Here is a 70,348-nt window from a genome sequence, read left to right on the forward strand (position 1 = left end):
CACAGATGGAAGGACTTGGGGGCGCTTTTCTTGTGGGTGGCCTCGAATCCTCTCCGGGTTCCCTCGTCCGACTCCTGCCGCCCCACGTCCCTCAGGAAGAGCCCCGGGGCCCCGCCGGGGCGCTGCACGTACCAGAAGGGAAACACGGAGTAGGAAGAGTCGTAGGTGCAGTTCAGACTCACAGGGTCTCCTTGGGAGAGGGAGACGGCGCCTTCAGTTTGAGTCACCTGGTCCCCTGCGGCTGCTCCTGAGGGGGTGACAGCAGAAGAGAGACTCAGAGGGACGGAAGGATCCGTGATCTTCATATCCATGTAGCCTGAACCCTCTCCCAAGCGTGTGTGTGTGTGTGCGCGCGCGAGTGTGTTCGGTGCTTCCAGGGGTACCGCATGCTTTTCTCTTTTGATTATATCAGTAGGGGAGGGAGAAAATTTTACGGCTTCAAAACGCAGGATCCCCTTGGAAGAGTACAACTGCTGTCAGTTTGGGTGCTGGTGGGTGCTGGGGTGGGGGAATGGAGGGACAGGGGAGGCTAAGACAGTGATTCTTCTCAGCCTGGGTGCCATGGCATTCTTTCAGGGCTGCATGATTCACAAGAGAAGCCCAGAGATTTCCAATAGGAATCCGGAGTGTTAGAAAGGCTGAAAACAGTCACAATGCTTTTCAGTTCTTCGTAACAGAGGCATTGCTCGATTACTTTTCTGGTGTCAAACTTCAAGTGAAAACTAAGGACTGGCATTTCCCCAGAGGTGCCTTGAGTCAATCATGCCTATAGTTTTAAAAGGTTGGGGACCACTAGGCTGAAAGATAATACAAAAAGTAACAGACACAGCTGGAGAGCAGTGGAGACACACGGAGGAGGACAGGGAGATACAAACGAGACACAGGATTCGCACTCGGGTGTAGCAGGTAAACCAAACATGCACAGAGAGTGCACAGGGAGTAGATGAAGGCAGATATATCCAGATAAAAGAAGACACGAAATGATCGCACTAACATGTAAAGAAATATAAGACACAAACAGAGAGATAATATTACATAATATACTTAGGCACAGCTCCTCTGCAGGCAGAGCTGTGACAGACACGGAGAAAACAGTCGGGAACACCCGCAGACAAGGAGCACACGGCACGCGGTGACTCGCCCCACGGGCTCAGCCGGCGGAGCACAGCTCGGCCGTGCTCCCGGCCCGGATCTTACCGAGCAGAGGCAGCACCCAAACCGCCCGCGCCCACGCGAGACTCATGGCCGGATTCCCACGAGACGGGAGGAGGCTCCGCGCGACCGCACCCCGGCACGGGCAGCTCGGCCTGTGTGTCCGGGCGAGTCAGGGGCGACTCCCACCCGGCTGGCCTGTGCACACGCGTGTCCGGTGTCTGAGTCGGGCCGCGCCTTCCCCTCCAGGACAGCTCCGAGCTGGCTCCCCCTGTGAGAGCCCTCTTCCAGGCCCGGGGACAATCACGAGGATGTGCGGGGGCGCAGAAGGGCGGAGAGCTGCTGCTAGGGCGCACCAGAGCCGGCGGTGGCAGAAGCGCTGCTTCCGCAGCAGACGACAAGGCCTGAGGGGCGAGGACTGCAGCTCCCCGGCAGGGGGCACAGCGGGCGGGGCCGGGGCCGGGGCCGGGGCCGGGGCCGGGGGCGGCTGCAGCCGCGCGGGCGGCCCCTTGAGGAGCCGGGGGGTGTGGGGGGAGCCTCATCCTCCCTGCCTCTCTTCCTCCCGCTTGTTCTGTCGGGACCTCCAGGACGACTCGCTCTGTCCTTGCCCTTTCCTCCTTCGTTTCGGTCCGCAACTTCCCTCCTTCCTCCCTCGGCGTCTCACCCCCGTGCCGCGGGCAGGGCTCTTTTGGCGGCAGACGCGTTTGCTCTCGGAGTTTTCCCTGCCCCCGACTTCGCTGTCCTCCCGAGCGAGTTTTCGAAGCCCTTTCCTGCAATCCCGCCACCGCCTCCGCACCAGCCGTCAGAAGCCCCCCTCCGGCCCCATGTGAGTTATTCACGGCGTGACCTTCCCCGAGGAAACAGGCCGCTCACCTCTCCGCACACGCACAGGCGTGCCGCCCCGGCCCCCAGCCCGGTTCGGCCCAGAGCCAGGGCACTGGCCTGCCTGTCGGCGGAGATGTATAGAGCGCCTTTGGGGCGGAGGAAGGGACGCTGCCTTTGTAACCGGACAGGAGGAGCTGGAGGCCGCGGTGCGGGACCTGCTGGCATCAAAATAGGTTCTCACTTCTCTTGATCAAGGAGTGGGAGCTGGTGAGGTTCAATGGAGCTTAGTACAGCAGCTCTGCCGAGGGCAGCTGCAGGACCTGAGCTCTGTCCGCTGTACGTGGGAAGTAAGCCGGGAGGAGGATGGACTGATCGGGCCGGAGACTCCGAGACGTCCTGAATCCTCTCCCTCCCCGCGTTCCCCCGCCACGACTCACACCTTATTTAAGGGCTAATCCTGGGGGGGGGGGGGGGGGGAACTAGGAAATTAAGACGAGGAAGGGACCTAAACAGACAGAAACGCTCGGGATCCGGGGCAGAGGGAAGAAGACGGCAGTGCCCGGGGATCCCGGGAGACAAGGCGGGGCGTGATGGGGGGAGTCTGAGACTGAGGAGTGCGTGTCTCGGCTCAGGCAGAGTCGCCAAGAGCACAAGAGCGGATCCCGGCATGCGCCCATGCCCGCGGCACTGACCGGACCTTGAATTCCAGCCCCCAGCGAGGGGCAGAGAAAGAGTCCCCCTCTGCCTGCAGTTGCAGGGCCAGGACATTGGTGCCTGTTGATTACGGCCGGGTGCACAGACTCTTTGGCTATCTACGGGCAGGGGCAGAGTGCTTGGGACAACGGTATGACCCCGGCCTGGCTGTCTGCTTCAGCTGAACATCATCTGGCCGCGGGGAACAGGGAGGTGCCTGACTCCTCCCAGTCTCGGGCCGGAGACCTGTGAACTCGCAGTCCGGATCAGCCCGGGGCTGGAGCGCAGCGACCGGTCAGTGTGGGGCGCTCCAGCCTGTGCTGCGGCGCCCCCTGGCGGTGAGGCCAGGCCTGTGAACCCCAGGGAAAGACTCGCAGCAAGAGCACTGTCTGCAGCTCTCCCCAAGAGCCGGACCCTGCACAGCCCCTGTGCCCGCGACAAAAGGCAGCCAGCTTTCCTGAGCAGACCCAGTAGGGGTTAAAGAGAGGGAGAAAAGGGATGGGGGTGGTGAGGCCGTCTGCTGCCGCTCCCCCTCTCGGTAGCTGCCCGAAGCGCAAGGTCTTCCGGGCTACAGGAGACTCCACCAGGACGGAGCCCAGCCAGCGACTCTTGCCCAGGGACCCGCGAGTACTTGTTGTCCACTGCGGTAGGTCACAGATAGTTTCATAACTCAGAGGGCAGAGGCGCTTCAGAATCGGCGAGGGGAGCCGGGATGGGATTTCCCAGCCTGTAGAGAATTGACTTAAATATGGTTTATTTTAATCCTGTTTCATGGGCGGCCGAGAGACCCGGGGCATCTGGGGGTGCGCAGAACTGCTGGGAGGAGGGGGACGGCGGGGGGCTCAGGGTAGGAGCGGGGAGTGAGTGGGCAAGGAGAAGGGGCTACGGTCGGGGCTAGGGAGGATTTGGGGGTGGTTTGGTATGGGAAAACCGCTCTCTCCTGTCCGGCTCTTCCTCCACTCAGATCTCAGTGCCCCCGGCACAACGAGAAACTGCTCGCTCTACCTACATTGAAACTGTCTATTCACACTACGCATGCCCGGTCTTCGTGAGGTCGGCTGGTAGAGGACAGAGGGGGAATCGGGGCCTGTGAGAAACAGGGACAATCCGATAAAGGCCTGACTCCAGCGGCCCCGAGCCCCGCGCTGAGAATAATTGCTGGTGTCCCGTACCCCCGGGTTTCCTGCCAGAGGTTTTTGCGCAGCGCCCGGCTCTGCCCGTGTCACTGTGCAGCCACCGCGCAGAAGTACCGGCCAGAGTCCGCGACCCGTGTCTCTGCCAAGTTCAGGGAGCTCTTCTTGCCGCCGTCCTGACTTTCCCCCGTGAATCGCCCCTCGGTGACATTCCGGTTGGCGGGAACGGACAGGAGGTGGGTGATCTCCCCCGAGGGGACCTGCCGGTACCACTGGAAGGGGAAGTAAGCGCTGGAGTAAGTACAGACCATGGCGGAGCGGTCCCCTTCACGGGTCACCAGCGCCTCGGGGCTCTGGGACACTTGGGCTCCACAGCAGGAGACTGGAGGGGAATAAAAAAAAAGGAGTTCAAAATAGATGTTCAAAGTAAGTTAATGTCCCTGGTTCCCTACGCGGGAACCACGGGCAGGAGGAGAGCGGATTGCTACAATATCGATCCCCGAGTCCTTTCCTCTTTCTTCGGAAAGTGTCCTGTCTGTACCTCCGTCAGTCTGTCAGTCAGCTCCTGCCTCTCACTAACCCTGCCGAGTTCCTCTGACTGATTCCCACTCTCTGCCCTCCTCCCGGCCTGTGAGGGTCCCCTTTACCTCCATCCATCCACCCTTTCCTCCATCCCTCCAGTTCGGCTCCATTTCCCGTCGCTATCGCGGGCTCCTCTGCCAAGTCCTCCCCGCTTTTCTCAATTTTCTCCTTTGAACCTGCCCATACAAGATCGGAGAAGCCGGGACCCTCCGACTCCTCCCGGCCCCCGGGTCTGTGCACACCCGGCAGAAAACCAGCGCCCTCCCCCGCCAATGCCGCCACCGCCGCACAGCAGAGCGGAGCGTGGAGCCCAGCGCCCCCCGCAGCCCCCCGGCCCCGGGGAACCAGCGGGGCGTGCGGGGCCCGGAGCTCTGCGAGCTCGGACTCACAGGCGCACAGCAGGCAGCCCAAGCGCAGCGGCAGCCCCATGGTTCCCGCTCTGGCGCGGAGGCTGCCCGGGCGCCAGTCTGGCCACCACCGGAGGGCTTGGCTGTGACACGCGTCACGCGTTCACGTGACACCTTCCCGCGTCCGAGCATTCCTAGTGCGCGGAGCAGCTAGTTGTACCTTCTTCCTGCAGCGCCGCCCCCGGTGCACACAGACGGTCCCGCAGGGGCAGAGCTGCAGGGAGCCCGAGAGAGCCGGGCCCCACGGAGGGAGAGCGCCCGGGACGTCGGGCACCGGCCGAGCGAGCCCGCTGGACACCGCAGTTCAGCTCCCGGCTCTGCCTCTGATGCTCTGGACCACTTGGCGCAAGTCGCTTCCCTGCTCTCTGCACCCCGAGCCCGCCCTGGAAACTGGGACTGGAGAGATTCCCACCTGCCCCTGTGCGCGGAGCGCCACCAACTCGGACCGCGTGCGAGCAGCTGGGCGGGCTGGGCACGCACCAAGGGTACACGGCTGTGGGCCAGTGAGCCGTGCGTGGAGGCTGCGGGGGTCTGCTGCGGGGCTGCTCCCGCAGTGACACGGGCCGGCACAGGTGAATTCCTCCTACTCCGCCCCGGTGAAAATTAAACAAGCGGCCGCTCGGTGGCAGCGCCTCCACGCACACCGGCAAGTCGCTTCCTCGGCGGGGAGGTCACAAGTTTTCTGTTCCAGTTCCCACTCTGCTCCACAGACCTTTCTCACGGTTCTCGATTTTCATCATACCACAACCTTCTCTTTTCCATTCACATGTTTCTGCCATTCTGAAGCTGCCTGAGACGTAGATTCCCAACAGAAGGGCCAGGAAGAGGCCAAACTCCCAGTCAATCCCACATATATAAGACAGAAGTGAGACTTCAGTTACAGAGAAGCTGGGGACAGGGTGACGTCATGCTGGAGGTCTGGGCTTCACCGCAGCTGGTGGTGGATGTGAAGCAGAGCTAAGGCTGGCTAGTGTTTCATTGGCCCAGCCTCTTTGAATACTGATCGTAAGTGATTCCATCAAGAAGCCTGGCCAAGTTCATGGTCAATAGAAAACCATTGGGACCAGTGGGCAATTACACACTATTCACTTGTGTCTGACTGGTTAAGAAAGAATAAGAAGGAGACCCTCTTTCTGCTGCCTGTGTCAGCCAGATAGGATAATGCCTGCATCACAGAATGGATGGACACAAGATTAGTCATCATACAATAAAAGTCTATGGCAGAACATCTGTTCCTCCCTTTATAGTCCATCATGGACTTTGGTGTAGCTGTCCTTAAGTGAAACAAACCCCTCCCTCCCCCCCCACCTTTTTGTTTTTGCATGCTGAAAAACATTTTGAATGAGAAATTGCACAACAAGAAGTCATCCGCACACTGGACTGTCTTCAATTTGGTGTAGAGTACAAGGAGTAGTTGTTTCCTGCAGTATCCTTTTGGGTGTTAGCTGTCCTGTTCCCTTTAATTGATCTGATCGTTTTGCATCTCTTAGTAACGCTCCTCCTTTGTACCTGTTCCTTATATAAGTACATTTATATTTTCCTTATATGTTATATATTTCCCCTTCCATATATTTAATATATTCATGTGTTCATGTGTATATGTACGTATACCCTTTTCCTGTGTGCCTACACTACTTTTTGACAGCTCATTCCTAGTATTTGAGGAAGCAGGTTACCTATGAAAGTGCTCACCTTTAAGGTGCTCCTCTGCATTTCTTTCTGCCTGTTTTCCACTTGCCTCAACTACCCATCTCTACTCAGCAGCATATGAATTTTCGTTTGAATGTGGGTATTTTAATCCATTAAGAATTTGTGACAATCTTAACTTGCAACCACAGCAAGAGTTTTCCATCGTTTTTGGAAACGACCCTTTGAGGACGATACCGTGGGGTTTTTTTCTTATGTGGCTGGTCTGATCCCGATTGGAAAAAAACTACTGCATTTTGCTGTTGTTGTTGAGTAATCCGGGAGCTATGAACCCGAAAGGAAACGGCCGCTAGGTGGCAGCGCCTTCCGGAGCATAGTGGCTCCTTCTCCCTCGCAAGAGGGCAGCCTCACCAGTTCAACACGGTTCCTATTCCAAAGGCCAGGCAGGCCCCGCACCCTTCTCTAAACTCACACTCCTGTTTCCACTTACGAAGAATCTTTTCCATTCTGTTCTGTATATATATATATATAAATATATATATATATATTTGTGCTTGAGAACACAGGTTGCCTTTTTGAAAGCTGCCTTGGGGTTTTAAATTCCCTAACTCCTTAGAATTCATAGGGATGGTGTAGAGGTACTGGGATTTTCCAAGGAATTCCCCAGAGCTGGGCATCTGAATCCCTTTCCATTTCATTGAGGTTTTGAGTCTCTCAATCTTCTAGGTCCTCATAGGAAGTAAGAAGAAGTCACCGGGTAATGTGGGGCCCCTACAGGATAGGCTCGGCAATCTGGTGATTGCAGCAAATGAAAAAGCTGACCCCTTTAATGAATTTTTTTCCTCCATATTCCTGTAGAGGTACTGGGGCAGCTCCCCCGCTAGAACTGTGGACAGACTCAGGGGAGGCACCGCCATGCCTAGGGTCAGGGACGATCTAGTTAGGGAACATTTGGAGGGGCTGAACATGTTTAAATTGATAAGTCCAGATGCTCTTCACCCGAGGGTGCTGAGGGAATTGGCGGGGGTCATAGCGTGGCCCCGGCATGGCTCTATGAGTGCCAGGTACCAGAGGATTGAAGGAGGGCCAATGTGGTCCCCGTTTACAAGAAGGGGAGAAAGGAGGACCCCAGCAATTATAGGCCAGTCAGTCTTACCTCAGCCCTTTGGAAGACCTTTGAGAAAATTGTCAAGGAGCACATCTGCAAGGGCCCAGCAGGTGAGGTAATGCTCAGGGGCAATCAACACGGGTTTATTGAGGGCAGGTCCTGCCTGACTAACCTCGTTTCTTTTTATGATCAGGTCACAAAGTCCCTGGATGAGGGTGTCGGGGTGGATGCCATCTTCCTGGACTTTAAGAAGGCCTTTGGCACGGTTTCCCACATTCTCTTAAAAAACTTGGTGACTGTGGCATTTATGCCTACACAGTCAGATGGGTGGCAAATTGGCTAGATGGTTGCACCCAGAGAGTGGTGGTGGATGAGTCATTTTTCACCTTGAGGGATGTGGGCAGTGGAGTCCCCCAGGGCTTGGTTAACAACTGTTCAACATCTTTATCAGCGACCTGGATGTGGGTGTGGAATGCACACTGTCCAAATTCGCTGATGACACCAAGTTGTGGGGTGAGGTGGGCACGCTGGAGGGGAGGGACAGAATCCAGCTAGATCTAGACAAATTATAGATGTAGGCAGATGAGAATAGGATGGAATTCAATACAGACAATTGCAAGGTACTGCATCTAGGGAGAAAGAACCAGCAAAACACTTATAGGCTGGGAACACCCTTCTTGTCAACACAGTGGCAGAAAGGGATCTTGGAGTCACTGTTGATTCCAGGATGAACATGAGCCGCCAATGAGAGGAAGAGGTCAGTAAAACTAACCACACCTTGTCATGCATCTACAGATGCATCACAAGCAGGTCCAGGAAGGTGATTCTTCCCCTCTATGCAGAATTGGTCAGGCCACAGTTGGAGTACTTCATCCAGTTCTGGGTGCTGCACTTCAAGAGGGATGTGGCTAGCATTGAGAAGGTCCAGAGGAAGGCCACACACATGGTCAAGGGGCAACGGGGCAGACCCTATGAAGAGAGGCTAAAGGGCCTGAACCTATTTAGCTGCCACAAGAGAAGGCTGAGAGGGGATCTGCTGACCATTTACAAACTCACGAGGTGGGACCAGCACGAACTGGGGGAGGCTCTGTTCCCCTGGGGACCACCCGGGGTTACTAGGGCTAACGGCTACAAATTGTTAGACAGAAGGTTCAGGCTGGACATCAGGAGACATTACTTTATGGTTAGGGCTGCCAGGCTCTGGAATGGGCTCCCAAGTGAGGTGGTACTCTCTCCTACTTTGGGGGTCTTCAATAGGAGTCTGGACAGATATTTGCCTGGGGGGATATGATCCCAGCACTCATTCCTGCCCGGGGCAGTGGGCCAAAGTTTCCTTTGAGGAAACAGGTTCCCTTGAACCTGTATGGAAAATCCTCAAAGAATTGCAACCCATACTAGAAAGAGACCCTATTCTTAAAAAGATCTTCTCAGAGCCACCCATCCTAGCCTTCAAACAAGCACCGAACCTCTCTAACCTCATCACCAGAAGCAAACTTCCTCAAGCCCAGAACACACCAAAAGGATCCACTCCCCCCCCCACTAGTACTACACCCCACAACAGAGCCAGCAGCATCCCTGAATCTTACAGCTGCGCCTCCAGGAATGTAATATACCTCATCCAATGCACCAAATACCCTGATGGAAAATACCTAGGAGAGACCAAACAACAACTGCGCCCCAGAATGAAGGACACCGGAAATCTATCGAAGACAGGAATACCCAATTACCGGTGGGGGCACATTTCTCACAAGAGAACCATTCTCTCTCCAATCTCTGTCCTGATCCTCAAAGGAAACTTACACAACGCTTCCCAGAGACCAGCCTACGAACTCCACTTCATCAACCTCCTGGATACTAAAATTCATGGACTAAATATAGACCTCGTGGGATTTCCAAAAGCCACTAGACCCATATTTCCTCATTCTCAATGGGATTTAGAGACGTAAAATCCTCTAATAATGAATGCCTCCATGCCCGAATCCCATGGAGTTCAGCAGGAGTTGGACAGACAGACATTTCCAGGGACAATATCCCCGAGCGAGATAACAACGGAGACAGGGGAAAAGGCATCCCTGGAGACCTTGAGAGTCCTGGAGGGGCGAAAGAGAGCGAAGTTCGCCGGCGTGGGGAGAGGCGGTGCCGGTACCCGAGCACGGAATGACCGTGAAAAAGTCCCAGGTTCAGATACATCTCCATGAATAAACACAAAGGACTTCGTTCTTGGATCCCAAAGCAACAACGGAACAGCGAGGTCCTTGGGTGAACTGTTCAGACCGACCCATGCTCTCCCATACAGAGTCAGCAGGGCGGAGGAGGGACTGATCTGAACCGATCACTCATCCTCCACGAGGACTCTCTCGCCCCCAGCCTGACCATGTCCAGCTAATATAAAGACGGAGAATTCACGAGAAGGCGGTCTGTCATCTAGAGTCTGCGTTGAGGATGGTGGTGTGTGAACATGAAAGAAGCAAATGATCTGTGGGACTTTAAGTAAATCAAGATCGCCGCCTAGTGGAGATAAAAACATTCCGGGGAATCCTACCCTGGATCTGCTGCTGTTTCAGCACCGAAATGCTCCGCCACGAAAGTAATGGGGCTCTTTCACGTCACCAGCTCCGGTGTTGGGCAGACTCCCCAGCCGCTCTCTGAGACGTCCAACTAGCAGCTTTACAGATCAAGCCTCATTCACTGAAATCCTCAGGTATGTGAAGAAGCAGAACTGCCCCTAATGAGTTTTCAGTTCCTAAGTACCAAATTTCTCTAGAAAAAAAAACAACTGTAGTTGGGTATAAAGGTATGTTGCATTTATCTGGCACATTTCTGCAACCTTTTGTGCCTGTAGTCCTCTGCACACGGGGCAATTGCTCTGAGTGAGAGCCAAAGTCCATGGGAGACGAAGGCCCTGCATTGGAGACTTCTCCCCTGGCCTCTCCGGGAGGCGGTCAGTGTCAAAAGCGCCTGGGATGGCAGAGGCGGTTTTTGTACGTCTCCCCAGTGGCATGTTCTTCCTGTGCAGGGCGCAGTAATATACCGCCGTGTCTGCCAGCTCCAGAGCCATGATTTCCAAAGCCGTGGAGTTGTCATCGGTCTGAGAAGAAAACCGCTTTTGGGCAAAATCGGCAGTGTTGCTGGTCGAGCGAGCGGTCCTTATTCCTCGGTAGACAATGAACTGCAGGGCTCGGTCCGGGTAGTGGCGGTACCAGTACAGATAGTAGGCATAAGTGTTGCTGGTTTTGTAGTTACAGCGCAGTGTCACGTTGTCTCCTTCTGCTGCAGTCACCTGAGTCCCTTCGGGTTCAATCGAGTCGCCCCGCACAGCTCCTGCCCATGAAACAGTCAAACACAGGAGAGAGAGTGTGAGGAACCTGCAAGTTCAGAAAGACAGTGCGTAGGGAAAGCCATAAGATGACGGAGGAAAGGAGAGCTGAGAAGCCTTAGCAATGAGCCCGTCTGGGCGGACAGAGGAAAGAGCCGGTTACCTGAGCACATTGTCAGTATAGACAGGCTGAGAATGAGACACGTCTCCATTGATTGAGCAAAGCGACCTTGCTGGCAGGTCCGTGTGGAAAACACAACACTCACAGAAGAAGGTGCTTGGCTGAACACGGCTAGCTTTAACGGGGCGCGAGTGCTGTACAGGTGCTGAGGGAGTGCGGGCACTTGAACCGACCCTGGGGTGTGCGTTCGCCACTGAGCTGGCTGTGGCACCACCTCTTTCCTCCGTGCAAAGACGCTGGGCTTTGTGGCTTGTGAAAACGGTCGTTTCCTCGCTGTGTTGTTATCCCGTTGGTAGAGTCCGAGTGTTTGTGCATCACATGGCCTTCTTTGCCATACTCGGTTTTTGGGCTTTGACATAGATAATTAATTTGAGAAGGCGGGGGATAGAACAAGGACGCAGTGAAAAGCGAAACAATAAGGGAAGGCAGAAGGAGAAGGGAGAGAGAGATTGATTATAGAAGACGGATAAAGATTGAGGGGGGAAGGAGGGGTGTTTCACTCGAAAGGAAATGATTTATATCTGCCGGTAACGCTTCTCCGGGAGCCACTCCAGCTGTCCATGGATGAAGCAGAGATCCGAGGTCTGGACTACTATTTGTGGTTCACGGTTACACTTGCAGCCTCAGGATGTTCCTGCGCACTCCACACCTGATAGTTTCCTCCGCTTTCCTTGATTACATTTCCTTCCCGCTGCAGGACGAGGTCTCTCTTTCTGAACGCCCCCCCCCCCCCCCCGACTTTCCTTCCAACCCTTGAAGACAGGAAGATGGTTTTGTGATCCGCAATTAGTGTGGAAGACGGATGTACATAAACACCAATGTAGCAATTGAACTGTAGTGCGTGGGGGGTTGTGGTAAGTCAGGAGCGCCGCCTAGTGGCCATAATGGAGCGGACCATCATAATGAAAGAAAGGCCTTTCTTCTCCTCGGTCAGAAACAAGGGACCGTTCACGTGGGCAGTCTTGTGCTGCTTCGGATCAAGACCAAGATATGGGTCCAACACAGGAAAAACAAAGTGATTGTGCTTTTGGCATGTGTTAGACGGTCCGAATGGTGATACTGGTGTTAAATCAAGGGGTCAATTTGCTTTCTCGTGGTTTGCCTCCAGATGGGGTGCGCCCTCGTGCAAAGTGAAAGAATTCCTGCGTATTAATGCAGATTTATGGGGTGTTGAAATAAAGGCGGAGTTTTCTCTACTTAAAACAAAACAAGAACCAGAACCAAACCAAACCAAACAGCGCTTATAAAACTTGTTCATTGTACAGCCACTGCAGCAGTAAGAAGTCACAGTAGGCATGGGAGTCACTGTTTATATTGTGGAAGCACCAGGAAGATCCGAGGCATGGACCAACATTCATGTACTAGTGTCGATCATGATAATGCTAATGATGGCAAAGACTATAACAACAACAACAAATCCGAAAGAGATCTCTCCCGCCTACTTCCCCATCCTCAGAGGGACCTGCAGGCATGACCATGGCGATATGGCTAGAAAGGACCTTTCCTTCAGCCGGTGCCATCTGCACATCTTGGCAGCCTCTATTCTCTCCCCTATCCAGGCAACAGGTCTTCAGCCCTGGTTTGAAACCATCATCCTACGAGCTAAGGCATTTCCAAGAAACAAACCTGACAGGTATGTTTAGGGAAGTTTCAGTGATCCACGCAATGCTCTTTCTGTTCCTCTTTTTACCTTAATTAAACTTCCATTCCGGCTGTAAAAGTTAGGCCTCTTCTTTCTAAGAAACCCTCCTTTCTTTCCCTCCTACCTTCTCCGGGTAAAACCACGGGTGTAGTTGTGTAATCAGGAAGAGTTAGTAAAAGACTTCAGTATGTGAACATCATCAATACGGCAACTGTGATGTGGTGGGTTGAATAACTCAGGAGCGCCGACTTCTGGCGATCATAGAGTGGAAGAAAATCAGAACAACAAGCAAGGACTTCGATTTTAGAGCCTTGGTCGAGGTCGTAAATAGAAGCAGATTCACACCCAGCTTCTCATGCTGCTCCCGGTCAAAGCCAAAATATGCGTGGGTCAAGCAGAGCTCAGTGCCTATTCTGGCCTGTGCTAGGCAGGAGGTTAAAACAGAAGATGAAACTGGCAACTTTGGATGAAATCTGGGAGTCGATGGATCTGCCCCTGGTTTATCTCCATACACTATGTGCCCTGTATAAAATGAGACAACTCTCGCAAATCGCTCCTGATGGGCACCGGAAAAAGGCTAAGTGGCCCTTGCTTTAGAAAATGGATCTTCCAAGAAATCTCCCAGGGTGAAGCAGTGCAGGCAGGAGTGGGAGTAGTAGGAACCTTATTAATGTGGCAATACTGGGATGACCCTGATCCTGACCATCACCCAGTGTGCCGGACACTCTTTTTAACAAACAAAATAATACACAAAAGGATCACGAGGGGGATCGTCCTTTCTCCCCCATATTCTCAGGGGTCTTGGCGTCTTTATCTTCCAGTTGTGGTTCTGCAGGTCATTCCCTCAGGGGCAGAGTATTAGGCTTGCCAACTCTGTTTAAATCTCTAACGGGAGGTTTCCGGAACGCTAATGTTCCCGAGACACACAATGCGAAAATGCGTTGGGCTTGCCTATATCAATTAAGGATTACTATGGGTAGACTTTACCTTAGGAAAGCAAATGCACAATACCATTACATTTTGAACCCCCCCTGGACTGCTGTATAAGCCGGATTCAACATTCATTATTTATTTTAATTAATGCCCTATGATTTATCTTCCGGGTGACTCTCAGCAGTCTCTTGGGGACTTATATTTAATTCCTGAAGACAGCAGGGCAATCTTGGAGGCCTTGCAAACCTGATCAGGCTACAGCTCTGTGCAGTCGCTCTCTTTCCTAGTTCAGGCAACGGGTCTTTCGCCATGCTCCGAAACCATCTTGTTCCCGTACCGGCTTTCCCAAATTTGAAGTGTGTTTGGGGCTTCACTTCCTGGGGAATCGAAAAATTCAGGGCTTTTTTTCCTGGTAGGTGATTTTGTACTATGATGTTGCTGCTATCTCAAGGAAATATTGATTTGCAGCTGTAATTGGCCACGTCAGACCATGTCTTCCAAATTGAACCCTTAGGCTTTTATTTCCATTAGGGACATAATTTAAAGCATTTTCTCATCTAAACGTGCAAACATTTCCCTTTGAAATTCACCAGAAGTAAGAACAGAGAATTTTGCAAATCACAAAGGACGACTGTACAAGGCGTTAGATGCCCTTAACTTTCCGTCCATGGCTAACTCTCTCTGAGCTGCAGAGAATGGCCTGGGGAAGAACAGACTCCGCACACTGAATAGCACCTGAAATGGCTCCAGTTCAAAGGGAAATATTCAATGTCTAGAGCACAAATGTCACAGAGACGGTCACTCAGAGCAGAGCTGCCTCCCTTCGGCATGGATCTATACGGAACAGTGAGGTTGGAAAATGTTCCTTGTGATCCAGCCTCCGTGTGCTGGCAGGAAGAGTTTTTGCACAGCTCTGCTGCGTGACTGTGTCGCCGTGCCTCTGCAGGGCGCAGTGATACACCGCGGTGTCTGCCCGCTCCAGGGCGGTGATGTTTAACGTTGTGTCGCTGGCTCCGGCTTGGGACGAAAATCTTTCCTCGGCAAAAGGTGCGTTATTACGGACACCGCTATTCTCCTTTGCTCCTCTCCGCAGGATGTACTGCAGTGTTCCGTTCGGGTGCTGGCGGTACCAGTACACATAGTAACCAACACTACTGCTGGTTTCGTAGTTACAGCGGAGTGTCACCGCGTCTCCTTCTGCTGCAGTCACCTGAGCTTTTTCGGGATGGACCGTATCGCCCCTCACCGCGCCTGCAAACAGTCAGTAATAGGAGAGAGTCACGGTTGGAGTGAAAAGTTATAGGAACCTGGATGCACAGAGAGGGATTGCGGACAGACAGTGCTCAAGAAAGCTGGACAGTGAGAGCGGAAGAGCAGGCTCAGCGACAGAGAGGGGGCGAGAAAGAAGGAGGTTGCTGAGGGAAGGAGCGGTATGGTGGTAATGTTGGCTTTTTTCCCCGTCTCACACAGGGAGACAAGTCCGTTTAGCACCAAGAGAACTCGCGTGACCACAAAGAGTGCCAGTTACCTGGGTAGAGAGCGGCTAGAGCAACGCTCAGAATCAAACACGTCTCCATTGCTGAAGCACAGCGGAGCCTGCTCCGAGTTTCACAAGGAACGACCCACGCGCTTGCCAATCTCACAGACATGAGCTGAACGTTTTAAAGTGGTCCAAGTTCCTGCAAAAACCCAGGGGGAAGAGGCTGATACGAAATGACTGCCCTAGACCCCAAGAAGGCCGAGGAGGCGGGTTCTCTTCTGAACTTCCTCTAGAACCGCCTCTCTTCCTTCCATCCAAAGTCCCTGGGTCCAGGTGTTGGGGTGTCTCTAGCCCACCCTAGCCAGTAAGGATCTCTTTTTATATCTAGTCGTCAGAGCTCCGTTTCCTGGACATGAAAGGCAGTGCGAGGCGAGGGAGGAAAGGGGCATTCAATACTTGTCGTTCTTCCTTTCTTCTGCAGTGGAGACGTCTCCAATTCTAGGAGCAGTTCAGTCGGAAAGGGGGTTCCAGTTTGATACCAGGTTCAGCTGGCAAAATATAGACAGGTTTCCTACCTAAGGGCAGCTGCGGATGTTTACATGCCTGGCACAGAGATTTCGCTTTTCTTAGTCATTATTCTGGCGGGACATATGGAAATCTCTGTTCCCGTTCCCTTTGTCCGTCCCAATCCCCCTCCCCGCCCAACTCTCTTCTCGGCCTCCTTGGGAATTTCACCCTCTACAGACAGAAGTCCTGCAGCTCTTAGGACATGGAGGCATAAACTCAGATGTAGTGAAAACTTGAGAGCAGCCCCAGGAGGCAGCGCGGTGCAGCAGTAGCATAAGGACAGCCCCGTAATTTAAAAGTTCGTTAAACAGTTATGAAATTATTTTCCCCGTTTTGCTTTATTGAGGTCCCCGCGGGCTCAGGCGCTGGGATCGCCCTTCCTCTTTTTATCTCCTGCCTTTACACCTGTTCTTATGGTGGGGAAGTCGGAGCTCTGTCAGCCAGAGTCTGGGGCACGGGCAGTGCACTGGGAGGGAAAAGCAACTGCGGGAGCTGTAGTATGCGAGACTGGGTAGGTCACGATCGACACCTAGTGGAAGAAAGGTGGAAAATAAACGCAAGGAAGAACTTCGCAGAAGCTTTCCTCGGTGAAACGGGCCAAGAAGGGACGTGGGAAATGGCATGTAGCGAGCTCAACAGGAAAAGACAGGTTCCATGTAAAGGACTTTTACCGGCTTTTGGGTCTCAGGAGGCCGTGAAGGAACGGAGAGAGGGGCCGGTCGCGTGACACTCTGCATATTCATCTCTCTAAACCTGTTTTGTGTCCTGAAAAGAAGCACAGTTACCAGGTGTGATGATTCCCACGAGTGCTGCAAGGGGGCTGGGATGTTACGTGTTTGCTTAATAATACAAGATCAGACAAACCCAGTTCTTCTACCAGCTACCCCCTTGTAGAGGAGCTCCCAGGGCCATGTGTTTGGGAAGGACATTTCCGAAAGGCTCGTGCTGCGCGTCGGGCTCAGCATTCCGCTTCCTCCGCTGTTCCGGCAGGGAGGGTTTTGGTGCTAGTCTCCAGTGTGACTGTCTCGCTGTGTGTACTGCAGGGCGCAGTGATACACCGCGGTGTCTGCCCGCTCCAGGGCGGTGATGTTCAAGACCGTGGAGTTGGCATCGGCCTTGGAAGAAAACCGTACAGCGGCAAACCCGGCGGTGTCGCTGTAGGTACTCAGATCCTTAGTCCCCCTGTAGAGAATGTACTGCGGGGCTCCGTCCCGATGCTGGCGGTACCAGTACAGATAGTAACCAGCGCTGTAGGTGGAGGTGTAGAAACAGCGGAGCGACACCGTGGCTCCTTCTGCTGCAGACACCTGCGCTTCTTCGGGTCGGATTGAATCACCTCGCACCGCCCCTGCCAAGCAAGGAATAACGCCAGAGACAGAGTGTGAGTGTCTAACCTTCGGAGCCTGGAAATGCTGGGCTCTTCGCAGACGGCCAGACAGTGCTCAGGGAAAATCACAAAAAGAAGGAGCAAGAGAAAGCTGCACAGGCGGAGAGACAGCTGGGGAAGGAGCGCAGAGATGAAGGTACCGTTGCAGAACTTGGGCAGACAAATCACTAGCAATAAAAAAGGGTGAAGGGGCGTAGGAAGGAGTCCGTTACCTGGACACAGCACCAGTGCAGAAATGCTAAGGATCAAACACGCCTCCATTGATTGAGCAAAGCGTCCCCTGTTTGCAGGTTGCGAAGGAAAAATCAGCAGTGAAGCACCAGGATCCTTGGTGAATCGGTGGAAACTGGCCCGGGTTATTTCAGAAATGATCGGGGAGAAGAGGTTCAGACATGAACCGATAGCTCCCGCCCAGAAGACAGCCACGGGGTGTGTTTCGCCGCCTCCCCCTCCTTTTTCCGGGGACGCAGCAGATTCTGTCCCTTCACCCGCGCTTTCAACGACCTGGAGCTGTTGTGCCTGCGACTGATTATAAGGCAGGGAATGTGCGGACATGGAAGGGGGCGGTGAGGAGCTCCGGTTCCATGCTGCCGGAGGCGGGGGGCGGGCTTGCAATGCTAATAAGGAGATAAGATAAAAAGTGATGACAGAGACCGCCGTTGCCCTTTCGATGTACTCTCAAGTTCCACCGCCTGAGACCTGAGGTCAACTGGCTGATCGCAGAATTTCCTTGGTAAATATATACATATGGAAAGTCAGGCCCGTGGCCTTTTACCCTGGTTTTCACTGTCAAGGACTTGCCTGTTCAGTGGCATTGTTAGTGTGTTCACCTTACTGCAGGCAGGTGTTCTCATATAAAGATCTCAGGCTCTTTCGTGTGGTCACTCAGCCACATAAAGACCTACAGCAGTGATTCTCACCTTTTTAGATTCAAGAAGTACCCAGGTAAGTGACAGGGGTACGGATAGTCCTAGGATCAAGGGGGTGTTGCAAGCGCCCATAGGAGGCCTTAAATGCCTCTACTCTAATGCTGATAGTATGGGGAGCAAGCAGGAGGAACTTGCCCTCCTGCTACCTAACATGAGCCCAGACATAGTAGGGCTCACTGAAACCTGGTGGGATTCAACCCATGTTTGGGCGGTAAACATTAGGGACTCCAGACTGTACAGACAGGATAGAACAGGGAGGAAAGGCCGGGGTGTGGCGTTCTATGTCAAAGACGTCCTCAACAAATAAGATGGGGTCAGTGGAGGGGCAGACTGAAGTGCTCTGGGTAAGAATACAAGGGGTTCATGGGAAAAAAGGACTTAACAGTGGGTGTCTACTACAGACCCCCCAACCAGGGGGAAGAGCTGGACTGGGAATTCTCAGGTCAGCTCATGGAGGCAGTTAAATCAAGGGATGTGGTTGTCATGGGTAAGCTAAACTACCCAGACATCTGCTGGGAGGAGCAGTTGGCCAGGTCTGACTGCTCATGTAGGTTCCTAGCCAAGATACAGGACCTCCACCTAACCCCAGAGGTGCACAGTCCCACCAGGGGGAATGCCTTGCTGGACCTGGTCCTGGTGACAGGCGATGACCTTGTGAGGGGACTGCGGGTTCTTGACCACCTGGGTGATAGCAATCTTCACCTACTGGAATTCACTGTCTAGCGCAGGGTGTCAAAGGCCTGCAGCAAGGCAGTAGCCCTTGACTTCAGGAGATCCTATTTCAATGAGTTAAGGAGATTAGTAGGACAGGCACTGAGGTTCCGGAGAGTAGGCAAGTTGGGAGTCCAAGTTGAGTGGTCCTTCCTTAAGGAGACAATCCTCTGAGCCAAAAGGGTGACAATCCCAATGAGAAGCAAAGGGGGCAAGAGTGCTCAAAAGTCCCCATGACTCACCAAAGGCATTCAGAAATGTCTAAAAGTTAAAAAGAAGGCATACATCTGGTGGAAGGGAGGGGCTATCAACATGGAGGGTTATACCTCCATGGCTCGAGAATGTAGGGCATCTTTTAGGAAGGCTAAGGTGGAGACAGAACTAGGACTAATTACCAGGATCAAAGATAACAAGAAATCTTTTTTTTAAATACATAGGGAGTAAAAAGAAGGCACCGGGTAATGTGGGGCCCTATGCAGGTCATGCCTGGCAATCTAGTGCTTGCACCAGATGAACAAGCTGACCTCTTTAACAAAGTTTTTTGCTTCATTTTTCTGAGCAGGTACTGTGACACCACCCCCCACTGGGATTCTGAATGGACTCAGGAGAGGCACCACCAGGCCTAGGGTCAGGGAGGACCTAGTTAGGGAATTTCTGGTGGGACTGGACGTGTTTAAATCAGCTGGCCCAGATTATCTCCACCCCAGGGTGCTGAGGGAACTGGCAGGGGTCATTGCAGGGCCCCTGGCATAGCTTTAAGAGCACTCATGGTGCTCTGGCCAGGTGCCAGAGGACTGGAAAATGGCCACTGTGACCCCCATTTTCAAAAAAGGGAAGAACAAGGATCCAGGTAATTATAGGCCTGTTAGTCTTACCTTGGTGCTGGGGAAGCTCTTTGAGAAAGTTATCCAGGACCACATCTGTGAGGGACCAGCAGAGGAGATTATGCTCAGGGGCAACCAACCTGGGTTCATTAGGGGCAGGTCCTGTGAGACCAACCTGGTTGACTTTTATGACTGAGTCACAAAATCCTTGGATGCTGGTTTCGTGGTGGATGTAGTCTTTCTGGACTTTAGGAAGGCCTTTGACACTGTCTCTCACCCCAGTCTCATAAAAAACTAGGCGACTGTGGCATTGATGCCTACACAGTCAAATGGGTCACAAATTAGCAAGAGCGCTTTACCCAGCGAGTGGTGGTGGATGGGTCATTTTTGACCTGGAGGGATGTGGGCAGTTGCGTCCCCCAGGGCTTGGTCCTTGGGCCTGTACGGTTCAACGTCTTTATCAGCAATATGGACAAAGGGGTGAAAGCACCTTGTTCAAATTTGTGGATGACACTAAGATGTGGGAAGAAGTGGGCATGCTAGAAGGGAGGGATAGGCTACAACTAGATCTGGACAGGTTACAAGGGTGGGCAGATGAGAATAGGATGGGATTCAATACTGACAAGTGCAGGGTACTGCACCTAGGGAGAAAGAACCAGCAGCACACCTATAGCCTGGGGAACTCCTTTCTCACCAGCACAGAGGCAAAAAGGGATCGTGGAGTCATTATTGTTTCCAAGATGAACATGGGCCACCGATGTGAGGATGTGGTCAGTAAGGCCAACTGTACTTTGTTATGCATCCACAGGTGCATCACGAGCAGGTCCAACAAGGTGATCTTCCCTCTCTATGCGACATTGGTCAGGCTGTAGTTGGAGTACTGCATCCAGCTCTGGATGCCACGCTGCAGGAGGGATGTGGTCAGCATTGAGAGGATCCAGAGGAGGACCACTTGCATGGTCAGGGGGCAGCAGGGCAGGCCCTACAAGGAGAGGATCTGGGACATGAACCTGTTCAGTCTCCACAAGAGAAGGCTGAAAGGCCATCTGGTGGCCATCTATAAACTTACCAGGGGGGACCAGTGGGGAATGGGAGAGGCCCTGTTCCCCCAAGCACTACCCTGAGTAACAAGGAATAACGGCCACAAGTTGACTGAGAGTAGGTTCAGGCTAGGCATCAGGAGGTGCTACTTCACAGTCAGGGCGGCTGGGATCTGGAATCAACTTCCAAAGGAAGTGGTGCTCGCTCCTACTTTGGGGGTCTTCAAAAGGAGGCAAGATAATCACCTAGCCTGGGTTATTTGATCCCAGCATTCTTTTCTGTCCATGGCAAGGGGTTGGACTTGATGATCTGATCAGGTCCCTTCCGACGCAGCAGGCCTCCATCCCATGCCTGCCCAGGGGGTCTGCACAGCGGCCGGAGCCTCTGTGCCCCTGGACGAGCTGCCCTGGATCCGACTCTCCCACAACCTACCTCAGGACACCATTCACCCCAGCCCCTGCACTGCAGGGGCCTCTATCTTCCTCTGCAACAGCCCTACCCTCTTACACTCTTACCTGCTGGGCAGAGTCTCTGTGTGTAGAAATATTTTTTTTAAGTTTAAGATTTACTCAGCCCCCGCTCCAATAATATTTTCTCCCTCTGCCTGTGCTCCCCAGCAAGCATGAAGGAAAGTGTGCTCCCCAATCTGTGCCCTGACCGAAGGCAGGTTACCGCTGGCACCAAGCTTTGTTACTACGGCACTGCTCGGAGTTAAGGGAAGTGTTGCCTGGTCTGAGAGACCAGGTTTGACTTGTTTGTTTTGTGATGGGGTTGGGGTGGCCAGCAGGCCTTTGTAGGGAGCGGTTTTTGTAACCGGTGAAGGTTTTGTTTGTTTTTCTTTTGTGGTGTGATACTAGGAGTGTAGATATATCTATAACCTTATATATAGAGAGACATATATTTTTACAGAGAAAAAAAACAACCCAACAACCCCATAACAACAACAAGAAGAAAATCTTATCCTTCCAATACAGGTATTGCAGTGCTTCCTGCCTTTCCCCATGAGCAACAAGAAATGGTCAGAAGACTCTAAGTATAAACTCCTCTTCCTTCTCACTCCGGTTCTGATACCTGCTTTCTCTGGCGTCTGCATTGCTTGTGGGAGGGAAGGAGGGAGGAGGAGTGTCTGGGGGTGGGGGAGCTAAGATAGAAAGGATCGGAGACTGCTTTAAATAACCATACTTAAAGGTTGCAGCCGGGGACAGATGTGGACTGATAGCCAGATACTGGTAAGAGCGCCCCCTGGCGGGCATGGGGGAGGTACCCTAAGGAGCGGAGAGCCTTTCTCTTCCAAACAACCCCTGTCGCACTGTCCCATAGTAAATGGTGGGAGGAATTTAATCCGAAGTGAATCAGTGTCGCTCTTCCCATGTGGAAGAGCGTGCGCCAATTCGCCCAGATTCCTAACACGAGCAGGGAAGAGGATACGACCGTGTGCACTGGGGATGTTGCAGCGCGGTGTCTAGCTGGCTTCACTTTCTGCCGCCACTTGTCCTGGTTAATAAGTTTCCATCATCCCGGCAAGTTTTGTTGTTGGTTTTTTGTTTTTTTTCCCCTGGAGGTGATTCCACAGCTCGGGCAGGTGGGTGCTGTGGGGTTAGAAGAGTAGTCGCAACTCTCGACTACTAACTTCCTCTTATCCCCTTCACTCCTTGTATTCTCGCTTCCCGCTCTGTGGCTTCTTCCTTCCCTGCTTCTTTGCCATGTACCTAATGTCCATGCCAAACTTATTACTGTCCTTGCAGCTGTTCAAAGAAGGAGCTACCTCCAATTATTTTCAGGGTGTACCGTGTAACAGTACTCTTTTCTGCTGTCAAGTTTTGATTTTTCCCCTCTTAAACATTTTTTTCCCCTCCAAACAACATCAACCCCGGGACTGCCCTTCACACTCTGTTAGGATGCACCGCCTTGCCGCCTAGCTTTTATTCGCGGTTTCCTTCCCGAGTCTCATTTCATTTCCCCGAGAAAACACCCGACTCCTCCTCCCCACTCGCCCCGGAGGACGCTCCGCCCTGCCACGCCGCGTTTTTGTGCGGGGCAGCCCCTGCTTGTCTCACCGTGTCGCTCAGAGCGCAGTAGTACACGGCCGCGTCCCCCAGCCCAGGTGCGAGGAGCGCCAGAGCGCTGGATTTTCTGTCCTTCGAGATGTGCAGAGCCCCCTCCGGAGAGGAGACTTGGACCGTGCCCTTGCTTCCGAAAACAATAAATTGGGGTCCAAGGTTGGGGAATAGCCGGTACCAGTAGATATAATCCGCGAGGTTGATTGAGGAGTGTTCACAGGTGAGGTTGAGCGGAGCTCCCTCCAGCGCCTCTGCCGAGCCCGGTTGCAGGATCTGAGCTGTTCCCAGGGAGCCTGGAAAAGGAAACGAGAGGGGAGCTGGATTGACTGGGCCGGAGACCCCGAAATGTTCTGAAGTGCTCCCCTCCCCATGTACAAACTCACGCCTTATTCAAAGGATAATCGTGATGAAAGGAGCCAGACAGAGACAATGAGAAAACAGGGAGAGTGGAGGAGCTGAGGGAGGTCAGGCAGACAGACAGACAGACAGATACGTGCCCAGAGGAAGAGGCAGTTGAAGGGAGCGGAGGTGCTCGGGGTCCCTGGGGGCCGAGGATGGGCTTTGGCTTTTTTCGAGAGACTGAACAACGCTCGCGTCGACTCACCCAGAACCAGCATCAGCGCAAGGGCGGAGGTCGGGACTGCGCCCATCCTGCCGGGGAAGTTTTCCGGGTCTCTGCCCTCAGCAGCCTTTTTATTCTTGTTCCCAGAGCGGGAGGCTCCGGCCCTTTCTTGCGGCAAGGAGCGTCACGCTGAGCTGTAACACACCCAGTGCACGGCTCCTTGGGGCTGGTCTATGGCGCCGGGGAAGCGCGGGGCGGCTCCACAGAGGACTCCCCGTCCTGTCCTTCGCCTTAGCTCAGTAGCCTTCAAGCGGTCTGCGGGTCCCTCTGCAGGGGAAGCCGATGCCCGCCTCGCAGCCCTGGGCCAGGCAGACGCTGAGTGCCGGCTTGTGCTGCAGCGACCCCTGGCGGGCATTGCCTTGACTACAGGAGACCCCCGGCGGCAGGAGCCTGCTCTGCCAGCAGCTCCCCGCGCGGCGCGGAACTGTGCTGATATCGCGGGAGAGGGGCCAAAGGCGAGAAGGACCGAGCTGTTTCGGGATATCCTAACCGTGTGGCCTCAGCTCCCCTACGGGGTGCGAAATAGCATCTCTCTCTCTATTTCTATACACAGCTATATTCCTCGTCACTGCTTCCGGCACCCCAGCTCAATCTCCACCCTCTCTCCCTATCGCATCCCCCGGCCTGTGGCTACCGCGGGAAGAAGGCCTTCATTTGCGGGTTTTCTTCCCGAATTAAACTCATTTTCCCGAGGAAACCATCCCGCCCCCCGCCTTCCAGGACCACTCCGCTCTGTCACTCGGGGTGGCTGTGCGGGGCAGCCCCTCCACCCCCGCGGCTGTCACACGCTGTCTCCGCACGGCCGCGCACCGCGCCCGTTTCCGCGGAGCGCCAGCGCGCTGGACTGACCGCCCGCCGAGACAGGCTGCCCTCTCCGGGGCGCAGATTAGGACCCTGTCCTTGAACCCGGATACGATGACGTGAGGTCCTCGGGTCGGGAGCTACCGGGCCCCGGGGCTATAGTCTCTCTGGGTGATTGAAAAGCGGTCTCATATGAGATTTAGCCGAGCTTCCTTCATTCGGGACATCTGCCCTTTCTTCTGCCTGAACCCTTCCACCTGCAATTTCTGCCCCTCCAGGAACCTCCATTTCCCCAGGGGATATCTCTCTAACTCCTTTAAACGCATGTCGTGCCCACTAATAGATTCTTCCATTGTCGCCTCGCATCACTCTCCCTAGTACTGGGAATTTTCCCTTACTCTTCGTCCATGGCAAAGTCGATTCGTGTAACCCTCTTGCCCAGCCCTGGAAGAACAGCGGAGTTCTGGGTAGGACCTGCAAACACAACCCCGCAGGGACATCCTAGGTAGTAGGTACACTAGAGTGAAGGCAGAGACCCCAGCCGTCTTGAGCGACCTCCTCTCCACCTATACCTGGAAAATACAGACCCGAGCATGAAATCCGTCCCACCCTGCGACCTAAGGTGAACGCTGCATAGATGCAGAGCAGACAGAGGAAGAGGAACAGCAGGCTCGTAGCTCCCGCTCTGACTGCGTTCGGGGCCTTAGGGCTTCCCAGCTGCTGGGATCAACCGGGGTCTTTTTAGGTATGCTCGAAGGATGTGTCTGTGAGATATGTCACACCACTTATCCTATGTGTGCATTGAGTGTGTGTGAGTCGGTTGACCGTGTCACTAGAACGCGTGAGAAGTTTGTCCGTGTGCGTGCCCACGGCAGGACTGCCCCGGCACTGGACCCGAAGTGAAACTCCCCGGCAGAAATTCGTGTTTAGCCTGGCAGCTGTGCCAAGTCCATGAACGGGCCGCTAGGGGGCAGCGCCTCCCCGCACACTGACTCGCAAGGGACTTTCCGTAGTTAGATACAATTCCTGTTCGGATCCCCACTTTGATCCCCAAACTCTTACCCAGTTTCATTCTCTGTTTTCACCGTAGGAAGAACCGTCCTTTTTCGGTTCACTTCATGGGGGTTTTGATGCTTGAGAAAGCAGGTTGCTGTTCTGAAAATTGTCTAAGGGATTGAGATTCGCCGACTCACCCACAGTCACAGAGATCGGGGATAGGCGAGGTGACTCCCCAAGGGGTTCCGCAGAGTTGGGCATCCGAAACCTTTTCTGTGCCAGCGAGATCTGAGCTTCTCCCTGGGAATTCTCTGAGAATTCCCTCTTTAGTCATTTTAGTCATTATTTCCCGGGTTATACTGGTGGTTGCCCTTGTCCAGAAGGACCAGGATGATTTAGACAGGAATGACCCCGCCTTGAGCATGACCTCCCGAGGTCTTTTCCAACCCTGCTTTTCTGTGAGTCTAAGTTGGAGCTCCCAGTTGAACACACGCATTCAAGGCAGAAGGCGATTTAAAAGCAGGTAGGTATGGGATAGGATGAGGCCAGTCTCAAGTGCCTACACTTGCTCTCCCTTAGTAGTGGAGGCTAAGCAGAATTGGGCCTGGTTATTGCTTGATTAGGAGACTCCTTTGGATTCGCCGGAGTACAATTATTAGTCTAAGAGTCATAGCCGCTTGGCTTATAGGAACCCGGTCAGCAATTGCACTCCATTGAGCTGGGTCTGAGTTTATGGACAGGCATAGGAGGAATGTTTCTGCGTCAAGGGCTCCCGGGAAGAGCATTTGTCCTGGCATTTTGTAAGGCCTTAAGGGGCCCAGGGATTTCGGCACTTCAATCCGTCAAACTGTTGTGAGAATCTCTGCCTTCACCCACAGCAGTATTCATAGATTCTCCATCTCGAAAGGAGCATCCAGACCAGTCCAACCTCCCGTACAGCAGAGGCCAGTGGAAATTACCCAGTGCTCCCTAATCCATTGTATAGCTTCCCAGAGGGCTAGGACGCATAACGAAGCACCTACTCCTCCTCGACTAATTTCAAGAGATGGAAAATCTACGGCATCTCCGGAAGAACTGTTTCAGAGGCTGCTTACTTCAACTGGTAGGGGTTGTGACTTTCTTTCAGTCTGAATTCACTCACCTGAACCTCCCAGGGTCCTCCTGGGAAAGTTTTGAGAACCATCCTGGTGCCAGCTCTCCCCAGAACTCTTTAAGATTTCCTGTGCCAGGAAGCCAAGTGCAGGTCCCACCACAAAAGACCCTCTCAGGTTCCCCATATTTTTTCCCAGCCTCGTTGGTCCCTGACATCACTACCAAGAGCCAGGTTTCTATGCCCGGAAGAAACTCAAGGTTTTTGTACAAGGCTCCTCATCAGTTTTGTCACCGTTTCTCCTGAAAGTGCAGAAGTAGGTGGCCGAGTCCCCCAGTTCCAATGTAGAGATGCTCAGGCTGATGGAGCCTCGCCCCGTCTGGAGCTGGACAGAAAACCTCGGCCCTGCCTCATTCCTTTTTGTGCCTGCAGAATATTGGCCCAATAGCAAAGTCAGGCTGCCCCCGGGGCGCTGCTTGTACCACGACAAATAATAATAGCTCTGCTCAGTCTGGTAGGTGCAGTGCAGGGTCATAGCCCCGCGCTCCACCCCCGATGCACCTGCCTGCAGCTGAGTGACTCTCTCTTCCAGGCTGGAGCCTGCTATAAATGGGGAGAGGAGAAGGCAGTTGCTTAGATTGTCTCTGTGGTTACTTATTCAGAAAGTCCCTTCCTAATTTTCCAGTTAAGGCTACCAGCTTCCTCTTCATCATCTCACAGCTGGAAGTGCCTTTCATAGGTCCTGATCCCCTTGAATTCTGAGTACCATGCCAGGGACCATAATATGTTTAACATAGATAAGGGGTTCCCACCACATCCAGCCTGCTGCCGATGCCTCTTATTATCTATACATGGGCCCCAGCTGCCCATTCTCACTTCTCACCAATTCTCATTTCGGATCCTGGTTTCCAAGATCACTTTGACTCGGGTCCAGGTAATCCCCAGTGATTCCCATTGCCCGTTTCCGTGCGGAAGGACTGAGACGAGAACCAAGTCTGAGTCTCGGGCCTGGGAACTGCTGTGCTCCTTTCAGTTCATGCTTTCCCTGTGACCCACGTGTCTAGCAGGCTTTGTCGGAGCTGGAGGCTGAGAGGCTCGAAAGACTTGATGTGTGGAAGCCTCACTGTAAGCCAGACCCGGACTCCCCTCCCTCCTGTCCCTTCGGGGTCTCGTCAGGGAGATTCCTGCGGGAGGGGGAGCACTTACTCAGCAGCACTGAGCCTGCCACCGCCCACAGGAGACTGAGCTGTATTTCCATTCTGGAAAGGGTCCTGCAGCCTCCTGCTCTCCTCCCGGCCGCAGCAGACCTTCCCCAAGGTGTTCCCAGGTCTCAGGCAGGCTGCGTGTCCTTCCCGGTGTCCCCGAAGCGCTTGTGCTGAAGTTCCCTGAGTCGGTACAAACAGGCCCCGTCTTTCGGGTCTGACTGCAGCTTCCCAACGAGGCCAACCCCTGTCACAGAATAAAACCCTGGCGGGACCCTCCCTCCTCGGAGAAGCCCCACCCCACCTGGACATCCCGGTCAGCCGGGTCACAGGAGAGATTCCTCCCCGGGGAGTTTCAAGCACAGTGCCCCCCAGCATCGCCTTAAGGCAGGGCCTGCAGGAACTGCAGTGGGAGAGCCCCCCTCAACTGGGTCCTTCGCCCTGCTCCCTACAGCACAGAGCCGCCTCCCAGCCTCCTGGGACATAAAGCTCAGGGCGGACCTTGAAGGAAGAGCTCCCCACAGACACCCACCCTAGTCCATGGGGTACGTGCTGCCCTTCCACACTTGTGCGACTCTGCGTAGCCTGCCAGGGGTGAGGCCCCGGAATATTCCCACGCTGCAGAACTGTTGCCCCTCTTCCTCCTGAGCCTTGGTGCTCTCTCACTTCAGTCTCTGAGGTTACAAACAGACAGCATAGCTGGGGCGGCTCTGACTGCTCGGAGTGAAAGCTTGAAAGAGGCGCAGCACCTACACACCAGCAGGTCCCTGGAGACAATGGCGTTGACCTCGGGTCTCGGGGAAACACTGTAGGGCCGCATGCGCCCTTCCCTCCGCAGCTATTGAGGATCTGGGCAGCTCATTTCTGTGCAAGAGAGAGGGAATCGTGAGCGATTGTTTCTTGGGGCCAGGGAGGTCGGGACCAGTCTAAGCCACGCAGGTGCCAGCTCGGTTCGGAGAAAGCAGGGCAGGGATGCACCGGGGGCCGCCACCCAAAAGTGCAGAACTGAGACGTGCTGCCATTTTCTTGGTATTCCTCCCTAGGGAATGCGCCACCAACCGACTTAAATGATCCCTGATATTTCAGGAGGAGGCGGCGAAAGCTGGGAGGTGCACATTTACACACCTGAGCACGCCCCGGAGTCTGGTCCTTACCCTTGCCCGCCATGTCCGCCCGGGCCGTGTCTGTTTGCTCTGTTGTTGCCAGAGGGGAGGGGAGGGCTGCGTGCAGGTCTCCTGTCAGACCGTGCCGGGGCACAGGGAGGTGGTGGAGGCAAGTTGTGGGTTGCTCTCGGCCTGGGGAGAAAAACAAGCGTGAGGTTTGTGTACGGGACTTCTTAGCAAACGTGTCACAAGGAAGAAGGGAAGGAAAGGGAATAAAGTGGTGGGTAGATAGAGAGTTGCGTATGGAGACAGACAGATGGACGTGTCCAAGGACAACGGAAAGAGATGACAAGGGAAAGAAGCAGTGGAACAAGCTGCCCTGGAGGGGCGAAGGCGGTGAGGTTGCTGCTTTCGAGCTGGAGAGAGAGCGAAGTTTGCTGGGGGATGGCGCTGGCGGTACGGACAGAGCAAGCCTCCTGGTACCTGGGTACAGAGTGACCGTGGGAGGAGTCCCTGCATCCGACACGGTTCCACGGATTAACCCAAACGGACTCCTCTCTTGGGTCCCAGCGCGACAGCGGGACAACGGGGGCCTTGGGTGAAAGATGCAAACTGACGCAGGCTCTTCCATACAGAGCATACTTTTCCATACTTTTCCGTACTTTTTGGCCCCGCAGCCTGGCCACGTCCCCTTGTGTGTGCATGCGCTGCCCTGCCCCTGGACGACATCTGCAGGGAAGAGAAGGCAAACGGGAGCGGATTCCCTGTCACGGCGCAGGGAATGTCGCAGGTCTTCGGCGCTTCCCAGACTCAGGGCGGAGAAGACTCACGGGTGGGCACCAGCTACAGGTCCCAGTGCTCGTGGGTGTCGCTGTCACTCACACCGTGGGCACGTGCACCGACTGCAGCAGAGACCCACCCACTTCGTGGGATCGCGGAATTGGAGCCAAGCGGAACTTGGAGCCCACACTTCTGGGCACCCACGTGTGAGCTCCAAGACTCTCTCCGCTCTCCCCCACGCAGCTGGGGAAGGAATCTGGGGTCTGCGTCTGCATTCCCAAGCCACCGGACTCCCTTTCCTTCAAGGGGCCTCGATTGCGGCCCACCTCTCCTCCCCCGCCGACCACCCGAGATTCCCGATTGGCCGCCTCCGTTCGGGGACACGCACCCAGCACAGACTGCCCGCCAGTGGCGCCAGGACGAGCCCGGGAGCGGCTCTGGAGAAGGGCTGGATCAGGCAACCCTGGGGGCTCGGAGGTCCCCGCGCCGGGCAGGGCTGAATCCCGGGCAGCAGCGACCAGACGCTGATTGCCAGCGGGGCTTCCAGATCCCGACAAGCCGGGGTCAAAGCGGCCTTTCAGTCTCCCGCTAGTCCCCGTCCCTCGGGCTTCCTGCGGTGTTCCTGTCTGCGCCCCACAGTACTGCCCTTCAGCTTCGCAGACGGGCTCCCGCGGTGGCCTCGCTTTCGTTGGCTCCAGCAGAGGAGGGTCCCTGTGGTTGACAGGGATCCGCGGCTGTTAGCCCCATGGACCGGAGGCTGCTCCGCCCTGTTCCGGGACTTGGCCCCTTTCCACCGGGGAGCGACTGCTGGTGGAGTCCTGCCAGGGTTCCCGCCCTGAGGTTTCCCTGCAGCTGCAGACGGTTGGTGCCAAGTGGCGCCCTTGTACATCGGCGACCCCGAGGCCTCAGGTTGTGGGTTGGTCTTGGCGGTGGGAACAGCACGGAGCTCCTGGAAAGCGGCAGCGCTTCCCGGTAGCTGCAGGGAGTGCGGTCGGCGACACCTGCACACCCCGCTCGGAGCCGCGCGTGCGGTCCCCGGTGCCCGGGACGCGGCTTCCTGCCTGCATCGGTATCTGATCTCCCGGCGCTCCACGTGGCCAGCTCCGCCCGGCCTCTGGGAAAGCCTCGCGTTGCGGGGTCTGCGTCCTTCTGCTGCAGCCGCTTGGTTTTCCTCAAGGCGGAGAGGAGAGGAGAGGAGCAGGGAGACACCGCGCAGTGTCACAGGACAGTGACTCTTGGCCGTTGCCACGGGCAGTAACGCCGCTTTGTCACTCGTTTCTGCGCCCGATGAGTTATGTGCGCTGCTGAGGGGTTTGCTTGCGAGGTTACAGACAGGAATGAGGCTGTTCTCCCCGAGCAGCCCGAGACTCCAGTTGCTCGGAGCTGCGAACAAGTAACTGAGTCGGGGCCGTGGGGGGTGGAGGTGCGCCGAGCCGCTCGGGGAGGTGAAGAGCAGTCGCTGCTGCAGTGTTTAAACTAAAGTCACGTTTCGTGTATTTCTCACAACTGGCTGCTCTTACACCATCTTGTTCCCGACGCTTCTGTCACTGAAGTGCTCCCCTTAGTTTTTCCACATCCCACCTGACATGTGAGTTTAATGATACCCCCTGGAACTCACCATTTTCTACACAATCCAGACGAAATCGTGTGCATCACAGCCTGCCTGTCCCTGGGAGCTTGAGGAAAATATATTGAAGAGGCTTCTGGGTTTAAGGTCCTGCCCTCGGTATTGTCCTGGGGAGACATGTTGATGTCGCTGACGAAGCACTTCATTCAGGTTGGAAGGGTGATGAGTGGGAGGACAGGACAGGGCGTCACTCAGGTTTCCACACACTTTGAATCTTAAAGTTCGTTCCCACGGCGCTGCCGGCGGCTCCGGTGTCTGTCACTTGTGCTGCTCTAAGGCAGGGAGGGTTTTTGTACAGGTCTCCTATAGGACTGTCTCACGGTGCCACACTCAGGGCGCAGTAATACACGGCGCTGTCTGCCCACTCCAGGGCGGTGATGTTCAACACGGTTGTGCTGTAGTCAGCTTGGGAAGAAAAGCGCTTCTGGGCGAATCCTGCAGTGTCCTTGTAAGCGCTCTGTGACCTCGCTCCTCTGAACAGGATGTACTGCGGGGCTCGGCTCGGATACTGCCGGTACCAGTACAGGTCGGGATAATTGCTGCTGGTGCTGTAGGAGCAGCGCAGGGTCACGGAATCACCCTCTCTCCGGAACACTTCGGGATCCTCGGACTGGATCGAGTCGCCCCGCACCGCGCCTGCAACGACACCGTCCAAACCCGACCGACACTCTCTCCCCAGTGCTGCCGGCCACAGGCGCTTGGGGCCCCTGCTGCGTTCACAAGGCTCGGAGAAACCCCCCCGATTCCGGAGGGGCCCCGGACAGAGGACAGGGGAAGAGAAGGGTGTTTCGGGTCAGAAGTCAGCCAGAGGGGTTCAAATTGGGGCTGGGAACAAGGTGGGGGCGAGGTGGGAGTGACGCCGCGCTCAGAGACCTCCGCATTAACGAGGGGGGTTGTGTGTGTGGGAAGGGTCAAAGCTCCCCGCTACCACGCCGCATCGCGGGAGGCTCCAAGTACAAGGAACCGCGAGGCCTCATTTCCTCGGGTCCCTTGGAATAATCCCTGCCCCATTACCTAGCGTGCTCAAAACCCAGACACCGAGTGTGAAGGCGACCTCCATGACGACTCTGAGAGGCACCGCCTCGGCGCTCTCCGGTGCACCTGAAAGAGAAAAAGAAATGTTCGGGGCGCTGCAACCGGTGCCGCCGGAACCGGAGGAAGAGGCGGAGCCTGGGACCTCGGAGCAGAGCCCGGGACAGCCCTGGGGCCGGGCGATGAGTGACGGTGAGGGGCGAGGAGGAAAGCAGGGGCCGGGTGGGGTCAAGGCTCTGCTGTGGGATTCCGGGCACTTGCTGCCAAGTCTCCGCTCTGCCTCCGCCCCGCGTTGAGAGCTCGGGAGCGGCGCTGAATCTCTCGGAGCTTGTTCCTGTAGCGCCCAGCTTGTCGCTCTGTAGCTCCTAAGTTGCTCTGCCTCCCGGGGGTCCTGAGGATGACTTCAAGTAGAGCTCAGATACTGTCGCCACAGCGGAAATCCTCGTACACTGACCCAGCAGGAAGGCCGTAGGGGGTTTTGAAGGGTGGCAAGTGCTGGGATCGGGGGCGGTTTCGCCATTCCCACGGAACATTTCGGAGGAATCATTCCATATCTGCAAATCGGTTTGTATCTGTGTGTCTTCCTGTCAGTGAGTTGGGAACCTACTAGTGCGGTATTTCCTGAATCCTTCTCAAGCTGTTTTGTACGCGCCGGGAGGGGTGTTTGTAATCGTAATGACTTAAGAGCAGGATGTGCAGCTCTTTTCAAGTGACCTCATTTCACTGAAACATTTTTATTGTATACTTATTCGCCTGAAATTAAGCCCCCCTTTAAGGGATTTACACAGTAGCAGGCCCAAAGGCTGTGACAGGGTTTAGTGATGGGAGTGGTGAAAAACTGTCTTCATGGAAGTACTTAGATGCCTCCAAGAACAGCCAGGGGGATTTGGGCACCTGCCCTTATTGGATGCTTTCGACTTCCACTGGACGTCCAAATTGTTAAAGGTACCTTGAGGACTGGATGCAGGATTTGGCAAAGGGGGTTCAGGAGCAGCCACCCGCACTGCAGGGGTGGTTGCAACCCCGCTCCCAGCCTCCGTCCCTATACTGATAGGTACACTCCCCGCAGCGGCAGCCTCCGGGGACTTTTTTTAATAACTAAAAGCATGTATGAATGCCCATCTTCTCTTCCATGCTCAGAGGCATATCCCCTCTCCTCCCGTTCCCGGCCCTCCTGCTTTTACTGCTTTCCTTGCTGACCCCGGCAGCTTGGACGCTTCATATAACCGTTCCTACCCACTTCAGCTGGGATACGGGTGTGCTAGGAACAGGAACAACTGCAGCAACCACGTGGGTGAGGTTGATTCCCACATCCTGCCTTGCCCCCCTGAAGCAGGTGTGGGTAATGGCAACCCTCTCTCCGCCCTCTGAAGCTCTACTCCACCCCGGACCGAAGGAAAGCAGCAGCAGAATTGGAGGGTGAGACGGAGGGCGGGAAAGGTAGGCAAGGGGATGCGCGTGAGGAAGAAGAAGAAGGATGGTGATTCTTGCGTGTTTTGGAGACTTGGAAAGAGTCTGTAAACGCTCCTGGCCTGGATACAATCCAAAAAGGGGGTGCAACCATGTCACTGCACCCCCGTTGGATCGACCCCTGGGTGTTTTTACAAATTGAAAGCACGGACAGGCACCTCGTGGGATTTCCAAAAGTCCCTCTGGCCAAGATTCTGACTTTGCCTATGGCATTAAGGGTCCTAAATACCCCTAAGGACCTATGCTTCCCCGCTCAGCTCCCACATAGTTCAGTAGAATACAGGCCCCGAGGTACTGTGGCAATTCCCACCCTGATCATTATCTGCCGATATATTTTGCCCTGGACTTTTCAAAGTACATCTCAGAGCACATTTATGAAAGCTTGTTGGCATCTAAAGACAGAGGCAATCACTTAAACCAGATTTCTGCGGGGATGAATGGAGACGCCAGTAGAGGTAGCCCTGGGCCTAATTTCGATTAGCACAATTGGGCATTCAATAATAGGGAACTTCAAAAAAGAGCTGATGCTCTTTCAGACTTAGGCACCGAAGTACCTTTGGACAGAACATTAGGTGGATGTAGATAGATTGGGGAGGGTCTTGAGAGCAAAGGAGATGGGGAGGATGAAATGCAAGTGGCCTGGGGAAAGGTTGGAGCAACCTTGTATTATTTAAACCCATTAGCAATATTTTAAAACTTTTGATGGATATTTCACTGGTCAAACTTGATTCAACTCATCAAATACCCACCCCTAGTTAAAACAGAGAGAAATCAGATGTAAATCAAATATTGGGACAACTTCTTGTTTTAAGGATCTAAAGGCACAATGGGACAGGCTGCACCAGGAAGCTCTAGAGTCTCCTTCAGTTAAGGTTTTTGAGAAGAGTGTGGATGAACTTCTGTCTGGGATGGCTTAGAGAGACACTTGCATGTAGGAGAGAGAATATATGGGCCTCGGGGTCCCTTCCCATTGTGTTATTCTATCTTTAAAAAACTGTTCCATGGGGGGCCAGGCCCCATTCCAAGCACAGCATTCAAGCCCTGTAGTGGACTGAGGGAGTTTCTTGACACTAATATTTTAGTGGTGTAGAAGAAGGAATGAATCGAGCTGACTGAGAAAGGGATAGACAGATGGAGAGAGAGAGAGTCCAGGTGAAGGCCAGAGGGGAAAAAGAGAGGGTCAAAGAGACAGGTGGAGGAAAGGCAGCAAGGTTGGTGGTGTACTTTATCTCCAGGCAGCCAGGCCCATTAGCTATGAGACCAGCTGCAACTGCAAACTAACAGTGCAGTTAGGTCAGCACGGAGGCAGGATGAAAAATCAGAGAACAACATATCTTCATTGTTGAAATGCCTTTTGTGTCTTTCCACTGAGCCCAGCATTACTTACAGGGCCTTGACCCCATTAACTTCTTGGTACCATGACATGGACAATGAATTGCTAAATTTAAATGCTGCTGCTGATATCGTTGTTTGCTCTTGGGCGATGCCTGACACTGCTCTAGTCTTGCTTCAGAACCAGGTTTTCATGGTTGGATTTTATTTTTGTCCAGTTAAGTCCTACTGTTCCCTGCTGTCATTTCTGTCTAGGAAAGGCTGAAATTAGGACAGTCAGGCTTGGAAATGATCCCAGTCCCTTTTTTTCCCCTCAGACATGCTCCTTTAACCAAGAGTCTAATAGGGTCTGCTGGAGATGCAGGCTGAGAGGCACCAAAGGATGGGAGAAAGTGGAGGTCTGAAATCCTTCCTGTGAAAGTCCCAGTCAAGTTCACTTCCCCCATCTCACCAGTCCTGGCTCTGCCTGAAGGGGATTCCCATTGGATACTAAGCACTTACCCAGGAGCACTCAGCTGTCACAGTCCACAAAAGATGAAGCCATAGCTCCTTTAAGAAATGGATTTTTCAAGCCCTGTGGTCCCAAGTATCACTAAAGCAGCAGTGGTGAATTTCTCTGCCTTGGTACACAGCAGACCTTTATTTCCTACCCATTGGCAGATTGAGACAAAACCCCTTGCAGAATTAAACCCTGATGGCACCCTCCCTACTCAAAGAGTATCTCCCCCTCATACCCCTGCCAACCAAGGCCCCCCAAGATATTGCTCTTACTGCCATGTCAGAGGGGAAGGCCGCCTCAGGCAGGCCCAAAACCCGTTCCCTGCAGCACAGTTGCCCATAGATCTCCCTTAGGGCAGCGCCTATAGGAACAGGATGCAGTGGTAGAGCATGCTGTACTGGGACACAGCGTTCGGGACAGATCCCAAGAAGAGAGCCTCACAGAGTCACCAGCCAGCTCGTTGGGTATGTACTACCCCATCCAGGCTTGCCTGACTACTTAACCCGGGACATGGACATGCACTAATATCATGGCAGTAAGCGATTGCCCTGCAGGACCCCGGGGCTCTCACCCCCTAAGAGCCACTTCCCACAGCTTTCAGGGCAGCACAGATAAGGCCTTGACTCCAAAGAGCACATCAGCTCTGCAGAGGTTTTGCTGACAGGCTCCCACTGAGGCCCCGCTCGGTTGGCTGAAGTTCAACTGTGGCCGACGGGGATCCGAGCGGTGACTCCCATGGAGAGGGGGTGGTCCGCCGGGGAGTGACTGTTGATGGACCCCTGTCCCGCTTCTTGCCTGCATCAGTACCGGAGCTCCCGGCGGTCCCTGCGGCCTCTAGGAAAGCTTCGAGGTGCGGGGTCTGCCTGTTTCTTCTGCGGCCCCTTCGCTTCCAGTGCCGCGGAGACGAGAGGAGAGGAGAGGAGCAGGGAGACACGTCCCAATTTAAAATCTGGGAGTATAGGGCTGAGCCTGTGATTCACCTTCAGGACATTTAGTGCGAAGCTCGGGGTATTTCCATAGCCCTTTCCTTATTGACAGAAGAGTCATCGATAAGGAAAGGGGATAAGGTTTGGGGATGGAAGAGTCGAAAGAGGTAGGAGAGTGTCTGGTTGGATTCTGAAAGGCAGCAAGGTGTCTAACTTACTATCTGCAAGGGCAGGAGCCTACATCCCTTTACAGGTCTGTCGCCGTGGCCTTTATTCCCCTGTGAAAGAGTTAGTCTCTAACCTAATTCAACTTAGAAATGTCCAGAGCTCAGGATTCCTATTTGGGAGAGGAAAAGGCACCCGTAGTAACTTCGGGAGAGGGTCTGTGAGTGCTGGTGACCGTGTGGCCTGCCGAGCTTGGTCTTTTTGGTCTGGTCTTTTGCCGTGACTGTTTGATGTGTTATCAGGAAATGTCACTACAGCTCCCCCTCCCCAGCCTCCCCCGCGGCTGACCTTCTCTCGCCAATGCAGGTATTGACACGAGAAGCAGTGGTCAGAGGGGCTTAAATAAAACCCCTCTTCCTTCTCACTCGGGCTCTGCTACGTGCTCTGGCTGGCGTCTGCACTACGCGTGGGGAGTTGTGGGGGCGGGGCGGGGCGCTGGGAGAGCTAAGACAGAAAGGACGGAGACCGCTTTAAAATCACCAGACTTAAATCAGGGGACAAGTCGGAACGCGCCGCCAGCGCCCCCTAGTGGACATGGGGGGAGATCTCCTGAGGCTGAGAGTCTTTGGTCCAACCAACCCTAGACCGACTGGCACATAGTAAATAGCGGAAGGAGTTTAAGCTGGTGTGAATGACTGTCGCTCTTCTCATGTGGAAGGACCTGAGCAAATTCAGACCCACACTCCTAACACGGCCATACACGGAGCAGGGAAGAGGACAGGGCCGTGTGCATTGGGGATATTGCAGCCCGGTGTGCAACTGGCCTCACATTTCGCTGCCGTTTGCCCTGGCTAATGAGAGTTTCCATCATCCCGGCAAGTTTTTACTTGGAGATAATTCCACAACTCGGCGTTTTGGGCAGATGGGTTCTGCGGGGTTAGAAGAGTAGCTGAATCTGTATAACTATCGCCCTCTTATTCCCTTCACTCCCTACACTGTCCCTGTCCTTAAAGTGGTTTCTTTCTTCCCTGCGAGGTACCTAATGCTTTCGACAAAGCTATGACTGTCTTTGCAGCTATTCTGGAAAGGACCTGCCTGCATTTATTCTCAGGGTTTTCCATGTAACAGTGCTTTCTACTGCCTTCAATTGAAGTTTTGATTTTTTTCCGCTCTTAAAGACTGTTTTTCCCCCGAAAAAGATTAACCCAGAGTGCCTCCTCCGCACTCTGTCACCACACACAGCCTCCCTGGCGCGGTGGCCTTTATTCACGGTTTCTTTCCCGAGTTCCATTTCATTTCCCCAAGAAAACACCCGACTCCTTCTCCTCCGCCCTCGCCCCGCAGAGGGACGCTGCTCCCACGCCGGGTTCTTGTGCGGCGCAGCCCCTGTCTGTCGCACCGTGTCGCTCAGAGCGCAGTAATACCCGGCCGCGTCCCCCCGCCCGGCTGCGCGGAGAGCCAGGAGGCTGGATTTTTTGTCCCCCGAGATGTGCAGAGCGCCCTCCGGGTCGGAGACTTGGACCGTGCCCTTGACTCCGGACACAATGAATTGGGGTCCGCGGTTGGGGAACTGCCGGTACCAGTGGATAGAGTCCCTTATGGTGATTGAGGAGTGGTCACAGGTGAGGTTGAGCGGAGCTCCCTCCAGCGCCTCTGCCGAGCGGGGCTGCAGGATCTGAGCTGTTCCCAGGGCACCTGGAAAAGGAAACGAGGGGGAGCATGGAGTGATTGGGCCAGAGACTCCGAAATGTCCTGAATTCCTCCCCTCCCCATGCACAAACTCACGCCTCGTTCAAAGGATAATCGGGATGAAAGGAGCCAGGCAGAGAAAACGAGAAAGGTGGGGAGGGTCGCTAGGCAGACAGACATCCCCAGAGTAAGGACAGTGGGCAGGAACGGGTGTGCTCCCTGGTCGCTGCGGACTGAAGATGGGCTGTAGGTTTCGTGGGGAGAGTTAGAGAGACTGAAAAATGCGCGTGGCGACTCACCCCAAACCATTATCAGTGCAGTGGTGGAGGCCGGGACTGCGCCCATCCTGTGGCCGGGAAGTTTTGGGTCTCTTGCCTCAGCAGCCTTTTTATTGTCGTCCCCAGACCGGGGTTCTCCGTCCCTTTCCTGCGGCTAGAGACCGAGGTCACCGAGCAGGGAGCGCCGCACTGAGCTGTAAAGAGCCCCCCGTGTACTGATTCTCGGAGCTGATCTACGGCTGCGGGTAACCGCGGGGCGGCTCCACAGAGGATTCCCCGTCCCGTCCTTCCCCCTAGGGAAGCAGACTTAAGCAGGGTCTGCGGGTGCTTCTTCAGATCACGGAAAGCCGGTCCTCGCGGGCTCGGGTCGGGCCTGCCCGGTAGGCGCCGGCTTGTGCTGCACTCGGCGGCCGCTCGCCTGACTACAGAGGACGCCCCGCGCTAGGAGCGCGCTCCGGCCGCAGCTCTCCCCGAGGGACCGCAATGTGCGGGAACCCGCGGCAAGTGACGGCGGCGGGAGTGACCGGGCTGTGACGGGAAATGGCCGCGATGTAGCAGCGAAACTACGTGGCCTCAGTTCCCGCGAGGGAGTGGCAAGAGCCCCTCTGGCTCCATGTCCCCAGGCGCATGCATTTTACCGCCTCTCTCCCTAAACCCGCGCCCTCCTCGCGCTCCTGCAACGTCGCCGCACTCCTTCCCCTCCGTCGCCACCCCCGTGTCTACACGCCTGACCCTGACAGCTTTGAACCGTCGGTCTGCGGAGATGTGTGGAGGCCCGTCAGGGCAGAGCAGCTACAGACTGAGCAGTGGGGGTCACAGGGTGTTCACAGACAGGTGTCCTTAGTCTGGTGGTTTGGTGGTTTAAGGGGCTCCCCAACGTGACACCCCGTTTCGCGGCGCTGATCACGGGACGGGCTCAGGCCCGTTCTCCGAGAGCCAGGCTCCAGGGGAAGCCGCTGCCTGCACTGAGGGCGCCGGCTTGTGCTGCAGCGGCCTCTGGGTGCACGTGCTTGAACTTCAAGTGACCGAGCTCGCTCTCCTGGCAACTCCCCCCGGGTGTGGGACTGTGCAGATAGTGCCGGGACGAGCCAAAGGAAAGAGGGGCCGAGCTGTGACTGGACATCCCAACCGTGTGGCCTCAGCTTCCCGGAGGGTACGAAATACTCTTTCTCTTCATGGCTATACACAGCTGTATGCTGCCTCCCTGCTCCCCGCACCCCCGCTCCATCTCCATTTTCTCTCGCTATTGCATCCCGCTGCCTGCGGCCATAATAGAAAATATTTCATGGACTTCAGTGTAGCTGTCCTTCAGCAAAGTAAAACACCCCACAAATCAAAGTTTTAAAACGCAACTTGAAAGTGAAGTGGCAGAATCAGATATCTTCCACAGATTGGGCTGTGTTAAATTTGCTGTGGAGTTTTGGGAGTACCTGGACTCGTTTACTTCAGTATCCTTTTGGGTGTTAACTTCCCTGTTTTCTTTAACTGATCTGACAAATGCCCTTGTCTTAGTAACTCTCCTGCCTTTATACCTTCCCCTTAAATAAATATATATGCATATTATCATTTACATATAACATATTTCCTCTTCCATATATATTTATTTGTGTATCAGTATATATCAAGTGCTCCCCCTGACCTTTCTTTAACCTTTTTTCAACCTGACAGAGCTAGCCACCTCTCTATTCCGCAGACTGCGATTTCTCGTTTGAAGGTGAATATTTTAATCCATTAAAATGTTGTGACAATCTTAAGGTGCAACCACAGCCAGGTTGGTTTTCTTGGAGTGTATTTAGCTCTCCGAGGAGGATGCGGTGTGTTGTATAGCAGGGCTGGACTACTCCCGACCCAACGACCCACACCGACGTTTGTGTTTAATCCGGAAGTTGGGAACATAAAACGAAACGGCCGCTAGGGGGCAGCGCCTTCCCGCAAACTACTGCTAGCTCCTTCACACGCTGCCAGCCTAACCAGTTGAGCACAGTACCTATTCCAAAACCAAGGTGGGCTCTGCACCCCTCTCTAATTTCACTTTCCCCTTTCCCTTTAGGAAGAATATTTTCCGGTCTATTCTGCTTTTATTTTTTCCTGCTCGACAACACAGACTGCCTTTCTGAAAGCTGCCCAAAGGGTTTAAATTCCCTAACTCCCAAGTTTTCATAGGGATGGGGAAAAGGGATTCTCCAAGGAACTCTCCAGAGTTGAGCATCTGAATCCCTTTCCATTTCATTGCGATCTTGAGCCTCTCAGTGCTGTAGGTCAGCATTTACAACGGGTTTTGTCTGGGAAGGAGCATGCACAAAGCCAATATTCCATTTAAGGCCTAACATTCTTGGCTGAAGGGTGACTACCCTGATGGGGAGGGTGGGACTGTGTGTGGTCATGCTACAAGAGTGTTGCTTGATCCCATTTGTGTGTAAAAGTTCAGCAAGGCAGGGCCTATGTAGCTCTTGAATGAGAAACCCCTTTGATATCCCAGGGGTCAAAGATGCAAGTGAAAGGTTCATGGCCAAGGGCTTGGCCCATAGCTGATCCCTGGGAATCAGTGATTGGCCATACTTTATTCAGCCTCCTCTGAATTGATGGGCAGGAATAGGAAGGAGTATGAAGCAATTTCTCCTCATGTATTATAAGAAGCAGGTGGTTCAACCAATCCAGGGTGATATTTCACTACAATTCTGGACCCTAACACATTGAGTTCCTGCAGCAATCTCTGCATAGATATTACATCCAGAAAGGACCTGCAGGGAGTGCTGTTACATCCAGAAAGGCCCTCTAGGATAACCCCGTCTGACCACTTGCTTAGCAAATGTCAGAGACACTTGTTGGACATCCCGCCAACTAGCAGATAACTTACAGCTGAGCTGCTGTGTGAGTCACCTGCTCCTCATCTACTGATGTCAGGTGAAAGGGAATCCATTGCATCCGAGGGTACATCATTCTAATAGTCAGCCACTGTTCGTGATCTGTGCCTTTCTTCCAGTCCAAAGTCACCCGTGTAACTCTTCCAGGCACTAAGAGTCGTTCTGCTTTGCCTCTTTCCTGCCCTACTCCTAGTGAATTTCTGCGAACAATCCTGCTTTCAGCTCTTCCCACTAATCAGTTAGAGGTTTCCCATTCCAGGAAGACTGGTGTGAAGAATTCTAGTCACCAGGGCTGGGCACAGGCACGGATGAACTGGCCAGCCACCCGGGGCCCAGACACAAAGGGGGCCCAAAAATAGTAATTTCCCCTATTGACTGATTATTATTATTGTCATTATCCCTGGTGAAGGGGGGGGGCAGGGGGTGATACTAAAAGTTCTTCTGGGGCTTCCAGGAGTCTAGGTACAGTGCTACTAGTCAAAACTCAGAGCCCCCTATCCCAGGCCCAATCTCTATTTCCTATGTGGTGGTTCCCCAGCTTCCCCAGAAGGAACCAGGCTCCCATCCTGGACCTACAGGTTTTTGTACAGGACTCCCCACCAGTGTCATTACCGTCTATCTGGTGAAAGTGGAGAAGTATGTGGTTAAGTCCCCCAGCTCCAGTCCTCAGATCCCCAGATGGATGAAAATTTGGGAATTCTGAATATCAACAGAGAACCTTGGTCCTGACTCATTCCCCTTTCAGCCTCGAGAATATTGCCAAAGAAGGAGAACCACAATGCCCCAGGTCATTGCTTGTATGAGCGTAATCCATGACCACCAGGAACAGTTTCCTTGATGCAGTCCAACTTATAGAGCCATGCCCTACTCCAGGGGCCCCTGCCTGCCTGAGTCACTCTGTCTTCCAGGCTGGAGTGCAATGCAAAGAAAGGAGAGAGGAGAAGTCTCATCCTCAGCTGCCAGTCACATAGCCAGGTTCCGTGTTTTTGCAGATTACACTGGCTTTTTCTGAAACCTCTGACCAAAATCAGCCTGTAGCCACCTAATTCGTTTAGGGGCAGCATTTAAAGGCATTTAGGAACCTAAACACTCAGCAATTTTTATTTGGCGCATGGGCACAAAATTCCTTTTGAAATCCATGAGATGTTAAAACAGAGAATTTTACAAGTCTCAAAGGATGACTTTATTCATCCTTAGATGCCTTCAACTCTTTGTCCACGAGTGACTCGCTCTGGGCTGCAGATAATGCCACTGGGGAGGAATATACTTTGTAAAAACAGACTTGTTCCTGAAATGGCTCATGTTGAAAGGATAATATTCTATATCAAGAGTACATCTGTCACAGAGCCTGTCCCTCTAAGCAAAGCTGCCTCCCTTCGGCATGGCTCTGAAGAGAATGGATCACAAGAATGTGTCTTGTGATCCTTCCTGCGTGCGCTGGCAGGGAGGGTTTCTGCACCGCTCTCCAGCGCGAGTGTCTCGCCGTGCCTCTGCAGGGCGCAGTCATACACCGCGGTGTCTGCCAGCTCCACTGAGCTAATGTTTAATGTTGTGTCGCTGTCGCCGGCCTCTGACGAAAATCTTTCCTTGGCAAAAGGTGCATTATCACGGATACCGCTGACGGTCTTGGTTCCTCTCCGCAGGATGTACTGCAGCGTTTGGTTCGGGTGCTGGCGGTACCAGTACACATAGTAACTACCACTACTGCTGGTGTTATAGTGACAGCGGAGTGTCGTCGCGTCTCCTTCTGCTGCAGTCACATGAGCTTTTTCGGGATGGACGGAATCGCCCCGCACCGCCCCTGCAAACAGCCGGCAACACAGGAGAGAGACAGGGTTGGAGTGAAAAGTTCTAGGGACCGGGATGTGCAGAGAGCGATTGCGGACAGACAGCGCTCGGGGAAGCGGGACAGTGAGAGTGGAAGAGCAGGCTCAGGGACAGGGAGGGGGCGAGAAAGAGGGAGATTGCAGAGGGAAGGAGCGGTAAGACGGTGAAGTAGGGTTTGTGTCCCTGTCTCAGAGGGAGACACGTCCGTTAGGACCGAGACATCTCGTGGGACCAAAATAAAAGGGCCAGTTACCTGGGTAGAGAGCGGCTAGAACAACGCTCAGCACCAAACACGTCTCCATTGCTGAAGCAGAGCGGAGCCTGCTCCGAGTTTCACAAGGAAGGAGCCAAGCGGTTGCCAGTCTCACAGATTTTGGCTGAACATTGCAAGCGGCCCGGGTTCCTGCAGAAATACTAGTGGAAGGGGCGGATCCGAAAGCACCTTCTCCCCCACAAAGAAGGCGAGGAGGCGGGCTTTCCGCCGAGCTCCCTATTGAACCTCATCTCTTCCCTTCACCCAAAATCCCTGGTCTTGCCGGTATCTCTGTCCCACCCTAGCTAGTGAAAATCTCTTTTTAATTCTACTTGTAAAAGCTCCATTTCCTGGACATGAAAAGCTGTGCAAAGCAAGGCAGGAAAGCGGCATGAACTATTTTCCATTCTTCGTGTCTTCAGCGGCGGAGGCGGCTCCAGTTCTACGAGCGGTTCCTACCGAAAGGGGTTTCTAGTTTGATACCAGGTTCAGACGGCAAAATGTACACAGGTTTCCTACCCAAAGCCACTCACGGATGTTTATATGTTTGGCACAGAGATTCCTCTTGCCTTGGACATTTCTCTTGGGTTACATATTTAAACCGCCGTCCCGTCCCCCCTCCCCCGCCCGTCGTCCGTTCCCATCCACTCCCCGCCCCCCAAATCTTTTCTCGGCTTCCTTGGTAATTCCCGCCTCTTCCAGCACAGCTCCTGCAGCTCTTCGGACATAGGGGCATAAACTCAGACTTAGTGAAACGTGTCCCGGCTGAGAGCAGCCCCAGGAAGCAGCGCTGGGCAGCAGTAGCATACGTACAGCGCCCCGGAATGGACGAGTTCTATAAAAGAGTAGGAAATTATTTTCCTCTTTTTGCTTTACTGAAGTGCCCGCCGGCTTCGGCGCTGGAATAGCGCTTACTCTCTTTCTTTCCAGACTTCACAGCCTTTCTTCACGGTCTTACGGTGAAGTCGGTAAAGGAAGTCGGAGCTCTGTCAGCCGGAGTCTGGGGCAAGGGTACTGGTAGGGAAAATCAAATGCTTGATCTGTGCTAAAGTCACGCGCGTTTGGCTAGGTCACCGGCGCCACCTAGTGGAGGGAACGGGGAAAACAAACAGAGGCGATCCCTGGTGACATGGGAGAAAACGCACGTGGGGAAAAGCATGTAGCTTCAGGTTAACACGAAGAGACGGGTTCCACGTGCGCTTCGTACCGACTTGTGTTGCTCAGGACGCCGCGAGGGAACAGCAGACTGGCTCTGGGTATGGAGCACTGCCGTTGTTTGCCTCCTAAAGGGAAACAGTTACCAAGTGTGAGGTGCGCCCTAGAGCCGCGAGAGGGCTGCGATGTCAGTGTTTGGTTACAAATACAAGAACAGACAAAACACGATTCTTTTGCCAACTACCCCCATGTGCACGAGTTCCCACGGCCAGGTGCTGGGGAAGATAAACTACAAAAGCCTCGTGCTGGAGAAACGGAGCCCACAGAAGTTGGCAGTACTTTAAGGAGGCTCTTTTAAGGCTGCAGAAGCAAGCTGTCCCAATGAGGTGAAAGAATGGAAGTTGCAACAGGAGACCAGCCTGCACAGGCAGTGAGTGCCCTGCTCAGAGAAGATGAGACTCAGAAAGAACTCTTATAACAACTGGAAATTTGGATCATCATATCCGAGTAATAACCTTAACTGTACACCCTAATCGTCACCATAATTGCCACACTCATTTCTGTTCAGATCACTCCAGTTCTGCTCAGACCCCTGTACCTCACCATAACCATGGGCATTCAGTCTAACTCAAGCCCAGCCCTGACTCTCCTCGCAGGTTATGGCCTTAACTTCACATTTTAAACCTTGAACCCTAACCTGCCCTGGGGTGATACAGAAAACAGTTTTTTCGGGTTCGGGTCCAATTCTGTTCCCTTTTGCACGTCCAGCTCCGGAGAGATGCAAGGCCGGGACGCTCCTGGCTTTCCTCTGTCGTGTTCGGTGGTTTTTGCACAGCTCCCCCGCCCCGCGGTTTCACTGTGTCTGTCATGGCGCAGTAATACACCGCAGAGTCGCTCGCTTCACTGGCGTTTTTCTCCAGGTGGAAGGACGAGGAGGATTTGTCGAGGTCTGCGGAGAACCGGCGCCCGCCTTTCTCCTTCTTCTCTTCCAGGTCTTTATACTGGGTCAGCAGGAGGCGAGGGGCGTCGCCTGGGACCTGCCGGTACCAGAGGAGAAAGGGAGCCCCCGAGTACTTGTAGGTGCAGTTGATAAACACGGGATGTCCTTCGCGGACGGTAAGGGATCCCTCGGTTTGCCTTACTGACTGCGCAGAGCTCCCTGCTGAAAGGAGAAGAAATGAGGTCACTATCCAGGCCGGAGATGGTAAAAATGCCGGAGGGATCCAGACGCAGCCGGACCCGAGGTACAAGCCCTGTGACTTGCTCGGAAAACCTCAGCTCCAGGTGCCCAGGAACTGGGCTTCCCCATCTTCTCCGAGGCACGAAGGGTTTAGCTCACCGAGGATGATTTTGCCTGGTCCTACGGCACTTGTGTCAGGGAATATCGAAGCAGCCCGAAGGAATTAGGTACCTAAATCCCCCTTGAACTTGGAGGCAGGTAGCTACTTCCCTTGGGGAACCCAGCGGTTCCCAGACAAGGAGGGTGGGCCTCTCCCCCGGAGGGTGAAATGTCATCAGCTCCTTGCTCTCAGGGCCCCGCTGATCGCACATTGGGGTCCGAGGGGGAGACTGAGGGCGAACCCGAGCTCTCAGCTTTGTCCCAACGCCCCGCTGGAGCGGACACTGGAACCAGCTAAAGCGCAGGGGACTTTGCACTCACTGAAAACGAGAAGCGCCACGAGCACGGCGGTGTCGGGGAAAGGCATCTCCCACAGTCCTGGGACCGCGTTTCCTCTCTTCCCGAATGACCCACAAGCAGGAGCCTTTCTTCTCTTTGTTGCAGCTGTAAAGAGAAAAGCGGAAGGAGCGCTCCCTTTCCAGCTGCGCAGCGGGCCGGTCCTTGCTGCTCCCCACAGCAGCGCTTCGCAGGGGTCACGTCCTTGTGTGCAGCTCCCGATGAAACCTTCCGGGGACTATCAGAGGGGAGGGGAGACCGGAGAACTAGCAGCGCCGCGTGGCAGCGGGAGCAAATCGCCCGGTGTCACGGACAGGCTGAGCCCGGGTTGCCGCTGCAGCGGCGCCCACCGGCGGATGCGGCTGTGAACCGCAGGGGAAAGTTTCCTCCGCTCTTGACACTCAATAAATAGGATATTTCTCTGCTCCTGGACTCTGGGGGAGCCTGGAGCTGTTTGGCCTGAGGTCTACGGGTGACTCTACGTGTGCCCGTGGCACTGCGTGGGGCTGCGGGGCGAGTGCGCGTGTTCTGGATGCAGGAGTGACATGTTGAACACCCGCAGGCGATGTCGGGGGTGTGAACGTGAGTCTGCGAGAGCGCGATCTGTGTGTCCCTGGTGTAAACCTGAGTGCCAGGAGTGAGCACTGCGGCGCGTGAATTTGTGGATGCTATGAAGGTGGGATCGTGTGATGGCAGGGTGTGATGGATTTCGTGAGTGGTCTAATAAAAGATATCAGATGTACCCAAAGACCCATGTCTGCCTATAGACTGCGTGACTTTCTCTCTGTGTGAGCGCGGGTGGGATATTCCCGTCACGTGAGCAAAAGACAGGGGACTTCCTTCCAGAGGATCTTTCAGATGTCCCCGGAAAATAAGCAACTCCCTCTGCTTCTTTCGCTCTCTTTTACCCCATCCGCCTCTTTCTCCCCCTTTGGCAGGCAGTGAATGAGGAGATCCGCCGTGGGGATCACCCCGCCCCACTTCTTTTCCCAGAAAGGCGGCAATCGAGAAAGCAAAGCGGAGCGGCCGCTAGATGGCAGCACATCCCATCTACCTTCTGCTACTGCCCCCCAGGACCTGCTCACAGTCCCTTTCAGCCCCTCGGCGACACTCTGAGTAAAGCTGAATGTCAGGAGGTGGGTGATGTCTTCCAAGGGGACCTGCCAGTACCACTGGATGCTCTGGTGAGCGTTGAAGTAAGCACAAGTTATTGGAGGATGTGGCTCTGGGATATGTCACGTCTTCCATCTCTGTGTGTGTATTGGGTGTGTGTGATGCTCGTGAAAGTGTTGCTAGAAAGTGTGAGAAGCTTGGTGGCCAGTCTGAGTGCCCACGCCAGGGCTGCCCCAGCACTGAACCCAAAGTAAAACACCCAGCAGCTGTGCCAACAGCTGGTAGGGGGCAACTCCTCCCCATACACTGACTCACAAGGATGTCCTGGAGTTCAATACGATTCCTGTTCAGATCCCCAATGTCTTCTCGTTTCATTCTCGGATTTCACCTTAGGAAAAACCTTCTCTTTTCAGTTCACTTCATGGGGGTTTTGTTTCTTAAAAACACAGTTTGCCTCTCTGAAAGCTGAGTAAGCATTTGAAATTTCCCAGTGCACCCAAATTCACAAGGCATTGCGGGCAGGAGAGGGATTTCGGGGAGTTGGGTATCCAAACCCTTTTCTGTGAGAGCAAGATCTTGAGCCTCTCCATCCTCTGGGTCCCATGGACCAGGCCAGCTTCAGCTGAGCTCTGGGAACTCCACTTTTAGTCATCACTTCCCTGTTTACACTGGAGTTGTAGTCATTACTGCCCTTTTTACAGAGGGGCCAGGATGATTTAGATAGGCATGATCCTGTCTTGAGCAGGGATGATCTCCTACAGTCCTTCCCAACCCTGCTTTTCTGTGATTCTGCAAGTGTAAGCTGGAGTTCTGAATTCAACACACACCTTTAGGATTGACTGAGATTTAAAAGCAGGTAGGTTTCGTGTGGGATGAAGCCAGCCTTGAGTGCCTAAGCAGAACTGGGGCTGGCTAGTGCTTGATTAGGAGATTCCTTTGGATTCACAGAGGTACAGTTGTCAGAGTCATAGCCACTTGGCCCATAGGAACCAAGTCAGCAGCTGCACCCCATTCAGTTGAGTCTGTGCTGATGAACAGGAAAAGGAGGAAGGTTATTGCCTCAAGGTCTGCCCAGAAGAGAATTTCTCCTGGTATTTCAGAGGGAGCTGAGGTTAACTGAACCCCCAGCCCCTGGTTTCACTGGAATCTTGGCACCTTGATCTGTCATTGTTGTGACAATCTCTGTCTGCACCCTCAGCAGTTTCTCAGATTTTCAATCCAGAAAGGACCTTTATGACTGTCCAGTCCTACCTCCTCTACAGGAGAGGCCAGTGAAAGTCACCCAGTGATCCCTAATCTGTTTTATAGATTCCAGACAACCTACATCATATAATGAGGCACCTACTCCTGCTGGATTAACTTCAAGGGATGGGAAATTCATGACTGTTCAGGGTTTGTGGCTTTCTTTCAGTCTGAATTCAGCCACCTGACTCTTCCAGGCTCTTCCTGGGCAGGTTCTGAGAACCATTCTGGTGCTGGCTTTCCCCAGAAATGTTCAAAATTTCCTGTTTCAAGAAGCCAGCTGCAGGACCCCACCACGATGGACCCTCTCAAGTTTCCTGTATTCCTTTCCTGCCTTGTGGGTCCTTGACATCACCAGCAAGAGTCAGGTTCCCACACCTGGAAAAAAGATGCAGGTTTTTCTGCAGGACTCCCCATCATTTTTATCACTGTGTCTGCTGAAAGTGAAGAAGTACATGGCAGGTCCCCCAGCTCCAGCCTTCAGACCCTCAGGCTGATGGAGCATCAGGATGTGTGAAACTAGACAGAGAACCTTGTGGCAGGCCAGTAGGGGGTCCTTCTGTGCTGAGCCACCCACCTCACTGCACTTGTTCACCTACCAGACTCTGAGTGCCTCCCTGGGGTGCCTCACATTTGGCCAACCCCCTTCCTGGAGCACACCCACGAGCCTGGCGTCACTTCTGCCACCATCCAGGAGTCTCAATCTGTCTGGGGCCTTGTGCCACCTGGGATACACAGGCCTTGTAGACCTTGAGGGTGCCTGACCCACTGCAAGAACTTGGGGTGATTCCCTTGACCTGGAGCACAGGTACTAGCCTCCCTTAGTCAGCTGGACAAAGGGGACATGAAGGCATGCCTCTTATCCCTCTCCTAATAAATCCACCACACTAGATACAGTGGAGAACTTCATTGGTTACAGAGAGGGGTCTTGGGGGAGGATTCATGATAGGGATGAATCACAGAATAATCATAGAGCAAACAGTGTGGCTAGGTAGCCACTGGTTACATGTCTGCTGTACTGCAAGCTATATACTGTATCTAGATAGGTTTCAAGTAGCTTACCCACAAATATCATCCAGATGCTAGCTGCTATCTTCTGGAGGCAGGCAGTTCATTGTGTGTCTTAGGAGTGTGCAAAATTTCACCAGCTGTTTCAATTCGACACTGTTTCGACTCATTTTGAGCTTGAAACAGTATAATCAAAAAGAAATGAAGGGCTTCAAAACAGCCTCAAAAAATGAGACTGGTCAAAATGTTTTTGAAGTTTCAGAAGTTTCAAAACATTTCTAGTTTCGAAGCAGCTAGCAGCCAGGTGGTGAGAGACAGGGGAGAACCAAGGCTGCGCTCCCAGCAGCAGCCAGGAGCAGCCCTGGCTCTCCCCATCTCGCACCGCTGGGCTGCGGGAAGCTGATTACAGCTCAGGGGAAGGGGCCTGATCTAGGAAAATGTCAAAACAGCGTCAAAACAGCCTTACTGTTTTGATGACGCAAAACAGAACAGCTGTTTTGAACTGAAAGAAAATTCAAAATGGAACACTGTTCCCTCAAACCCGAAACTCAAGGCAAAACTGAACGGTGCCCTTTCACACAGCCCTAGTGTCTAGTTCCCAGAGAGAGAGGGAGAGATTGACAGCTGTTCAGCTGCTGCCCCTGCCCCCACTCCCACTCAGGAGCCTAAGGCTTCAGCATGGGAGCTCTCTCCATGCACTCCAAAATGGCTGTCTAAGATAGCTCTGCCTCTTCCAGGAAGAAGGGACCCCCTATATCCCTGTCATGACTTCATTACTAAGTTCCCAGCAGTGAAATCCCACCATGGGCGAACTCCCACTGGCCCTGCCTGCTCCCCGGTGCCCCGGATTGCTGCCCTGCTTGGCCCCATCCCCTGCCTGCTCCCCCCAAGCCTGCTGATCACTGTCCCACCTGGTCCCACCCCCAGCCTGCCCCCCAGCCCCCCAATGGCTGCTCCGCCATCCCTCATGTATCCCCCCACCCCCCCGATGTCTGCCCACCCCAATCCCATCCCCCACCTGCCCACCCAGCCCCCCAATGCCTTCCCTGCCATCCCCAACTTGCCCACCCAGCCCCCACAATGGCTGCCCCACCCAGCCCCAGCCCCCACCTGCCTGCCCTGAGCCACCCCTATCGCTGTCCCGCCAGGCCCCAGCATCCTGGCAATTAAATAAAAAAGCAACAAAGACCACAGTCACTGGCAGTAGCAGCTGCCATTGGGGTCACTAGTGCCTTGTGGCAGAGCCTTCTCCACACTATGGGCCTCGGATAACAGCCTCAGTGGCCCTAAGCTGCCCAACAGTGTGAAGAACTGCACAGCACCCTGCCAACCTAGGCCACACCCATGGGATGGGGCACTGGCAGTGAGGGTGCCAGGCAGCCGGAGTTGGGCCCCACTGACCTCCGCTGTCTCCCACTGCATGAGGGGGGCGGGGGGCGGGCTGCCATGAGGCCTCAGTGACCCTCACAGCAGCTGCTCCTGCCAGTGAATGTGAGGCTTTTTTTTTTTTATGTGCCAGGAGGCTGGGGGTAGGGGGCAGCTATCGGGAGGGTAGGGGAGTAGGCTGGGTGTGGGGCCAGGTGAGGCAGCCATCAAGGAGCTGGGGGTGCAAGCAGGGGGGGGGGCTGGGTGGAGCAGCGATGGGGCAGGGGCTGTAGGAGCCTGCGGGGCTTGGGGCCAGGCAGGGCAGCAATCCAGGGGCCTGTGGGAGCAAGTGGGGGTGGGGCATGTGGGCCCTGCGGGGGAGGGTGGGGAGCTAGCCAATACAGGGGCCATGTGGCTCCTGTTGAAGTGCTGTAACCCCTGTTGGGGGCTGTAGCCCTGTGGGGGGCTGTGCATGAGCTTTGCAGTGGGGCAGAGGACCCACCCTCCTGAGCAGCCCCTCCCCCCCCCACACACAGATAGTTTCATAGCGTTTCATAGTGCTTGGTGTCAGAAGGGACCTAAATAGATCATCAGGTCCGACCCCCTGCCCCAGGCAGGAATGAGTGCTGGGGTCATACCATCCCGGACAAATATCTGTCCAGTCTCATCTTGAAGACCCCCAAGGTAGGAGAAAGCACCACCTCCCTTGGGAGTCCATGCCAGAGCCTGGTAGCCCTAACTGTAAAGTAATGTCTCTTGGTGTCCAGCATGAACCTTCTCGCTAAAAATTTGTGGCCGTTATTCCTAGTAATCCTTGGTGGTGACCGGGGGAACAGAGCATCACCCAATTTCCTCTGGTCCCCCCTGGTGAGATTGTAGATGGCTACCACATCCCCTCTCAGGCTTCTCTTGTGGAGGCTAAATAGATTCAGGCCCTTTAGCCTCTCTTTGCAGGGCCTGACATGCTGTCCCTTGACCATGTGAGTGGCTCGCCTCTGGATCCACAGGTGCTGTCCCCAGGATCTAGTTTCCCCTAGTTGCAGATCCTGGAAGAGCCAAGCAGGGTTATTTTGCCCCAAGTTACACAATTTGCCCCACACGAAAATGCTGTCCAGGCACCTGCACTGAGGCAAAAAGCCCGAGCTCAGATTTGTGTGGCTTTTATTTGAGCTGCTGCAAGTGCATGTGCCTGCATGTATGGACATGCCCATGAAGGTGAAAGCACCTTGAGTCTCAGTAGGACAAGCATGAGCAGGCTGAGTTGTTCTACAGACTTGTGCATGTTAAGGTTAGAAAGGATATTCCTGGTCAGCAAGTCTGATGTCCTGTATAAACATGGGCAAGGGACTTTCAGCATGGGCCTCTTGTGCTGAGCCCAGTAAGGTGGGTAGGACCATTCCAGAGGTCCCCAAAGGGCTCAGATCCTGATTGGAGGATACCCGGCAGTGTAGAATCTCTCTCTCTCCCCCAGGAGTTTGTCCCAAGGTTTCATCCCGCTGGTGACTATAAAAAAAGAAATATAATCAGTAGGAAAATCATGTTGGGTGTGGTCAAGGTGATGGATTATGGCCAGGAAATAACTGATATCCCAAGGTGTTTATATGTAAGAAATGCGGGGGGCAAGCGTTTCTCGGGGTATCATCTGTTACTGGCCCCCTCTCCAGACGGAAAGGAGTTACACGAGGTTTCCAATGCAAAACCTTCTCCCTTAGGTCTGATCGGACCTGAGGAGGGATGGCTTGTGTTGGAAAGATTGTCTGAGTATTCTCGCTGCAAAGCCGGGCCGATAAAACAGCACAGTAAGAAATCCTTGCCTCTCCCAGAATTGCTGGACCATCACTGCGAAAACTTCACTCTTACATTATCATATATTTAAAAGCCTCATTGTCAACACCATACCAGTACAAAAACGCATATACACTTTAGCCCATGCAGATCAAGCTCTTTGCAGTACGAGTGCGTGCATTTTTTTTTCCAGAAAAAGCCGCATTTCTCTGCGGAGACAGAGGAATCCTGATCTGTCCTGTGTTCAGGTCGCGGGTTCATTTACTCCCACTGTAAAAGCCTTCCCCAGAGCGGTGCCTGCAGCTCTCCTGTCTGCGACCGCCGGTGCTGGGTCTTTGTCACTGTGATACAAGCACACAGGAGAGCTGTACAACCTCAGCGGGCGGTGAGACACTCGGGACGCGGTGTGCGCCTGCTCCAGGTCGCTGATGCTCAACCCCGCAGAGCGGCGAGAGGGTTGGGAAGAAAACCTCTCCGGGGCAAAATCGGCGCGGCTGCTGTAAGCGCTTCCTCTCGCTCTTCCGGACAGAATGAGTAGCAGGGGTCGGGGCCTGGTGTTGGCGCTGCCAGGCCAGATTGTCACAGTCGGAGCCGGTAAAGCTGGTCTGGCAGGAGCAGCAGAAGGTTAGGGCGCCTGCCTCTGTCATGGACACGGACAATTCCTCTGGCCGGACCCAGTCCCCCAGAGCAGTGCCTGCAATGACAACGACAAGGCCGCGAGCCTTTCCCGGGGCGCAGCAGGGCGAGGGGAGGAAGGTCCGAAGAGTCCAACCAGTACAAAAGATCAGGGCTAGGGACAGAGCTGGGGCTGGCGGGGTTGTGAGCTTGGGGTTCTGGGAGCCCAGGGAAAGTCCCTGTCCCGGCTCTAGTGTGGCGGGGACAGGGCGATATGTTTTCTCAGAGCCTGCGGGGTCCCTCCGAAGCTCACGCGCCTCACTCCGGAGCGGGGGAAGGGGGAGAGTGGAGGACGCGGAGGAGCTGCGGCCAGGAGCAGCGCTCAGGGTCAGGAGAAGGGTGGGAGGAGGCGGTGATGGCGAGGCCGAGAGCTCCGCATTAGGCCGGGGTGCGGGGCTCGGGGAAGGGGCACTCACAGCTCAGCCTTAGGATTCGGGGTCCGGGAAGGGGCGCGGTGTCTAAGTCCCTTGGACCCCTCGGACAGGCACCGCCCCATTACCGAGGCTGTTTAGTACCGAGACAGAGTAACGCGGACCTTCCTGGTGGCTTCGATAGACGCAAGCTCCGCGCTCTCCGCGTGGCCTGAGAAGTGGAAAAGTCCCGGTCTGGGTGCAGGTCCCCTCCCCGGGAGGGAAAGCTCCGGCGTGGGACAGGGCAGGAGACATTGCAACAGGGCCCCGTGGGTTGCTGCCTCCGCAAAGCCCCAGGATGCCGAATGGTTGGCCCTCTTTCTTCTCCAGCCTTGGCGCTCACTCGACTCAGTCTCCGGGGCTAAAAGCAGACATCACAACTCGGGCGGCGGACTGCTGGGAGTGACAGCCCGGGAGGGCCGCGGCCCAGTACGCACCAGCAGGCCACTGGACCGAACCGCATTGGACTCGAACCAGCCGCTGGGGTCCCGGGGAAACACTACAGGGTGTCCTTGGCCTGTCCGGAGGCCTGTCCTTTCCTCTGCCTGCCATGTGCGCCCCGGGACGCATCTGTCCGCTCCCTGCTGCGGGGACGGGCGGGATTGGCTGGTACAGGTCGCCTGTCGGACCGCGCCGGGCGCAGGGCGGCCCCTGGCTTTAGGGAGGTGGAGACAAGATGTGCGGCGTTGCTCTCGCCCTGGGGAGAAAACCGAGGGTGAGCACGGGACCGCGGGCTCGAGTCATGGGCCGGACTCCGGTGCGGTTGATGTCGGGTCAACACCAGCTTCAATGTTGAAGGAGAAATCAGTTACAGGGAAATGCGGGAGCGGGAGCCTGTGTCTCCCATGCCTCCCCGCAGTGCCCTCGCGGGATAGGCACTCAGGCACCCGCCCCCCTTCCAGCCCAGCCGACCCAGCTCAGTAGGGGAGTCGCCGCAGCAGTAGAGGAGGCAGCAGCAGCCGGGAAACCTGCCAAAGGAAAGCGAGCGGCAGAAGGGGGAGAAGCCCGGAGGGAAACAGAGGTTCATGTCTGCAGCTTGCAGGGTTGCGACCTGAGCTCCGGTCAGGCTGGGGCGTTGTTCAACAGGAGCTGGGACCGGCCGGGTGGGAACGGGGCAAACCGCCCCGGGCGGGACCCCTGCCTCAGATCCCTGCGGTTTGTACCACGGGACTCTTCCCCCGCCGCGAGCTGAGGTCCTGCTGTGTGAGCTGGGGGGGAGACGCCGGGTTTTTGTACGGGGCTCACCCGCAGACGTGTCACGGTGCGTATTCCGAGAGAGCAGAAGTACAGCGCCGCGTCCTCTAGCTCCAGCTCCGCCACACTCAGGCTCAGGGATCGTTCAGATTTCTTAAACTCCACGGAAAACCGCCTCCCAGCCGCCTTCTCTTCATAGCTATCCTCATCGACGCGGAAGAGGAACTCCATGGCTGCCGGTACCAGAACAGGCTGTAATAGGGGGACGAGGTGGAGAACGTGCACTCCAGGGTGACATTCTCGCCCCTCAGCCTGGCCACGTCCCTCTGTGTCTGCGAGGCGCTGCTCTGCCCTTGGGCGAGACCTGCAGGGAGGAGAAGACAAGACGGTTCCTAGAGCCAGGGCGGAGAGGACTCGCGGGCACCAGGTAAAGCTCCCGCCGCCCTTGGGATGTCGGTGTCACACACACCGCGGGGACGCGCTGAGGCGCCGAGTGCCGCATGGACCGAGCCGCTTCGTGGGATCAAGGACATGGAGCCGGGAGTGGGATGTGGATCCCAGACTCCTGGGCATCCACATGTGAGCTCCGAGACCTGCTCCCCCAGGGCAGGTGGGGGAGGAACCCAGGAGTCCGGGTCCCCGTCTGCATTCCCGACGCACTGACCTCCCTTTCCTTCAAGCGGGGCTCCATTCCGGCCCTCCCCCCTGGCTCGCCGGCCACCCCGAGACACCCACTCTCCCTCACAGCTCGGGGACACGCACCCCAGCACAGACAGGCCGCCAGTGGCCCCAGGAGGAGCCCGGGACCGGTCATGGCGATGGGCGGGGTCACCCGATCCTCAGGGACTCGTCGGTCCTGGCGCCGGGGCCAGGGCGGGAACCCGGGCAGCGGCGACAAGCTGATTCACAGCAGGGGCCCCCGGCTCTGTGCGGGCCGGAGTCTGCAGGGGCCTTTCAGCCTCCTGCTGGTCCGCGCCCCTTGGACTGCCCCAGATGTCCCTATCGGCGCCGACCGCACTGCCCGCCGCCGGCGGCCCGCAGTCACACCCCGCGCCCTGCGGGACACTCCGCCACGGTCACGTGACCCCCTCCCCCCCTCCCAAAAGCAGCACCAGCTGCCGCGCTCCGAATGCCGCAGGACGCGGCCCGGGAGCCGCCAGGGGTCGCTGCTGCCAGCCCGGAGCGCGACCGCAGGCTCCGCACCCGGGGGGTCAGGACAGCGGCCCGGCAGCCCCGGCAGCTGCGGCCCATGGCACCCGGCCCCGCTGCTCTTTGGGCTTCGCTGACCGGCTCCCGCTGGCTCCAGCCGAGATGTGGCTGACGGGGATCCGGGCCCGTGACCCCCATGAACCGGGGGCTGGGCCGCCCCTAGTCCGGGACGCATCTCCTTCCCCAGGGAGTGACTGCTGATGGAGCCCTGGCAAAGTTCCCGCCCTGGGGTTTCTCTGCAGCTGCAGACAGTTGGTGCCGGGAGGAGCCCGAGTGCATCGCGGGAGAAAAGTGAGCGGCTGCTCTGTGTCCTCAGGATGTGGGTTAGTCTCTGGGTCTGGGAGCGGCTGGCGGCTCCTGGAAAAAGGCAGCGCTTCCCGGTAGCTGCAGGGAGTGCGGTCGGTGACACCTGCACGGCCCGCTCGGAGCCGGGCGTGCGGTCCCCGGTGCCTGGGACGCGGCTTCCTTCCTGCATCAGTACCGGAGCTCCCGGCGCTCCCTGTGGCAGTCCCCGCCCGGCCTCTGGGAAAGCACCGCCGTGCAGGCTTTGCCTCTTTCTTCCGCGGCCCCTTGGCTTTCAGCGCCGCGAAGAGGAGAGGAGCGAGAGTTTCACAGGACAGTGTCCCTTGGCCGCTGTCACGGGGCAGTGAGGCACGTTTGTCACTCCTTTCTGCGCCCGAGGAGTTTGGTGTGCTGCTGAGGCGTTTGTTTGTGAGATAATACACAGGAGTGACGCTGTTCTCCCCGAGCAGCCCGAGATCCCTGTTCCTCTGGGTTGGAAACGGAGGACTGAGTCCGGGGCCGCTGGGTCAGGACGCGACCCCAGCCGCACACAGCCGGCGGGGGAGGTGAGGAGCAGTCGTAGATGCTTTGTTTAAACTGAAGTCACGTTTTGTGTATTTCCCACAACTGCCTGCTCCGACAGCATCCTGTCCCCGCATGCTGTCACTGACGTGCTCCCATTTGTTGTCTGCATCTCAACAGAAATGTGAGTTTCATGATACCCCCGGGAACTCTACTTCTACATAATCCGAGTGAAAGTTCATCGCCCAGGAGCGTGGATCACAGCCCTGCCTGTCCCTGGCACCCTGAAGAAAGAAATATTGAAGAGGTTCCTGGGTTTAGGGTCCTGTCCTCGGTATTGTCCTGGGGAGAGATTTTATTACAGCTGATGAAGCACTGCATTAGAGGGGTGAAGCCGGAGGTGGTAATGAATGGGAACAGGTGACAAGGCATCACTCACCTCCTCCGTGCATTGTAAATTCCCTTACCTCCTCCGTAAGGGGATGCCGAAGCTCTGACACTTCTGCTGCTCTGAGTCACGGAGGGTTTTTGTACAGGTCTGCTATGGGACTGTCTCACGGTGCCACCCACAGGGCGCAGTAATACACCGCAGAGTCCTCCGGCTCCAGGGCGGTGATGTTTAACACGGTGGTGCTGTCGTCAGCCTGGGAAGAGAAGCGCTTTTGGGCGAAGCTTGCCGTGTTGCTATGGGAGCTGCTTGACCTGGCTCCTCTGTACAGGATGTACTGCGGGGCCTGGTTCGGATACTGCCGGTACCAGTACAGGTAGGGATACTGGTCGCTGGTGCTGTAGGAGCAGCGGAGGGTCACGGCGTCTCCTTCTCCCCGGGACATCTCGGGATCCTGGGACTGGATCGAGTCGCCGCGCACCGCGCCTGCAACGAAACCGCCCAACCGCGACACTCTCTGCAGTGCTGCCCGCCACAGGGCAAGCCACTTGTGGGGGGGAGCTGTAGTGTGACTTTGGAGGCACCCCTGACTCCAGAGGGGCGCAGAAGAGAGTATCGGGGAGGAGAAGGGGTTGGGGTCAAGGGTCGGCGTGAGGGGGTCAAGTTCGGGCTCGGAACAGCGTGAGGGGACGCGGTGCAAGCAAGGTAGTGCTCCGAAAGTTTTGCGTTAACTTGGGTGTTTAGGTCCCGGGACAGGTCTCAGCTCAACTCTAGCACTCGTGACTAGGAGAGACTCCTAGGTAGAAGGAACCGGGGTGCCTCATTCCCTCGAACCCATTAGAAAAGTCCCCGCCCTATTACCTAGCATGCTCAATACCCAGACAGCGAGTGTCAGGCCGATCTCCATGGTTGCTCTGACGGGCACCGACTCGGTGCACTCCGATACACCTCAAAGAGAAATGGGAAAGTTCCTCCAAGAAGAGAGGCGGAGGCTGGGACCTCCCACCAACCCCCGGGACCGCCCTGGGGCGGAGCGATGCGTGGCAGTGAGGCGGGGCGAGGAGGAAAAGGGGCCGGGTGAGGTCAAGGCTCTGCTGCGGGATTCAGGGCACCTGCTGCCAAGAACCTCTGCCACCTCCTCCCGTTGGGAGCTCGGGTGCGGCGCTGAATCTCTCGGAGCGTCTCGGCTTGTCCCTGTGTAGCGCCTGGACCATGCTGCTCTGTTTATGGGGCGTCCTGAGAGTAACTTTGGGTAGGGCTCAGATACTGTTGCTGACCTCGCAGGGATGGTGTGTGTGTGTGTGTGTATGGGGCGGGGGGGAGGCGGGGGTTGGGTTTGAAGGGCGGCAGGTGCTGGGATAGGGGTGTCGGGGCGAATCCAGAGGGAGCGAAGTAGTGCGGATGCACCTACGGTTTGCACGTTTTACACGGGACCTCATCGTTTCTCCTTCTCCTTCCCGATCCAAGACACATCCCTTCCCTGCTGCTTCCCCCCACCCCGCCCAGGCCTGCCTTTCCCAGCTGTCCCAACAGTGGAGAAGATCTAGACCCATTTTTGCCTGCAGGGGCTGTCCTCAGTTCGGAATGGGAACAAGGGCAGCAGGGATGGACGTGGGTTTGTTACCAGATTTGCCCGTCACTTTGGGGTGCGCTCATTTATTAGCTCTCTGTAATTCTATCAATGTGCTGCTTGTGTTCCTATATGGAGCTGTATCTCTCCCTTCTCCAAGTCCTCACCCCCAATGGATCTATCTTGCAGGACTCAGTTTCAATGGGGCTCGGTTCCTCCAGCCAGCAAATCAGTCCAGCAGACAGACCCCCACCCCCACACTCTCACACACACACTAACATAATGTACCTGGTTGATCAGCATACAGGCTGACACTCTCATATGCCAGGAATTAGTTAATCAGGACAACAATAAAATGCAGTCAGACACAAGCACACTGGTCAATAAAGTAGGTCTGAATCAGGCTGGGCGTTCAGCTGACACCCTCATGGGCCAACATTCAGTTCATTAGGGCACATGTGAGCCAAACTGGGTCAATCAGCCAAGCTGATCCCCTTATGTGTCTCAAACTCAACACGTCCCAATCTTTTGCCCTAACTGTCCTAGTAGTGGTAGCCTCTTGATGAGTGAACCCCACAGTATTTTGGGGCTTTGCAGGGATCTTTGTTGTTGTTTCAAGGGGGAAACACAACTTTAGGGAGTTACAGCTAGCCAGTCACATAGCCAGGTTCCGTGTTTTTGCAGATTACATTGGGTTTTATTCTGAACTATCTAACCAGAATCAACCCGTAGGCACCCAATTCAATTATGGGCAGAATGTAAAGGTATTTATGTACCCCCAAATTCAGAATTTTCTGTTCACACAGGGGCATGAAATTTCCGTTGAAATCTACGAGAAGTAGGAACAGAGAATTGTACAAATGGCAAAGGACGACTCTACTCAGCCGTAGATGCCTTTACTCTCTGTGCACGGGTGACTCGCTCTGGGCTGCAAAGGATGTTCCTGGGGAAGAACAGTTTTTCTGAAAACAGACTTGCCCCTCAAATGGCTCCAGTTAAAAGGATAATATTGTGTATCAAGAGTGTGTGTGACACGGAGCTTGTCTCTCTGAGAAGAGCTGCCTCCCTTCGGTATAGATCTGAAGACAATGTTTTTTGTGATCCTTCCTCCGAGCGCTGGCAGGGAGGGTTTTTGCACCGCCATCCCGTGTGAGTGTCTCGCTGTGCCTCTGCAGGGCGCAGTGATACACCGCGGTGTCTCCCAGCTCCAGGGCGGTGATGTTTAACGTTGTGTCGCTGTCGCCGGCCTCTGACAAAAATCTTTCCTCGGCAAAAGGTGCGTTATCACGGACACCGCTGACGGTCTTGGTTCCTCTCCGCAGGATGTACTGCAGCGTTCGGTTTTGGTGCTGGCGGTACCAGTACACATAGTAATCATAACCAGTGCTGGTTGTGTAGTTACAGCGGATGGTCACAATATGTCCTTCTGCTGCAGTCACATGAGCTTTTTCGGGATGAACGGAATCGCCCCGCACCGCCCCTGCAAACAGCCAGCAACACAGGAGAGAGACAGGGCTGGAGTGAAAAGTTCTAGAGACCTGGATGTGCAGAGAGCGATTGCGGACAGACAGCGCTCGGGGAAGCTGGACAGTGAGAGTGGAAGAGCAGGCTCAGCGACAGGGAGAGACAGAGAAAGAGGGAGACTGCTGAGGGAAGAAGTGCTAAGACGGTGAAGTTGGGTTTTTGTCCCTGTCTCAGAGAAGTGGGCAAGTCAGTTAGCACCGAGCCAGCGCGTGTGAGCAAAATAAACCCAATTACCTGGGTAGAGAGCGGCTAGAGCAACGCTTAGAATCCAGCACGTCTCCATTGCTGAAGCAAAGCGGAGCAGGCTCCTACTTTCACACGGAAAGACCCAAGCGGTTGCCGATCTCACAGACTTTGGCTGAAGGTTGCAAGTGGCATAGGTTCCTGCAGAAACCCCGGGGGAAGGGGCGGATCCGACCAGACCTCCCACCCCCAAGTAGGGCGGGGAGGCGGTTCTCCGAGCTCTCTGTAGAGCCCCGTCTCTTACCTCCACCCTAAGTCCCTGGGTCGGGTGTTACCAGTATCTCTGTCCCACCCTAGCTAGTGAAAATCTCTTTCTAATTCTTCTTCTAAACGCTCCATTTCCTTGTGTTGAATAGCAGTGCAAGGCAAGGGGAGAAAGGGGCATGAGATATTTATCGCTCTTTGTTTCTTCTGCTGCGGAGGCGGCTCCAGTTCTACGAGCGGTTCCTGCGGAAAGGGGTTTCTAGTTGGATACCAGGTTCAGTTGGCAAAACGCACAGAGGTTTCCCACCCAAAGGCACGCACGGATGTTTACAAGCTTGGCTCAGAGAGTCCGCTTGTCTTTGTCATTACTCTGGCGGAACATATGGAAACCGCCGTTCCTGTAGTCGGTCACACCCGCCCCGCCGCTGAAGTCTCCTCTCTGCTTCCTTGGAAATTCCCGCCCCTTCCAACACAAGTCCTGCAGCTCTTAGGACATAGGCGCATAAACTCAGATTTAGTAAAACTTGTCCGGCTGAGAGCAACCCGAGGAAGCAGTGCGATGCAGCAGTAACGTAAGTATAAGCACCCGGAATGAAAAAAAGTTCTTTAAAAAATGAAGAAATGATTTTCCTCTTTTTACTTTACTGGGATGCTCGCCAGCTCCGGAGCCGGGATCGGTCTTTCTCTCTTTCTTTCCTGATTTTACATCTTTTCTCATGACGGTGAAGTTTCTAGGGGAAGTCGGAGGTCTGTCAGCCAGAGCCTGGGGCAAGGGCACTGGTAGGTAACAAAGCAAATACTGAAACGATCCTAAAAGCATGAGTTTGGTTAGGTAACAGGCGCCACCTAGTGGTGATAACCAGAAAATAAACGCAAGACCTTTGTAGAGGCGAGCCTTGAAATGGAAAAACGCGCACATGGGAAATGGCATTAAGTCAACACGAAAAGACGGATTCCAGGTGGGATTTCTACCGGCTTCAGTTGCTTAGGAGGCTGTGAGGGAACAGCAGGCCAGCCCCTAGTGCCACACTCCGGGTATTGAGCACTACCAGCAGTTACCGAGTGTGATGTGTGACCCGAGTGTCGCGAGAGGGCTGGGATGTCACGTGTTTGGTTGCAAATACAAGAACAGACAAAAAAAGATCCTTCTACCAACTATCCCTATATAGACGAACTCCCACGGCCAGATGCTGGGGAAGATAAATTACGACAGCCTGGTGCTGCGAGAAAAAAAGGAGCCCAGGGAAGTTGGCTGTACTTAAAAGAGGCTCTTATAAGGCTGCAGGAACAAGCTGTCCCAATGAGGTGAAAGAGTGGGAATTGCCACAGGAGACCAGCCTGCATAGGCAGTGTCCTTTTCAACGAAGTTGAGATGCAGAAAGAACTCTTATAACAACTGGAAGCATGGTCACAGTACTAGAGAATAGTATAAATGCATGGCAGACGCATTCAGAGAGAAATTTAGGAAGGCCAAGACATGATTTGAGATGCAGCCGGCAAAAGGCAAGACTATGATTCTAAACTAGGTATCTCAAAAATAAGAGAAAGAACAAAGAAACCATACATCCCTTATGGGTATGGAAGGCCATCTAATTATAGATGGTTCAGAGTGGCTAAGCTGCAGTAGGGCAGAGATGGACTCCAGGATTAGAGTAGACCATAAAACAAATAGGATCCAACACCATCCTGGTTTGTATTAACAGAAGTATCACTTTCAAATCAAGGGAAGAGATTTTTCTATTCTATTCAGCACAGGGGAGGCCTCATCTGTAGTTCCTTGCCCAGTTTTGGCCCTACACTTCAAGAAGGATGTGTACAGGTTGGAAAGAACACAGCACAGAGAAACAAAAATGAGCAGGGGCCTGGGAGACAAGACTTATGGAAAGGCTGGAAGAAGTAGGGCTGTTTATTTTAGAGAACAGAAGATTGAGGGTTGGATTTGATAGCAGTCTTCAAGTATCTGAAGGGTGATTATAGAGACCACAGATATGTACTTTTCTTGGTGACTGTAAGGGACAGGACTAGGAGCAAGAGCCTAAACCTGCAGTAGGGAAAATTCAGGGTACAGGTTAGAAGGAATTTTCTAACTATGAGGGTGGTCAGGCATTGAAACAGTAATCCTAGAGGAACTCCATCCTTGAAAAATTCCAAAACAGGTTAGATAGACACTTGCCTGGGTTGTTTCAGTTAGGCCTGATCCTGTCTTGGGCAGGGGGCTAGACTAGATAAATTTGTGAGATCCTTTCCAGCCCTACTTCCTTATGATGGTAAAACTGTCCCCTGCAAAACTCCCTGACACTTCCTTTAACCACTGGAGACTGGGGCTTGAGGGAGGCAGGTGCTGCGGGAATCAGTCCCTGTAATTCCTGACTTAATTGCACTGAGCTCTAAAGTTGTTTCCCATTTTAAATCTTCAATTTCCAATAACTGTAATCCTAATCGCTAATCCTGACCTATTTTTAGACCCCAGCAAACGACTTTCTCTTTTACCATAAACTATACCTTAACCAGAAATACCCCTTATTAAGAACCATGATGTAAGGATAAAGCCTATGCTGATCCTAAACATCACTGTAACACCTCGTTCTTGCCAGAACTTCGAAAACACCCTCTCATTGCCAATTATTAAAGTTTTGCACTATCCTAACCGCAGCCATAAATCCAGATCCAAATCTGAACCCCCGTTTTATTGGTAATTTGACTCATCATATCCCAGTACTAACCTTAACGAAAACCGTAATCCTCACTCTAATTGTCAGACTTAATCCCGATCACTCCAGTTCTGCTCAGACCCCTGTACCTCACCATAACCATGCGCATTCAGTCTAACTCACCTGAGCCCTGACTCTCCCCCGCCAGATTATAGCCTTAACTTCAGATGTTACACCTCTCACCCTAACCTGCCTTGGAATGATACAGAAAACAGGTTTTTCAGGTCCAGGTGCGGTTCTGACCCCTTTTTCACGTCCAGCTCCGGAGAGATGCAAGGCCGGGACGGTCCTGGCTTTCCTCAGTCGTGTTTGGTGGTTTTTGCACAGCTCCCCCGCCCCGCGGTTTCACTGTGTCGCTCAGGGCGCAGTAATACACCGCAGAGTCGCTCGCTTCACTGGCGTTTTTCTCCAGGTGGAAGGACGAGGAGGATTTGTCGAGGTCTGCGGAGAACCGGCGCCCGCCTTTCTCCTTCTCCTCTTCCAGGTCTTTATACTGGGTCAGCAGGAGGCGAGGGGCGTCGCCTGGGACCTGCCGGTACCAGAGGAGAAAGGGAGCCCCCGAGTCCTTGTAGGTGCAGTTGATAAACACGGGATGTCCTTCGCGGACGGTAAGGGATCCCTCTGTTTGCCTTACTGACTGCGCAGAGCTCCCTGCTGAAAGGAGAAGAAATGAGGTCACTATCCAGGCCGGAGATGGTAAAAATGCCTAAGGGATCCAGACGCAGCCGGACCCGAGGTACAAGCCCTGTGACTTGCTCGGAAAACCTCAGCTCCAGGTGCCCAGGAACTGGGCTTCCCCATCTTGTCCGGAGGCTGATTTTTCCTTGCCCTACGTACCTGGGTCAGGGAATATCAAAGCATACCGCAGAAATTAGGTACTTAAATCCCCCTCAAACTGGGAGGCGGGAAGCTACTTCCCTTGGAAAACCCTGATGTGCCCAGACGAGTTTCGTGGGGTGGAGGGTCTTCCCTGAGCGGTAAAATGCCATCAGCTCCTTGCTCTCAGGTTCCCCCGATCGCAGATCGGAGCCCTGGGCGGAACCGACCTCTCAGCTTTGTCCCAACGCCCCGCTGGAGCGGACACTGGAACCAGCTAAGTGCAGGGGACTTTGCACTCACTGAAAACGAGAAGCACCACGAGCACGGCGGTGTCGGTGAAAGGCATCTCCCACAGTCCTGGGACCGCGTTCTCTCTCTTCTCGGATGACCCACAAGCAGGAGCCTCTTCTTGCAGGTGTAAAGAGAAAAGCAGGAGGAGAGCTCCCTTTTCAGCTGCGCTCCGGTCCGGTCCTTGCTTTCCCCACAGCAGCGTTTCGCAGCGGCCACGTCCTTGTGTGCAGCTCGTGATGATACCTCCTTGGGACTGTCAGAGGGGAGGAAAGGCCGGAGAACTAGCAGCGCCGCGTGGCAGCAGGTGCGAATCGCCCTGTGTTAGAGGAGAGGCTGAGCCCGGGTTGCCGCTGCAGCGGCGCCCACCGGCGGATGCGGCTGTGAACCGCAGGGGATGTTTCCTCCGCTCTTGACACTCCATGAATTGGATACTTTTTGCTTCTTGACTCCGCCTTCAGTGCTCCAGGCTGGGGCACTGAGGTGTAGGGGATGCTTTATGGGGAGGAATGGGTATTAAGTTAAAAAAGCATGAGGGAGAATTTCCAGAAAGGGCAGCGCCACATCACCCCTCAGAGACGTGTTTTATGCAGAATCCAACTGCTAGACAGCTCTCAGTGGTGGCAGATTGCAGAGCTAGGAGCAATGGTCTCAAGTTGCAACAAGGGAAGTTTAGATTAGATATTAGAATAAAAACTTTCTCACGAGGAGGGTAGTGAAACACTGTAACTTATTACCCGGAGAGGCTGTTGAATCTCCATCCTTGGAGGTTTTTAAGACCTGGCTAAATGAAGCCTTAAAACAGATGATATAATTGGGGCTGGTCAAGGGGTTGGAACAGATGACCTCCTGATGTCCCTTTCACCCCTTATTTTCTCTGAGTCTATGATTCTGAGCCGTTAAGGCAGGCGGATGCATTTGGATTGCCGGACACAGAAAGAAGATGGGTGCGTGCGAGAAGCAGGGCACAGAGGAGCGCATCTGCTGACACTGAGTGGGAACGGCCAGGAACGCAAACCGCATTCACTCCGAAACAGCATCAGCCCAACAGCGGAGCACAGCACGGCACACATCCTCGAGGGGAAGATCCCAAGGTCTTTGCCTCCAGTGACCCCCGTCTATTCTGGTCCCCACAGACTCAGCAAGAAGGAAACTTAGCAGCTTTCCTACAGCCACAGACCGAGCAGAGAGTTGGAAAGCGCGGCCCCAGATGCTCTGAATCTGCGTTGCTCCGGGCTCAGAGGCACTGCTGGGCGGCCCCACAGAGGAACCCCCTCCCCTCCTCTCCTTTCTTAGTAACATTTCTTCAGCCTCGGCTCCTGGCCCTTGAGGAAAGCCGATCCCTGCAGCACGGCGCCGGCCGGGTCTACCCAGAGCACGGCGGCTGCCCCCGGCGGCACTCCCGCAACCGCAGGGGAAGCCCCGCGGCAGGAGCCCGCTCCGCTACTGGTGCATCAGTCCCGGGGGAAGGGGCAGAGGGTGGCAGTGACCCGGCTGCGTCGGGAATCGCAATGATTTATCCCGAGAGACTTTCCAAAGGGCTTTGTTCCTTTCAGCTGAAAGGGGAACCTCCTGACATCCCGGGCAACGGATCCGTCCGCAGGAGCATTGGCGGTAGCTTCACGGACACAAGGAAAGAACGGAGTTGTGGTGCACACATCTGCCTGCCTTCCAGCCCTGTGTACACCCACCTTTTCACTTGCCTACATAGCTGTCGGTCTCTCCATCAGCTCATCAGAAATGATGACATCAGTGTGCTTCCAGATATCACAGGGGCATGATGAAGTCCTTTCTCGGGGGTTTCCCTTTAACTCTGTTTCCTATTTCGGTCTGAACGGGCGAGTTTGTGGCCGTGCCCAATTCCACCGACGCCGGCTACATCATTAGCATCTCCTTTCATGTATTAATTTTTCCTTCAGTGACTCCACTTCTTCCCCACGAGCAGACCAGACCCTCAGCCCCACTTGTACGCGTCCCCATCTCTTCCTCCCTGCCTGCTCTCCTCCGCCTCCCCGTCCCGGTTCTTGTGCGGCGCAGCCCCCGGTTGTCGCACCGTGTCGCTCAGAGCGCAGTAATACACGGCCGCGTCCCCCAGCCCGGCTGCGCGGAGCGCCAGGGCGCTGGATTTTCTGTCCGCCGAGATGTGCAGAGCTCCCTCCGGGGCGGAGACAGCGACGTATCCCCTGTAGCCGGACACGAGCAACTGGAATCCGCCGTTCGGGAACTGTCGGTACCAGAATATATTCTCGTTGGAGACAGAGCCGTGGCTGCAGGTGAGGTTGAGCGGAGCTCCCTCCGGAGCCTCTCTAGTGCCCGGCTGCAGGATCTCAGCTCTGGCCGCGGCACCTGGGGAACGAGAAGTGCACAAAGGAATATTTCTTTCCCTGCAACTGCTCAAAACCCCGAGGGGGAAATTCCCTTCGCCAAATGCCATCCTCGTGAGACAGTGTGTGTAAGGGGACGGAAGAGAAAGTGAGAGCAACAGCGGGAGGGCAGAGGAGCAGCTGGACAGTAATGGCTGGAGGACCCGGGGGTAAGAGAGCCAGAGAGGGACGGGAGCCGGGAACTGAAGTCCACTCACTCAGACCCGCCAGCAGGACCAGCACGGAGCCCGGGGCCGCGCCCATTGCGGGAAGCTCTGGGGTGTCCGCGCCTCTGCCCCGCGCTGTGCCGGGAGAGTCGGGGAGCGGAAACCTCCGCCCTTTCCTGCAGCTACAGGCCAAGAAAGGGGCGGTCCGCGGAGCAGGCGCAACCCGCACCTTCACCCCTGTCTGCGAGAGGGAGACAGTCCTGGGAGCAATCGCAGAAACCTGCATCCCCATGTGTCTTTCGTGGATTTACGCACTCAACGGAGCCCCCCGAGGCCTCCCAGTCTGCGGGCGGGGGCGGCTGCGGGCCCAGATGTCAGGCCTTGATTCCAGGTCCCGCTCCTGGCTGGGCTCAGCGATGGGGCTGCGCGGGCTGCGGCATGGGCTGCGGCGGCCCCTGTCGGGCAACACCGGGAAGTGCCGGGGACACCGAGGGGCGGGAGCGGTCCTGCTCGGAGAGTGGGGCTGGACAAGACCCTGCGGGAGGGGCCGGAGCCAGTGATGGGGTTTGATCAGGAAGCCGCTGCGATGTATCGATTTGTTCCTGGTGGAGAATAGGACACGTGCTGGGCTCGCGGGTAATTGGTTCGTGCTGCAATAGCACTGGTGGGAGCTCTGCAGACAGGAGGAAAGGACCGAGGTTTATGATACCCGTCGGCCTTTCCTCTCTTCCTGCATCCACCTCTCTGCCTTGGTTCCTTTTTCTTTCCAACAGTTCCTTAGTGTTAATGGCGTCGATCTGCTGGCGGATGTTATGAGAAGAATACAGTTATTGCTAGGTTTCCTTGTAAGTCTGCTTCCTTGTTGGTCTGGCAAGAGTCTGCTCTCACCAATATCGTCCGGCACCTGGCTCCAGCATTAGCTTGCTCCCGTGAGGTTTTAAAGGCATTTCGTTGCTCTCCGATGAATCTAGCCTTTTCTCCTAAAAGGTCCGATCTGCAGCCCCTATCCTACTCATCCACACCCCTTTCCCGCTATCTCCCCGACCGTATGCTCCTGCCAGCCAAGCGCTAGGAGTGCTTGTGCTAGGACCACTGTGTCTCTTCCCCCCACCGTCGCCAGTAATACACGGCCGCGTCCCCCCTCCCGGCTCGGTGGCCCGCCAGGGCGCCGGCCCGTCTGTAGGCAGAGATGTGTAGAACCGCCTCCGAGGCGGAGGAAAGGACGGTGCCCTTCTGCCCGGACACGATGAGCTGGAGCCCGGGGTCCGAGAACTACTGATGCCTAACTACGTTTTCACTCATTTCACTCATCAGAGGCGGCTTCACGCAGGGCCCGAGCGGGCTGATCCTACCCCTGCTGTTCTTCCTTTACATCTGCCGGGGCTCACCCGCATAAGTCTGCGGGTGAGTTGGAGCCGGGGTGAAGAAGGTGAATCTGTAGCGCTTTAGCCTGAGGTCTATGGTGACTCTGCATGTCGCTGCGGGGCAAGCGGCGCTGCGTGGGGCTGCGGGGTGAGTCCGCGTTTTCTGGGTGCAGGACTGACATGTTGAACATCCGCAAGTTATGTCTGGGGTGTGAACGTGGGTAGGCGAGAGCCCGATCTATGTTTCCGTGCTGTAAATCTGAGTCCCGGGAGTGAGCACTGAGGGGATGTTGGGAAGGTGGGAGCGTGAGGGCAGTGTGTGATAGACTTCGGGAATGTCTCTATGTGTGAGCGAGGTGGGGTATTCCCGTCATGTATGCAAAAGACATGGGAACTTACTTCCAGACAATCTTTCAGATGTCCCCGTGAAATAAGCAACTCACTCTCTCTCTTTCTCTCTCTCTCTGTCTCGCTCTCTCTTTCTCTCTCTTTCTTACCCCATCTCTCTCTTTCCCCACTTTACTAGACAGTGACTGAGTAGATCCGGCGTGGGGATCAGCTAGCCCCGATTCTTTTCCCTGCAGGGCAGCGGCAATAGAGAAGAGGAGCGACCGGTAGATGGCAGCACAACCCCATTGACCTGCAGCAGCTCCTGTTGCTCTCCAAGGAGGGCCAAGTCAGTCCCTTTCAACTCCTCTCTCTGAACTGCGCCCACTGCATCCTTATACGGTCCCTTTCTCTTCTCAGTATCAGTCTGTTCGGCCCCTTGTCTTACCCCCCACACCGTTTCCTCGTTCCTAGTAAATGCAGGTGACAATTTCCAGGATCACTGGACTGATTCCAGTGCCCCGGTCCCACTCACACGAGAAGGGATGAGTTTCCCGGACGGGGTGTCACGAGGACCAGAGCAGAACCTGCCACGCACGACTCGCATAGGACGTGGTCATTGATGCTCTGCCGGCACCGCTTTAGGAATCGATGGCTGCCTAGACCTGCGGGATCCCCATCTCCTCAGGGTGGGAGCATTTATTCCACAGTGGCCGGGGGGAAAGGAGCCAGCAAAAGACACCCATTTCTTTGAGGTTTCTCTAGCTTATGGGATTATATTGGGCACGTCCCTTCTGGTCTAGCCGGGTCTTGTTGGAAAAGCCCATGAGCTGAGGTGGTGTCAGCCACTGCAGCCTTCCTGCCAGGGGATGGGGATGTTGGGCAGTGCCCGACTCTCTCCGTGCCTGCGTGCGTCCGCTCCACATAAATCGTGGCTGGCGTCCGCCAGACACGTCCCAGCGAGGCGCAAGGAAATCTTCGGACGGGTCTCCAGCCATTCACCCTCGAGCCACCCCTCGGGTGACACTCTGAGTAAAGCTGAACGTCAGGAGGTGGGTGATCTCTTCCAAGGGGACCTGCCGGTCCCACTGGACGCTCTCGTAAGCGTCGGCGTAAACACAAGTTATGGAGGAGGATTCTGATCTGGGTCACCAGCACTTCGGGTCTTTAAGACACTTGGGTCAACCTCACAGACTTTGGCTGAACGTTGCAAGCGGCCCGGGCTCCTGCAGAAACACTGGAGGAAGGGACGGATCCGACCAGACCTCCCACCCTCCAGTAGGGCCGGGAGGCGGTTCTCCTCCGAGCTCCCTGTAGAGCCACCTCCCTTCCTTTGATCCTAAAGCCCCGGGTCGGATGTTGGGGGTGTTTCTATCCCACCCCATCTATTTGTACACTGCAGCGATGTAGCAATTTCTTGCTTTTGGAGCGCAGGGCGTGCTGGGCTCGTGGGTAATGGAAAATACTGAAGGAGACAGGATTTACCAGGGCTGAATAGTGGCGATCAGAATCTGAACAACTTGCGTTATATTGATGAAACAGTCTTACTAGGTGCTTCCTAGAAGAGAATC

General features: G+C 54.8%; 3 gene segments (V, D, J or C); all 3 read right to left on the bottom strand.

The window, feature by feature from the left end:
* Positions 1–30,862: 30,862 nt before the first annotated feature.
* LOC132251647 (T cell receptor alpha variable 9-1-like) lies at positions 30,863–31,932 on the bottom strand. The segment is given in 2 exon segments: positions 30,863–31,475; positions 31,854–31,932. Coding segments are annotated over 2 exon segments (366 nt in total).
* Positions 31,933–66,510: 34,578 nt separating this feature from the next.
* LOC132251722 (T cell receptor alpha variable 4-like) lies at positions 66,511–67,183 on the bottom strand. The segment is given in 2 exon segments: positions 66,511–66,902; positions 67,138–67,183. Coding segments are annotated over 2 exon segments (438 nt in total).
* Positions 67,184–68,925: 1,742 nt separating this feature from the next.
* Positions 68,926–70,348, bottom strand: part of LOC132251351 (T cell receptor alpha variable 4-like) — a 3,521-nt gene continuing 2,098 nt past the window's right edge. Inside the window, exon 2 of the V gene segment in view lies at positions 68,926–70,348. This exon is cut by the window's right edge and continues 1,260 nt beyond it.

Source organism: Alligator mississippiensis, chromosome 7 (assembly GCF_030867095.1).
Source record: "Alligator mississippiensis isolate rAllMis1 chromosome 7, rAllMis1, whole genome shotgun sequence".
NCBI lineage: Eukaryota > Metazoa > Chordata > Crocodylia > Alligatoridae > Alligator > Alligator mississippiensis.